Source organism: Pinus tabuliformis, chromosome J (assembly GCF_031772625.1).
Source record: "Pinus tabuliformis cultivar Carrire ecotype Pingquan chromosome J, CPIR1, whole genome shotgun sequence".
Taxonomy (NCBI): Eukaryota; Viridiplantae; Streptophyta; class Pinopsida; order Pinales; family Pinaceae; genus Pinus; species Pinus tabuliformis.
Genome location: NC_142295.1, coordinates 964088118 through 964160206, shown reverse-complemented (window position 1 = coordinate 964160206; position 72089 = coordinate 964088118). Strand labels below are relative to the sequence as shown.

General features: G+C 34.7%; 2 protein-coding genes across 4 annotated transcripts; both read left to right on the top strand.

Annotated features, from left to right (window-relative positions):
• The first annotated feature begins 27070 nt into the window (after window positions 1-27070).
• On the top strand, window positions 27071-64368 carry LOC149230038 (aquaporin NIP1-1-like). Of its 3 annotated transcripts, XR_016247986.1 has the most exons (6): window positions 27071-27389; window positions 29049-29279; window positions 29748-29942; window positions 30263-30324; window positions 30502-30989; window positions 64302-64368. XR_016247986.1 is itself a non-coding variant. In XM_089378831.1 (5 exons), the coding sequence occupies exons 1-5, from the start codon at window positions 27210-27212 to the stop codon at window positions 30722-30724; spliced, it is 891 nt and encodes a 296-aa protein (XP_089234957.1). In that variant the 5' UTR covers window positions 27071-27209; the 3' UTR covers window positions 30725-31133. The 3 variants fall into 3 exon arrangements, 2 of the variants coding, with proteins under 2 accessions (XP_089234957.1, XP_089234958.1); XM_089378831.1 differs by lacking the exon at window positions 64302-64368 and having other exon boundaries at window positions 30502-31133; XM_089378832.1 differs by lacking the exon at window positions 64302-64368 and having other exon boundaries at window positions 27082-27389; window positions 29055-29279; window positions 30502-31133.
• On the top strand, window positions 47487-64368 carry LOC149230039 (aquaporin NIP1-1-like). Its single transcript, XM_089378833.1, has 5 exons — window positions 47487-47821; window positions 62427-62651; window positions 63091-63285; window positions 63606-63667; window positions 63758-64368. The coding sequence occupies exons 1-5, from the start codon at window positions 47642-47644 to the stop codon at window positions 63975-63977; spliced, it is 882 nt and encodes a 293-aa protein (XP_089234959.1). The 5' UTR covers window positions 47487-47641; the 3' UTR covers window positions 63978-64368.
• Window positions 64369-72089: the final 7721 nt, after the last annotated feature.

Sequence of the window (72089 nt, the reverse complement as noted above, 5' to 3'; positions counted from 1 at the left end):
TTCGGCCATTGCAGTATTGATCAAGGGGGTGTAAAACTCCTTCGGAGATTAAAAAGAAAAAAGAAAGAAAAGAGTTTGAGACCATCCCAGGACACTTGCAAGAGAATTATCCCATAATATTCAAGATGACGAACTGGTTTCAGTGGTACCATTCACTTGTAATCCCCCAATTTTTCAGCAATCCCAAAAATTTTCTAGACACAGCTTCAAGGGACCCACGCTATTATACTCCTAAGCTTACCCTCTTTTGAATTAGACTACTCTTTAGTAAGCTCAAAAAAATTTATTGGGATTGGTGTATGCTAGAACCAGATCTCAAGTTATGGTTGTGGAAAAGGCAGTCAAGAGGGTTGATCACCTTGAGAAAAGATTTGAGCCATTTGAAGAAAATATTACCAAAAAAATCTTAGAACTAGCAGCCCTTATCAAAATGTCTCATAGGGAGGAGCCTAGTGTTGATGCACACATAGAAGGAGAATCCATCCATCACATTCACTTCCATGGAAATCACCACTCTTCCAACCACTAGACACCCAAGTTGGACATGTACAAATTTGATGGCTCTAACCCTATAGTATGGGTAGCACAAATGGAGCAATATTTCTCTCTTAATGATATTTGCAAACATGGAACTAAACTACATGTGGGAGCCATTTATTTGGACCAAGAGAGATGGAATTGATGGCAGTGGAATTAGAAATGTTATCTAGAGAGAGAAACTTGGAACATGTTCTAAAAAGCCATATGTGATGGTTTTGACCAAGAATATAATTTTATGGTCCGTCTCACCAAGATCCAACAAACAGGTACAATAAAGGACTCCATTACAGTCTTTGAATAATTTCCTATCAGAAATGATGGTCTAGGAGATCAATTCTACTTGGAATGTTTCATCAGTGGCCTAAAAGAAGCCCTCCAAGCCCTTGTCAAGATGCACCACCTAGCTACTCGGTTGGACGCATGCCACGAGGTCTTAGATGTGGAAATTGCTTTAAATGCCTAGTCCAATCATCTAAATTTTGTTTCCAAGGCATGTCTCACCTAGGCTTAGGGCCCCACCTAAATACTTAAGGTTCAAAACATGTCATTGATGGAAATGGCCAAAAGAAGGAAACAAGGACTGTGTTACTACTATGATGACAAGTACTCCCATGGACATAAATGCAAGGAACCAAAATTCTTTGAAATTGGGGTTACTGATAATAGCTCAGCAGATGAAGCTCCATCCCTTAAGGTGCCCAGGAAGAAGTGAGGGAAACCCAAACCCATAATGATTTCACAACTATGCCTGATGAGCTGGTTATATCACTAAATGCCTTGGCTGGAATTTCTTCGCCTCAGACTCTCAAAATCTGAGGCTTTATTAAACATCATCTAGTAGTGGTATTGATTGATAGTGGCACCACTCATAACTTTATCCATAAGAGAGCCATAGAAGTTGTTCATTACTTGTACGGGCAATATCGAATTTCCATTTCCTTATCATTGATGGGGGACCATGAAATGTGAAGGCCGCTATGAAAATATTAAGCTTCAGATGGGAGACTACCACCTAAAGGCCCACATGTTTGCCATTAAAATGGGTGTTTGTGACAGTGTCCTGGGTGATGAATGGATTCACACACTGGGCCCTATCATAATGGATTTCTAGGAAATATATATGAGCTTTAAGCATAATTACCACATTCATACATTAAGGGGACTCCATGTAGGCACTCCTATAATAATCAGCACACATCGAATGGAGAAGCTTTTAAAAAAGGGGCATCATGGAGTAGTCACCCAATTTAATGCCATCTAGGCCATTGAATCCACTACTCCTCATATTCATCCAGAGATTCAATAGGTATTATATCACCACCAATGGGTTTTGGACAAACCTAAAGAGCTTCCACCCTCTAGGGGTGAACATGATCATAACATCCCTTTGGTCTTGGATGCCCAACTGCCTAATGTCTGCCCATATAAATATCATTTTTCCCAAAAGAATGAAATTGAAAAAATCATCAAGGAAAATTTTGAAGTCGGTGTTATCCATCCCAACATCAACCCTTATTCATCTCCAGTGTTCATGGTTCTAAAGAAAGATGGAGAATGGTGCATGTTTCCAAACTTGTGAGCCTTAACAAGCTCACTATCAAGGAAACATTTCCTATTTTGATTGTTGATGATATGCTTGATGAACTACATGGTGCTAAATTCTTTACCAAGCTAGACCTCTTCTCAAGCTATCACCAAATAGACATGAAGGAAGTAGACATTCCCAAGACCACCTTTTGAACTCATGAAGGCCATTATGAATTCTTGGTCATACCATTTTGTCTCTATAATGCTCCATCTACTTTCAAAGCCTCATGAACCACCTTCTGAAGCCATATCTCTAAATATTTGTCCTGGTATTCTTCGATGGCATTCTCATCTACAACATAACCTCAGACAAACATCTTTAGCATGTAGACCAGATATTCCAACTGCTCCAATATCACAAATTAATTGTCAAAATATCCAACTGCTCTTTTGGCATGGAAGAAGTCGATTATTTGGGACACATTGTGGGTAGTGGAGTGAGGGTTGATCCAAAAAATATTTAGGAAATTAAAGATTGGCCCCAACCAAAAACCTTGAAGAGTTTGAGTGGATTGTTGTGCCTCACTGGATACTATTGCAAATTTTTTTGTAATTATGGACACATTTATATACACCTCAATAATATTATCAAGAAAAATTCATTTCTATGGACTGATGAAACTCAAAATTTCTTCTTGGCTCTCAAGCATGCCATGTGCTCCACACCCGTATTGGCCCTACCCGACTTCACCAAATCTTTTTTGATTGAATGTGATGCTTTAGGTATAGGTATTGGCACTGTATTAATGTAGGAAGGCAAACCATTGGCTTTCACCAGTCAACAACTCAGTGGTAAACTTATGGGCCAATCTACTTATGATACATAAATGATGGCCATCTTACATGCAATAGGCACCTGGTAGCCATACTTATTGGGGCGACGTTTCCAAATCTGCACAACATCACAGGCTAAAATATTTTCTAAAGTAGTGTCTATTGTCACCATGGCAAAATAAATGGCTTACCAAAATGTTGGGATATGATTATGAGATAATTTACAATAAAGGGCATGATAATGTAGTGGTTGATGCTTTATCACGCTAATTTCAAGATGATAGCACCCTTCCATCAATCTCTCTACCCATACTAGATTGGATTGAAGAGGCCCATAAGGAATAATTCCCACCCCTCTCTTGCCCAACTCATTAATAACTTAAGAGAATATCCTAATTCCTCTTCATACTACTCTTGGAAGGATGAGATTCTTCGCTACAAGGATCAAGTAGTGATATCCCCAACCTCCACCCTCAAAACTCGCATCTTGGATGAGCTGCACTCATCTCCAATTGAAGGAAATTTAGGCTTTTAGAAGACTTATGCTCGCACACATCATTCTTTCTTTTGGACTAGCATGGAAAATGATATTCTTACTTTTGTAATTGAATGTGATGTGTGCCAATGCAACAAAGGGGAAACAATCACATTACTGAGAACCTTACAACCATTGCCACTCCCTACTTCTATCTGAACGAATTTTTCCATGCATTTCATCACTGATCTCCCAAAGTTAGGCAACAAATCAGTCATCATGGTGGTTGTTGATATACCTTCTAAATATGCTCATTTTTGGGCTACCACACCCATTTACCCCCACTTTAGTGGCTCAAGTTTTCTTGGATCAAATCTTCAAACTGCATAGCATGCTAACTTCCATTGTGTCTGATCACAACCCCACTTTCACCAACAAATTTTGGCAGAAAATTTTCAAGCTATAGGGCACGCAACTCCAACTAAGTACCACCTATCATCACCAAACCGATTGTCAAATAGAAGCACTCAACAAATGTTTGGAGACCTATTTGAGGTGCTTCACTTTAGACAAGTAGCATCAATGGGTATAGTGGCTACCTTTAGCTGAATGGTGGTATAATACTAACTATCATGAAGCCACCAAGATGACTCCATATGAGGCAGTGTATGGCCAACTCCCACCTTCACCTATTTCTTATATCCTTGGATGTTCTAAAGTACATGCAGTTGATAAACTCCTATAGAACTGTGCCTCCATGATTTCTCATCTCAAAGATGATCTCCATCAATCCCAGAACCGAATGAAGCAACAGGCTGACCAACATCATTTTGAGCGCTCATTTCAAGAAGGGAATTAGGTATTCCTGTGACTCCAACCATATAATCAAACATTTCTCAAATAAAATGGCTTCCGAAAACTATCACCCAAATCCTATGGGTCTTATCAGATACTTTAGTGCATAGGAGCAGTCACCTACAAACTAGCGTTGCCACCTACTTCAAAATTCCATCTAGTCTTCCATGTATCATGCCTCAAGAAAGTGGTGGGGAGAAGTTGCAAAGTTCAAACAAGTCTACCTGAATTAGATGGGGGAGGCTCACTTTGGCTCTAACCAGAACCGGCCCTCGATACTCGTGAAAGACATCTCCATGGCCACACAATCAAGGAAGTCCTCATCAAGGGGAAAAACACCTCTCCAGAAGATGTGACCTTGGAACCAACCACAATTCTTCAACAATTTCCACAGCTTCAGCCTTGAAGAGAATGTTGCTTTTGATGGGGGAGGGCATGTTAGGGTCCAATCCTAACCCCTTTATTTATGTAATAATCCCAATGGTCTGATTAAGAGTCATAGTTAGTTAGAGAGTCAAGAAATCCCGCATTAATAATTGTAAGTGGTTGACCCGCATTAGAGAAAGGGGCCACATTTAGTTGTAAACGGGTCATAGTTAATAAATAAAGTGGTTAACCCTTGTTATGCAAGGGACCACTAGTAGTTATGGTTTTGGATGTCATTTAGCTATAAACAGTCTTAGTTAGTAAGGGAAATATCATCGATTCGTATTGTAATTGAGCTCTTCTATGTTGGAGTTTTCCCCCTCGAAAATGCAAGTGAACATTGAATCTACTTATGAATAATAAAATATCTTACATTTTTCTCATTTCATGTGATAATTCTGTGTTTTGGGTTATATTTCTTCATATTTACCTTTCTGTCATTTTGAATGCATGAAAAATAAGTGTATAATACCCTCTTCCTCACTTGGTTTCATTTCGTCCTTCCCTTGGACCATTCTATGTTGTAAATTGAAAAGAGAAAAACCCTATTATCTATAAATTCTTGAAAAAAATCATAAAGGGAACGAAACCCTTGCACCATTATATAGCTATTACATGCCCTCACTAGTTGCTAAATGCATGCAAAAATTTTGAAGTCTTACTTATGCTTTGTGAAAACAACTTTATGCCCATATTCGTGAGTCATTTTATCACTATAAAAAATGTGTGAAACCTCCATTTCCGTGTGAATTCTTGCAAAATTTCTCTTTGGAAATCTTGCAGGTCACAATAATTATGCAAACCTCATTATTTGGGTCGCATGAAACCCTTGCTCACATTGTCACCAGAAGTAATTCAAAATTTCGTTATAGGTTTTGTCTTTAATATATGGTCATATTCCATAGGTGCAAATGAAAATTATATGCAAGGTCTCAAACATACATGGTGTGTTTCCCTTGCATGAAATAATTTTTGTATATAGAGGTTTATTCCACAATTGTTAATGCAATTCTAGAAGGAAGTTTCATGTTCGATGAGGACTGCAAAATTAAAAAAAAAGGGTAAATTTGTTTATTATTACAAAATGAGAACTACAAGAAAAACCCTCACACGTCATTTGGTCCTCTTTTTCTTAGCCTTGTAAAAACCCTCTCTTTTCCCCTATCATATTTACATCCTACAATCACTAAACCCTTGTTTATTATTTCAAAATTTACAGCAAATCATTGGAAGGATTTTCACAAGTCTTTGTGCGTAGACCATATTCACGTTCTAATTTATTGTAAGTTGGGGCTACCTCATTTTCCCTTTGCAACTTATCCCTTCATCCTGTCCCTACCCATTAACTATGCAAGAATGTAAGATTAAATAGCCTTAGATTAGCCCTTTGAATTTGTAACAATTTTAAAGAGAAATGTGTTGTTGTTTGCTTCATTTTTAGTGGCTTTAGTGTTAATTTGATTATTATAGAATGAATTCAAGTTCTCGAGGCACAGGTAGAGATAGAGGAGGGAAAAACGAGTGACCAGGATGGTGAGATTCTAGCAAAAACAAAATGATTCATTTCTTTGTCCACTTTAATGTTGATTCAGACGAATTTCACCAAATTTCCACCACTGGTCACCTCAACATATTGTCCCCAATGTTTCATGTATTCCTCTTGTTTACTAGAATAGATCATATCGTTCCCTGTAGCCTCACCCTAATATTCAGGAAATTCTAGAACCTGCACATGCTAGCACACCTGTGGATCCAAATGATGGTTGGAACCCTATTCAGAACCCACCTGAATATGATCATGATGCTTGGGGTAATATCTCTAATACTCCCAACCCTGCTTATAGATTGTCTGGAAAGCATGTTGCTCATACACATTCAAAGGCTACTTATTCTCCTACTGTTGCTAGCCATACTCACTAAGACTCTGCAACTCCTTCAAACCCTTTGCTCTTGTCCCCTATTAATGCTTCCTCTGTAAAATATCCAAAATAGAATCCCATAGTAGGTTTCAAGCCTAATCTCATTGTTACTATGCTACAAGGTGTCCAAAGTCAACTACATGATGAGGCAAAGAATTTAAGTTTTTCTATGGTAAGATTATTGTCACAATCTAAGAATAATGCCTCTCATTTTGGTTATAAGTTTTTACATATGCTCATGTTAAATGTTGATGGTGATTTTCATGAAGTTTCATAGTATTTTGGATAGTTGTAAATATTTTAACAAGGATATTGTTGGTCTATTTTTAATATTTTGGTTTTGGACTAGCATACTATGGTGCTATATTTTTAGCATTCGATTAGCTAAAAAAGAGGACATTCCCAAAATTTTGGTCTTATTTATAATCAGCCATATCATATTATATTGAACATGGAAATTTGGTTAATTGGATAATTTAATTACATGATGCATGCCTATTTTATATGTTTGATGATCATGCATTTAAGGCATTATTTTATCATTAATATCAATATGGACATGGGTCCTCCCCCTCTCTGAGTCATTACCTACTTTTTAGGAGCCCTAGTCTAACCTTCAAACGTAATTAATCCTAATTAGTCTAATTCACATAACAATTATGTAACTATTTGGCAAACCAAGACTATAAACTCAGGCATATGAAGGAGAGAAATGACCTTTTGGATACAACACAAGTGGTATGATTTAAGTGGTATTCTTTATTTGGGTTCAATATTTTGTGTGTTTAGGTGATTGTTATTCACAAGCATTATTTTACGGGGATTCTTTTAAGTAGGAGCACTGACGAAGGTTCATAATACTTCTTGTTGTGAGAGGTATATTTGATTTCAGTTATTGAAGGTTAAAGCTTACTACTTTTGTCAATTCTAATGTTGACTCTTTGTGCAGTAAATACCACTCTAAGAATGTCCCTTTGAGCTTGTTGTAGTGAGATTTGCTTCATTTAATTGTTATGTCTATTAACATATGACCACACAGTCTTGTAAACAAGGTCATTTGTTAAAGAAGTTTCCTTGAGCAGAATTCAATATACCAAGTTTATGGATACCTTATCTGAACAATATTCTTTTATGAGATCAATGAAGAATCATTTGTTGTTTCTACCATCTTGTGTCTTGATAATAAATTTCATATTCCTCTTTTTGATGTTAATTGTGACGTGCTTTTTGCATATTATAGTTCTTTTTCTCTATGATGTATGACTTCAATGGGAAGAAGTGGTTTTATTTTTCATTTGATAAATGTTGATTATTTGTTTTCAAGTTTGGCTTGAAACACAATTGTTAATCACTACTCTTTTAAATGACATATTTTACTTACTTGTAAAGTTTAGAATTTTCTTTTTTTAGATTTGAGTTATTGTTATTTTTTTTCTTTTAATTTTCATTCTGATACTTCCAAGTTGTATCTTATTGTATCGTCTTGTAAACTAGGCAACGTTCCCAGATCCTTGGCCTAAACACTCTAAGGATTTGAGGGTTGTTGTGGGTTTTTGCCAAAAAATCATCAACACTCTACATTTTGGTTATATCATTTCATTCCCTTCATAAATTCAGATTAGTGGTATCATAACAATCTTCTATTTATTTGTTTTTTGTGCATGTCCCCAATGAGGTTGGGGTATAAGGAATTGGGAATCAAACTGTTTGAGCCATTGTAGGATCATCCTCACCAACCCCATTTTCCTCGCATGGAAGAAGAAAATAAAGATGAGGGAACACAAGATCTTATTAAACTATTGCTTGAAGAATCCCTCAAGTGACTAAGGAATGATACGAGATGGACAAGTTTTCTTAGATCCTTCGATGGATGCCAATAGGCAATGCATTTTCATCCTGTGGCCACTTTCGAGGCATTTCCCCATTTAAGGTACAAGTTGATTTTGATTTTCCTATATTTGAAGGCCTAATATATGCATATGCTCTAGATAAATAATTAAATATGACTGAAGGGTATTTTTCAATCCACAATTTTTCCAATAGAGAAAATATTACCTTTGCACTCCTTAAGGCTGCCTCCCATGTCAAGGATTAATGGGAAACTTACTATGAAAAAGGGCCATGGAGGAATATGCATTGTGTTTTTGTTGCACACACTTTAGTCTCTTTAGGGATGTTTTTAAGGAATAATATTATCTTGTTGGAAGCTATGAAGACCAATACATGAGATGGACCACACTGCAATAGGAAAGGGACCATGGAGTGCTAGAGTTCAAAAACATCTTTCATACCTTGCACACCAAGAAGGGTATCAAAGATTGAGTGACATATGGTGCTCAAGTATCATGCTTATCTTCAAGGATACATCTAGATAGAAATGAAGTCCCTAGACATCTCCTCACTTGGCACAAAATATTGATATGCTTTCAAAATAGAGTAAAATTTTAAACAGAATAAGTGAGACTTTGGATGTACGCATCCTTCACAGTAGAAGTGGGGAAAGGGCATCCCTAAATCATAGAAAAAAGGCTAGATCCAGGGTACACCACCCTAAGATAACCCATTAAGATGCAAACAAAGAATGGTATTGTGAAGATGAATAAATACATGGGAATGTTGTGTGAGTTCTATAATAGCCCCTTCTCACAACACCAATGAATGTCACATAAAGAAATCTTTGGTGATCGAGCTAAAAGCCTCAGAATCATAAGCAAGTTCCAACTATGAACCTAAACTAGAGAAGGGGAAATATATCATTGATGAAAAACCTAGTGCCACCTGCATTTCCACCACCAAGGTCAAATAAAGTGAGTTTGAAATTTAGGAGAAGGTAAGCACCTCTTTCACTTACAAATGTAGGTGAATGATGCTCCATTGCATTTCATTATTGATAGTGGGAGTCAAAAGAACCTCATCTTAAGTGACTGACCCTATCAATAGCAGCACATCCACAACCATACACCATCAGGTGGCTCCACTAAGGGTGAGATCTCTGTGTCAGTTAATAGTGTCGCCTTCCCTAAATCATCAAGCCTTTTAAGGATGAGGTATTATGTGATGCTTCTCCCCTTAAAGTTTATGATCTTCTATTAGGCCAATCATGCTTGTGGAAGCATCATGTTGTATATGAGTTTAAACCTCGTAGTGTTATTATTATTTTGGGCATATAACTATACAAGATCCCAAAGCTAGTCTCGCCTAGTGAAATTTCTTTGATCTCTACTAAGAAATGCATTAAGGTCATCTCCTAGACTCAGAAATTTTTATTCCTAATTTTCTCTCAAAGTAAGGAGAAGATTGTGGCCACATCCATGGCCTCTATAGAGGGCTTCTCCACATAGCAAAGGCAAGTGGATAAGGTCATGGAAGAATATAGAGACATCTTCTCCTCACTCACTGGGGTACCTATGCACTATCAAGTCAAGCATTTAATCAATCTAACCATTGAAAACCCTATACCTAATGGGCCAATATAGCACTGCTTTTCTCTATAAAATGAAGAAATCAATCTTTTCCAAAAAGGGCACATATGACCAATTTCCTCACCTTGTGGAAGCCCAATTGTACTAGTGTAAAAGAAATATGGGACATGGTGACTCTACATTGATTATTGGGCCTTGGAAAAAATCATAGTCAGGAAACAATACCCTATTCCCAAGATTTATGGCCTTCTTGATCAACCCAAGGGGGACAAGTACTTCATTAAGATTGATTTAAAGTTCGGCTACCACCAAGTCCCAATAAAACTAGTTGATGTGTGGAAGATTTCTTTCAAGTCCATGGAGGGTATTTTTGAATGGTTGGTCATACCCTTTGTTTTGATGAATTCCCAAATAACTTTCATGTGGTTGATGGATTGTATCTTGTGATCTTTCACCAACCATTTCGTGGTTGTATATATGGATGATATCCTCATCTTCAACAAGAGTTGAGAAGAACACTTGCAGCATATCCAACAAGTACTTCACATTCTTCATCAACAAAGGTTATGTGATAACTTAGAAAAATGTTCGTTCGACATGGACAAGGTCTAATGCGTAGGCTACATTATTGATGAGTAAGGTGTGGATGTGGATCTAGAAAATGTCCAATTCATTTGGGACGAGCTAGCCCCAATGAATCTAACAAAGCTTCATAGCTTCTTAGACCTTTCTAACCTCTACGAAATATTCATGTTGGGGTTATCTTATATCACTTGGAGCTTAAGTCAAGTGATGAATGACATATTTTTTTTGTTTTGTTTTTGGTTTAAGTCGTAATAGAAGGCATTTGATGAAATGAAACACTACCTTTGCTCTACATCATTCCTCACCCTGTCATACCTACAACAACCATTTGATATTGAGAGATATGCCTCTGACTATGCTATTGGTGTAGTCCTCATTCAACAAGGATATCTGGTGGCCTATCATAGTGAAACACTTTCTGATACTATCTAGGGATACCCCACCTATGGTAAGGAGATGTATTCCATTATGCAGGGTTGCTAGCAACGTAAGCATTATATTCTAGGGAAGGAGATGACCATCCACACCTACCACATGCCAAGTTACAAAATGACCACCGTAAAATATGGTCCACATACCTAAAATAATTCCATTTAAACATCAAATATAATAAGGTTAGCACCGATCATGTTGTAGATTACCTCTATCGGCCCTCAGTGGTGGCATTGACAATAATTTTCAACTCTTGTGGTAATGAGACCTTTGGATAGCCATACGTATACAAAAAGAACTTGCAATTCACTTCCACATATGCAATATTGATGAGAGGAAAGCAAGTTCTAGACTTCCACATCCAAGTTGCATTGTTGTGCTACCTGAGACACCTTTGTGTTCCTTCAAGCGAGCATCCCAAGCTTATATGGGAGGCACATTAAAATTAGGTAGCAAGGCATTTTGGTGTGGAGAAGACAATGGTAGTACCGTAGAATTATTTTTATTAGCTGAAACTTTGACAAGATGTTAGAAAGTATATTATGTCCTACGCCACCTACACCATTTCCAAACCAACCATTAAGAAGAAAGGCTTATACACCCATCTACCTACTCCTAACCATCCTTGGGAATCAATTTCAATGGACTATATGCCTAGCCTTCCTTCTATCAAGTATGGTAATGACTGTGTGTTTGCAGTCATTGATATATATTATAAGATGGTCATTCTAGTTTCCTGCAAGAAGAGTATCACAATAGAAGCCACTGCCAAGCTCTTCTTTAAATTGGTGTGGGTACATTTTTGGATCCCGCAGACCATCATATCAGATTGGGATAGAAAGTTCCTAAGTGAATTATGGTCAATCCTCTAGTCATTGTTGGACAATAAGCTCACTAAATCAACTACCTTCCACCCCTATACTAATGGCCAAACAAAGGTCATTGATAGGACGACCATGCACATTTTTCACATGTACAACACTAAGCATCCATGAACATGGGATGAGAATCTCCCCTTTTTTCAATGCAACTACAAAAGAGCTCTCCATAACTCAAATGGCCATAGACCCTTTTAGGTGGTCGTGGGATTTCAACCATTAGGCCCCATTGATGTCACACTACCCCTTGCAACTACATAGGAATAATTTGCACATGTTCAATATGAAACTAACAGAGCTACCAATTTTATTAAATGAATTCAACACACTTCTATCTTGTAAAAATCCAATACTAAGTACAAACAACGTCATGATCAACACTGAGTGCCACACAAATTTCAAGTGGGAGACAATGTTTGGTTACATTTACAAAGTGAATGCTTTGCAAGGGCCCATTAGAAGCTTCAACCACTCCGTTATGGACATTATACCATCACCAAGACTATGGGTGACAATTATTTTGAGCTCTTTTGAGCTAAGTATTCCACTCCTCCTTGGCCTGCACCGAGCGTTTAATGTGGATTTCCTTTACCCATACTTTCCACACTGTTGGACACATAAAAAATTGTAGAGTAGCTAACAGTGACATAACTTAACCTATATTTCATTGAATAGGTCACAATTGATTAGATCATGGACACACACATTAAGAGAACTCACCAACAGAGGATCCAATTGTATTAGGTTCTCAAAGCAAGCTAGCTCCTACACTAAGGCAAGTGGATCACCAAGGGCCAAGTTTAGCAAGAGATTTTGAGTCTCATGGAGGCACTCAATGCAATGGAAACCATTTCTTCCTAAGGGGGGAGGAATGAGCCAGGTGGATATCGATGGCCACCCAACTATTCCATTGGATTACAACATGATTTTTCTATTTTGGTAGTTTTCTATTTTTGTCAGTTTTTAAGTCCTAAACTTTCAAAGCTCCTTTAATGCCCTAAATGTTGTTTTTTGGGAAAACTTCTTGGATTTTATATGCCAAAGTTGTGACCCTAGGAATTTGATGTTCCAACTTACCCCATTAGGGCCCAAAAGTCTTTGGTGCTTCATCTCCTAGGGTTATCTTTTTGGATGTTTATGGTTTCTCATTACTTATTTATGACAAAAATTACTCTGAGCCTCATTGTAACATAGTTCAACAAATATGTGTAGTCATCATATATATTCTTAGAGATAATCTACCACCATTCAAGCTAGTGTGTTTTCATTCTACATGTATATAGTTTCAACAATTTCCATTTATTAATAGAAGTCAAGTTTCATTGCCTCTCTGTGTTTTGATTATAAATGTGTATATCATTTCATTCCATTGATAAATTCAAGTCAAACACCATATGAGGTAATTTGGTAGTAAAAACTGTATAGGAAACCTAACGTGAGAGGGTGACATGGCATTGACAATGCAATGATATTTTAGTCTAATTTAGCATGTTGACTGTGTCTAACATGGGCCAATCAGAAACTTCCACATGGTAGTATCAATTTTTTTGAAAAGGACAATCAGTGAGAAAATCAAACTCCCGGCCTTCTCAGCTCAAATCCAATGGTTCACCATTATAAAATTTGACGTGGTTATTGTATATTGGAATGAATTGTTATATTTAATAAAAATGACATTGTATATAAATGTCATCAATGAGGATCAACCCTGCGACCTCCACCAATACCCTAATTTTTTTTTACGAATACACCAACTACCATCATTGGAAAAGAGATGGTAAATTAATATTTGAATTATATATATTATCCGAAGGCCTTGAATGGAAGGTCTACGAGGTTGAACCTGTGACCTTGTAGAAATTCCTTGTAGATTCAAACTACTAATTGTAATTTACTAAAACATTAGACTTGAATATATTCTACTCATCAGCGGACACAATTAAACAGTCGTGAAATCACAAAGAATACAAGAGAAAGAATTCAATCAACACATTACACAATGATTTCCTAGGGAAAGCCACAACTAGTTAGAAAATATGAGAAGATTACAATGCTTTGCTCAAGCCTGAGCAACCTTTGCACTGTCTCTATCTATCTCATTGCTTCTTAGACAAGCCCAAGCCAATACTTGATCAAATTTATACTTGTCCAAGTCCTTATTTCCTTGTGCTATTTCCTTGGGAATTAGCCTCCTATTAATTAGGGAAATTCCTCAATATGAATAGTGCAATCTTCAGAGACCTTCCTCTGACTACATGCACCACCTATATAATTGAGATGGTTTTGTAACTGATAGTACATTGTCCCTGAACTCCAATCTCAACTAGGTAACTCTTCGATCAAACATGCATGAGTTATTTGTGAGTGAATCATCGGTTAACAGGTTGAACACGTGATGCAACACCACACTATATGACCTCCTACTAGTTCCTCCATCAGTTGGAACTAGTTTAATTAACTTTAACTCAATTAAAATAAATTAATTAATTACAACTCAAAATAAACTCAACCAAGGCTCCTATAATGTAGGAGACATTCTACATGACTTTAGTTAGACCCTCAACCCAAATTAACTAAACTAACTAATTCAAATTAACTTATTTAACTCGTACAAGTTATCTTGTGATGTGGAATTACAATTTTATTCCTAATTTAATTCAAGGACAAAATTAAATTAGGATTTTCTTGTTGCATTTTCAACACTCCCTCTCAACAAGAAAGGGATTATTAGATACCCCAATCCTGCCTCTATGGAACTCAAATTTTCCTCTTGACAGTGCCTTAGTCAAGATGTCTTCATCATGTTCCTCTATAGGAATGTACTCTAGCAATATGATTCTCCTTTGCACACAATCTCGTACATGGTGATACTAGATGTTGATATGTTTGGACCAATCATGAAAAAATGGATTCTTAGAGAGTTTGATACAACTCTTATTGTCACAGTAAATCACTGTAGGATCCATCTGCTAACCAAATAAGCCAACAAGGATCGTCCTCATCGAGATAGCCTCACAAGCTACTTGACTACCAACCATGTACTTTGCTTCTGCTGAACTAAGTGCAACTAATATGTGCTTCATGTTGTACCAAGAAACTATTGATGACCCAATACTGAAGATTCCCCCTAATGCACTCTTCTTGTTAGATGGACTCCATACCTAATCTTCATCTATGAAGCCTTGAAGCTTCCCTCCCTTTGCCCGTTTGTACCAATGACCAAACTAAGTGGTGCCTCTGAGGTATTTCAACACATGTTTAGCTTCCTTCCGATAAAGTTTGTTTGGCTTAACCATTGCTTGGCTAAGATGGTTAAATACAAAACATATGTCCATTCATGTGTTTAACAAATTCATAAGTGAACCCACAAGCCGCCTGTAAATAGTAGCCTCCACTACTTCACCTGAAGTAGCATATTCCTCCTCCAATTCCCTGCGAGAGGAGTCTCCATGGGTTTTATACTCTCCATGTGGAACTTCTTTAGTATCTCGTTGGAATACTTTCCCTGAGAGACAAATAATTCCTCATCTCCTTGCCATACTTCCATAGCAAGGAAATAATGCATGAGTCCCAGGTCCATCTCGAATTCTCTTGCAATATCCTCTTTGCAAGATTTTACCAGCTTTTCATCACCTATTAGAATTAAATAATCGACATACAATACTATAATAAAAAAATTACCTTCAACCACAATATTGTAAAGGTTCGCATCTACTTCACTTTTAGTGAATCCCAACCTGGTGAAATAGATGCCAATCCTAGTGTACCAAGCACGGGGTGCTTGTTTCAATCCATAAAACACTCGCTTGAGTCTACACACATGTAACTCCGTATTGAAGGTCTCAAGTCCTTCTGGATGCTCAATGTACACATCTTCCTCAATCACTCCATTAAGGAATGTTTTCTGCACATCCATCTCATGTATCTTCCATCCCATCTACGCTGAAAGTGCTATAATAGATTTGATTGAAGAGTCGCTTTCTACTAGAGAAAAGGTATCCTCCTAATCAATTCCATCCATCTGAGAGAAACCTCTAGCCACGAATATGGCCTTGTGACACTCCCATCTATTGCTAGATTTACCTTTAAAGCCATCTAGAACTCACCACAGACTTGTCTACTAGTCTTGGGACCACTTCCCAAACACTATTTCTGATAATGGAGTCATACTCCTCTACCATGGCATCAACCCATACTAGTTGCTACACTTCTTCCTCAAATGAGGATGGCTCAATCTCTACACTGTCACTCATAAGAGCCATGTAGGCAAAGTACTGATCTGGTGATATCCTCTGCCTACGTTGTGATTTGGGTGCTCCCACATTCTCTCTAGCATCATGCATCAATTTTTCAGCCTCTATGGTGTGCTTCCTTCCATCTCTAGAAGTCTCTGCATGAGTGGGTGCTCCCACTCTCTGCTCCTACGCATGTGGATGCTCCACATCATCCCGAGGTTCTTCCTTTGGAGCTAAAATCTTCACATTTACATGCAACTGAAACTCACTCTCAATGGAACATCTCATGGATTTCTCTTCATCAAAATTCACATATCTACGAACCACTATCATCCTGTGATATGGAAAGTACACCTGATAGTTGTGAGGTGTATCAGTGTACCCCATAAATATGCCCAACTCAACTATTGGCTCTAAATTTTTCCTTGCATCCTTGGTAACATGATAGTAAACTAATGAACCAAAGAACCTGAAGTGTGCCACATCTGGTTTCTTACCTGAAAAATATTCTTTTGGTGTACTCATCTCGAGAGTCCAATGAGGACTCTTGTTCTGCACATATATATTTGTGTTGCATGCTTCAACCCACAAGTGAAATGGTAGGCCCCAATTGTGTAACATTGACCGTGCAACTCCCATAATAATTTTATTCTTCCTTTTAGCCACATCATTTTATTGTGGGTTATGGGATGCTATTAACTCCCTTCAAATGCCTTATGATGCACATAAGTTCTTGAATTCATTCGACACATATTCTCCACCGTTATTGCTCCTAAGAGACTTCACTTTCTTGCTAGTGTCTTTCTCAACAAGTGATTTAAATTCACAAAATTTATAGAACGTCTATTCTTTCTTATGCATGAATAAAATCTAGCAGTTGCATGAGAAATCATCTACAAATATTATATAATACATGTGCTTGGCCGTGGAGGTTTTTGAAAATGGTCAACACACATCTAAGTGAACTTTTTCAAGGATCGCTTAGGCTTAATTGTCCTTATCATGAAAGGTGGCTTTGGTGTACTTCCTCAATGTACACCCTTTGCATGTATCTCTCTACTCTAGTGTACTCTTGGGAAGTCCTGTAGAAATATGTTGCATGATCTTCAAAGCTTCGTGGTGCAAGTGACCCAATCTTCTATGCCACAATTCACCGATGTCTTGACTCTGCACCTTATTTTATTTTGTGCTCAAAGAAGCACACTATTATACATCTAATTTGTAGAGGTTCTTCACTCGAACCCCAATCTGCTTCACTTGTCCCAAGGCTATTTGACAAAGGAAATTCTTTCCTTTGCTAAATATCACATCATATCCACATTCCTCCAACATAGCAACTGAAACCAAATTATTGTTTAGAATCGGAACATACATGACATATTTTAATGTGATAATATAACTAGACTTCATCTGAAAAGTAACAGTACCGATGTTGGTCTCACTATACCTTCCATCATATTCCATTTCGATGTGCATATGAAGGTCCTTATCCATCAAGTAACTGAAGAATTATTTGTTGCAATTCATATGGAATGAGGTTCCATTATCTAGATACCACACACTACCTATCACTGATGTCACCATGAAAGTAATGAGGGTGAAATCCAACTCAAATTGTAAACCAAGAACTTCACCTGCCACTCCTCTTGAGGGTTTCTTGTCGGCCTTCTTGTGCAGACACTTCATGGCATAGTGTCCCAGCTCATGATAGTGAAAACATTTAATCTTCAACAAGTCCTTCTTGCCACCCTAACTGGAATCTGATTTGGAATGGGATGACTTCCCTTTCCCTTTCTTTTCCTTTCCAGGCAAGGCACATTTCTCCTCATCATCATGCTTGGATGAGGTTCCATCTTTGGTGTTCCACCGAATCTCTTCTTGCACCAAGTCAGGCCATAAACGCTCCCACTCTAGTAGCTTCTCCCTGCCATTTACCAAATCCTGGTAGCTGTGCTAGCTCTTAGGAAGGCCTAAAAGTGATAGGCTGACAAGATCATCTTCAATAACTGTAACACCAATGCTTTCAAGGTCATCCCAACATTGAGTGAGCTTGGTCAAGTACTTTGGTATTGTGTCGCCCTTCTCCATCTTGATTTTCCTGAGCTTGTACTTTAGTGCCAGCTTTCTGTGGTCACTGTTGTTCGAAAACATGTCTGTTAAGGTCTTCCACGTTGCATATGGAGTCTCCTTCCCATGGAGGTTTGAGACAATTTGATCTCGAACTCCTTCTAGTATGATCCTTCTTGCCTTTGCAACACATTTCCTCCACTTTGCCATATATTGAGCATCAATTGTTGGAGGCTTAGGAATATTAATGTCTATGAATTCCTTCAGCTCGTTGTCTTCCAACACTGCCTCTATCCTATACTGCCAAGTAATATAGTTTGAACTACCCTTAAGGGCATATTCGAGTCTCAATCCATAGAGCAACATCTTGTTAGATCTAAAGAATGATACTGCAAATTCAATTTCACCTGCAAAAGACAAACACATATTCTTCTCTTCTAGAGTGATTTCTGCTCTGATACCATGTAGAAATTCCTTGTAGATTTAAATTGTTAATTTTAATGTACTAAAACAATAGACCTGAATCTAGTATACTCATTTGCGGAAACAATTAAACGATTACGAAATCACAAAGCATACAAGAGAAATAATTCAATCAATGCATTACACAATGATTTCCTGGGGAAAGACACAACTAAAAACCCCTGCTATCTGTATATTATATTAGTCATAAAATACGAGAAGATTATAATGATTTTCTTAGGCTCAAGAAACCTCTGCACTATCTCTATCTGTCTCACTGCTTCTTAGACAAGCCCAACCCAATACTTAACCAAATTTATGCTTTCCCAAGTATATATTTCCTTGGGAATTAGATCCCTATTAATTAGGGAATTCCTCAATATGAATTGCGCAATTCTCATAGGCCTTCCTCTAACTGCATGCACCACTTGTACAATTCAGATGATTTTACAACTGATAGTACATTATCCCTGAACTCCAATATCAATTGGGTAACCCTCCAATATGACATGGATGAGTTATTTATGAGTGAATCACTAGTTAATTGGATGAACACATGAAGCAACACCCCGCTATATGACCTCCTACTAGTTCCTCCATTAGTTGGAACTAGTTTAACTGACTTTAATTCAGTTAAATTGAATTAATTAATTACAACTCAAAATAAACTCAACTAGGGCTCCTATAATGTAGGAGACACTCTACATGACTCTAATTATACCCTCAACTCGAATTAACAGAGCTAACTAAGTCAAATTAACTTATTTAACTAGTACAAGTTGTCTTATGATGTGGAATTACAATTTTATTCCTAATTTAATTCAAGGAGAAAATTAAATTAGGATTTTGTTGTTGCATTTTCAATAGACATTATCACTACAATCCTAAAGTTTTAACCAACATGCCAAACCATAATCCTTGTAAAGGGTTGACGAAAAATATATGTTAAAGTTTCAAGATTTCATAATTCCGAAATATGCAAAGTGGATAGGTGAAAGGAATTGCAGACCAAAGTTCTTTAAAGCAGTGTTTTAGTCTATGTAAACTTGAAGGAAGGGGATTTTTTCCTTGTTTTTGTTAGCTCGAGAGGAAGAAAGTGGTTTTCTAGATACCACTTCCTCTGTAACAAATATGGGGATAAGTATTATTGCAAGTTGGAAACCTAGTGAATGTATTACCAATTTTGTAGCACTTAATAGAATGATCACTCATTGGAAGTTGGCCCAGAGACATATTCCACATTACTGAACTCAATTAACAACCCAAGATCTTATTATCTCTCTCTTCTCTACTCTTTATTTCTTCAAGTGAAGTCTTTTCACTCACTCATTAAGCTAATCACACTTATAATAATTGAATCTCAAGTCATATATTTTTGCATCGACTGAGGATTCAACCTTGTCTGTTAAGGAGAGGGAACAAGATTTTCTATATAGTTATTAGTGACCAATTTTCTAGTGGCCATATTTTTACTTTCCACTTTCTTTGTCAGCCTAAAAACATGACCTAGAGATTTAGATTCAAAGAGATGTACCTCATGTTGGATGCTTTACTTTAAAGTTCCCATAAATAGGTCTAACAAATTATCTTTTGAAGTATTCTTCACTCTGAGACTCAACTATGGAATTTTTGAATGTGCTCTGTAACTATAATTTTTTGTCAAGAGTTTACCAATTGACTAAAGAATGTATTTTTCTTGATACCCACATAATGTGCTATTAATTCCTTTGTAAAAATGGACCAATATATAATAGAATCCTTTTTCCTTTCACTAAGCCATTAATACTATACATGTTGTTCTTGTTCTCAAAACATGGATGCAATATTTACATTTTGTAAAGATTCTACTTGGTGCATATCAAAGTATTGCTCTATCTAAAATATCCATGTTATAAGATGATTACCATCAAACTTCCTCATATTGATCTATGAAAGGTAGTAGTTCCTTCACACTAACTTGAGGCCATGATGATGTGGATGTTGGATTGAAAATTCATGATTACGGTTCTACAATTCAGTATTTTTGCTTTCCCATTATGAAAGCATATTCCCCACATGATATTGATTCTTAGCACCATTTTTATCCTTATTTTCATGATTCCCTTGGATCTCCATATCCTTTTTAGTGGGATCTTTTAATAGAATGGTTTTTAATTCTTTTATGGAATTTTGTATTTCTTCCTTATTCCCATTCATCTTCTTTTTCATTTCTCTTTTAATATTTTCTTGGGAACCTAATAAATCCACCTTTTTTAGCATAATACCATCCATCTCATTAACTTTCTTCTGTAATTGAGATAACCTAAATTTTATGTCCTCACTTTCTTCATCAGTCAAGGATGATCCTTTAATAGGTTTATTTAATGAAACAACTTTCTTTAGAGGCATTTTGGAAAATAATAATAGTACTCCTCTTTATCACAAATTTTAGTCACAGAAAAGTGGGATCATATAATCAATAGTTTGGTTGTTGATAAGTTACATACAATTAAAAACTTAATTTGGGAAATATCTAAATGGCTTAAATTTTCCTTGATATATATTTGATATCTGAGTCCTTCTGGATCCAAAAATTTTGTTTGTAATACTCTGATATATATTTTCTACAATCCATAGGTGTGATCAGAATTTGCTTTACTCAGTGAAAGTTATGGTAAATTTCCCAAAACTTGTTTATTTTTCGAATCTTCGGATGAGAAAACTTGTATAACATGCTACTTGTATAATTCTTCAAATATAATTATGAAATTTGTACTTGAAGTACTTATGTATGTCTCCTAAGATCCCTAAATATTTCATAACGTAAAAAGTCCCAGAAAATAAGATATAGCAAAAATACCAAGCTGACATGTTTAAAATTCATTTCAAGTTTGTTCACAAACCCTAATTTCCACAGGGTATAATTGTGAGAGTATATGAAAAAAATTATGAAATTTGAACCAGATGATCCTTGAGATTTCTCTTCAATATGATCCAAGTTTCACCATCTAAGACATCCCATAAAAACATTTATTGCAAAAATTTGAAATTGACCTGTTTGAAATGGATTTTAGGGGAATTCAAGACCCCCAAATTACTTACCATATAAATATGAAACTATAGAGAACCAAGATCTAAATTTGAAAAATAGTTTCATTAATATTTCGCCTCAAATTGGGTCATTTTTCATTGGCTGAAACCTCCTAAAAAAACCTTATCGTGAAAATTCCAAAGTGACCTATTTGAGGTTGATTGCAATAACATTTAGGAAACCTAAATTCCTTAGAGAATATCTCCGAAAATATGAAGAACCAAGATCTAAATTTGACATATATTTCTCGAGATTTCTCCTCAATATTCTCCATGTTTCATCTTTTGAAACTTACCATGGAAAGAATTATAATGAAAATGCCATGATGACCAGTTTGAAGTAGCAAAACCCTAGGATCATGAGATTTTATACCAAATGTTATGAATATTTTTCCTTACAAATGATAAGAACCTAATAATTAAAATCCTTTTCGAGGGGAGAACCTCCTATTATAGTGAATACAATGTACAAGAAAATTATTGATGATTCTAAGACTAGGTCTCCTTAGTATATATGTAGGAGACAAGGGATACAATTACAATAAAATGGGACCATGAGAGGTTATAACGGCATAATAATATAAAAATAGAAATGTAATCACTCAGTATGTAGGGATTAAAGAGGGGTTTTAGGGTTAACATGTAGCTTATATATGCCTTAATATATGGATATCCCGCTTCAATCATTGAAGTGCCATGCTCCTTACTCCAATACTTATAACCTACACAAAATCATTAACATGAGATCTTCTTTCAAGCAATGTAAAATATTATAGAAAATGAGATATAATCGAAACCTCTAAAACTAGTTTAGATCTAATATAAATAAAATATCATACAATTGTATATGGTGGAGGAACCATAAGATGTATATATTACGAATAAAAATTTCAACATACAGGACCTTCCTAATCTCTTGGTTTTAGTTCCTCCTTGCCTAATAGATGAAACAAGGCAAAATATCACATGCAAAGATTCCACTCTTGGTATTTCAATAACACTTCATTCTCTCTTTCATTTTTACTTAAGAAATGTGTTGTTATATAGATCTACTAAGGAGGTGAGAGGATGCATGTAAAAATATAGGTCCTGGAGAATTTAGAGAATAACACTAGCTTTCCTACCATATGACAAAACATCTCATCCTTCTCAAGTTATTTTCCTAGGAAACTATCAAATCTAGAAGTTTAGTAGCACTGTGCTTTGTGTTAGTGTCCCTAGAATGACCATCTCTCATTGAGTGAAGGTATAGAGTGGTGAGATCGCTCATTGCAAGAGAAGCATAAAAGTGAGTTTCCCAAGTTACTAAATCAATGTTTCAACCTACTTACCGTGTAGGTTACTTAACTAAGATCAAGGGTGACAAATAGAGTTATAATACATGGATCCCACTAACCATATAAAACCCATTTCATTGTATACAAGATTGCAGGTAGGTAAACAAATAAGGGGTTTTTGAGATGGAGTGAAAAGTGGGGATAATTCTTATGAGGGAGATTTCATAACCAACAAAAGTGAATCATTAAATTTTCTAAGTCTTGCATCAAGAACACAATAGGAACTATGATTAATAACAACTTTGCCCATAGAACATTTTGCTTTGAAGTTCTACTATATGTTCAAATGATCCACATAACCAAAATTTAAAAACTAATAAATAAATGCAGCTTAACTAGATTAAGAGAACTCAATAAAACATGATAATAAGTGGTTCATCTCGTTGAAAACAAATTACTTTAAAAATGTGTAGACATTACACAACAAAACAAAATTAATTATAACAGATATGCTGAACTACTAAGGTCTCTATTATAGTAGTCCCCAAGGTGTAGATTGATTGATGATAGAGTGTATTTTTAAGACACTCCTTACGATGTTGCTAGTTCAAAATTGTCAATTAGTCCTCTGTGCCACTTGAGGGGTCATGTTGGGATGCCTAAAGGTTATAGTGGTAGTAATTGGAATCGACCACTTGTTACAGGAGTATGAACCTAACCTAGTTGTCGATTCTATCAATTCATACACAAAAAAAGTCCTTATTATGATAATGATGTTTTGAAAAACAAAATTGAAATGATTATTATAAATATGTTTAACCTATAAAATATCTATAATGATAATGAGGATAATTACTTAAATTTAATTTATTGAATTTTAAGAAAAATAAAAAGAAATTATGAGTAAGTTTCAACTTCTAAATTATTAAAATTAAAAACAATAAAATCAAAATGGCTATATAAAAAAATTTCAAGTATTATATCTGTGCTCGCAGGATAACACTTATTGAGTTTTTCATTGACTTGCTATTATTTGACTAAAAAAATTTAAAATCTATCCAAAGTTTAACATTATGAAATTAAATTTATTATTTTTAAATAAAATATATTTCTATTTACCTCAAATATGATTGCTTGAAATGTCTCCCCTCTTATTGTGTAATGATGACAATAAATGATTGTTGTGTACTCTATTATTAATCACTATGTATTATATCACTAATTACTATGTACAAAATATAAATAATTTGAAAAATAACATTATATATTAATTGCTATGTACCGTAAACACAAATGATTTGTAATTAAATTCAAAAATTCCATTTTTTCATTGGTGTAAAACATTAAATAGACAATTTTTATGGGTTTTATTTTTTAATTTACAAGAAAATAATTTAAAAGATATAAATTTGAAAAAAAATGTTAAAGTAACATGTGTACAATTTGTACAACTCTCATTATATCAATCTATACTCTAATGGCACGACATGTGTACTATAATATGAACATTATATAAAAAATTGTCATCATTCAATATTAAATAAATAATCATTCAATGTCAATTATATAACCTTTATCTACCAAACAAATATTTAATTATATTAAAAAAATAATAAAAAAAATATATTCATATAATTCATTTTACAATTTTATTATTGGTTTGGAGTACATACAATACATCATGATATTAATATATTTTATTAAACTAAACGCAGAGAAAACTAGCTATGCACCCTTGTTAAAATCAAAGTCACATATTTTCTACATCTCCCTAAACATTTCAATAAAATCTTTACCTTAATAGAAAATCGAAATACCAATTTCTAAACCCATCATGGACAATGATGTAAACCATAATTTTAACTAACAAATAATGAAAAATAACTCCAGTATAAGAACCTTGTACTATGATATATCTCCGTATACCCCTTCATTGGACAACGATGTAAATCATAGTTTTAACTAACAAATAACTTCATTATAGGAACCTTGTACTATGATATATCTCAGTATACCCCTCCATTGGACAACGATGTAAATCATGGTTTTAAGTAACTAATGACTTCAGGATAAGAACCTGTACCATTACTTTAGGATAAGAACTTGTACCATTATATATGTAAGGATAGAATTATTGTTTGAATTATATTTTAATTTAATTATTTAAGATGTTTTAATTTTTTCATGAATATTATAAGGTTTCATATAATAAATCAATTTCATGAAATTATTTTTATTTTAAGATTTTTTATTTTTATTTTATTTTAAGCCGATTAAAATGTTTTCACATTACTAATTTTATTTTATTTTAATTTTAACTTTTATATAATTTCAGTTAGTCAAAATATTTATAAAACAAATATTACAATATCTCTCACATTGGAGTAGAAGAAATGTCTCTGTACAATCCAGTCAAAGGTTAAACATCATTTTCAACTATATTTTAGAAATGGAGTTGAGGCTAAGGAATTGCCGACACTACTAAAAGTGGCCGGAATCCTGGCAAAAAAAATTCAAAAAATCTTGTAGATACAGTGACATGTTTTTGATGATGAAAATGAATTCAAAACCATCAAAAACATTCAAGGCACCTAAAATTATGAATTTTGACATCTTTTACTTAGATTTATAAAAATCTTTACTAAATTTTTTTCAAAATATAACCAAAATTTCCATAACTTTAAGATAAAAAAAATAATTTTTAAACTACAGCCGGAGACAGTGTGTCAGTACAATCAAATAGGAAGTTAAACATCACCTGTAACCATATTTTAGAAATTAAAACCGAATATAACTTCAACAGTTGCCTGAATATGAAATCTACGACTCGACTCGACTCGACTCGGAGTCCATATTAATGTGCTCACATGGCTGTCAGTGGCTACTAAATTATTCAATAATTAATTCTTACAAAACGCCGCCTCTCTATGTTCTCTGCACTAATTTAAAGGCCGCTTAAGTAGATACTTGTCATGGTTCTTCAAATTAATCTACTCAACCACTTACAGCAACATGCAGTTAATTCTGCTCCATCATGCATGGCACTCGTCCTTCCCTGGTCCCCCTCCTCACCATTCAAATTAATTCCCTGTCTACGACGACCAAGAAATCTCAGAAATATTGTGGAATCCATAAATAATCGGTGAGACTCTACCATAACTGTCAGGTCCGTAAACACACTGCCAGAAATTCCAGATCTGACCCTTTTACCCCGGATAGTTTTAAATATCAATCCCCATGGTTAATGCCTTTAAATTCAGATAGATGGCTAAAATTTACATGTGATTGTGATGTTTAGTGAAATTTTTGTTTTGATAGTACAAATATTTTGGAATTTGAGAGATAAAAGTATCATTCAATATTTTAGTTAGTTACACTCTTTATAGAAATATTTTGGAATCTGATAAATAAAAGTGTCATTAAACATTTCAATTAATTATAGCTATTCATATTTAGAAATAGTTTTGGCTACCGAGGTAGAGGAATTGTTCCCACTGCCAAATACGGGCAATTGCCGTAGCAGTGTTTGAATCATGTTTTTGATGGTGAAAATTGATTCAACAGCATCAAAATCTTGCAGTAACAATGTTTGAATCATATTTTGATGGTGGAAATAGATTCAGCACCATCAAAAACATTAGCACCCACAATCTTGAAGTTTGACAGCGGTAACCTGGATTTACAAAACTCTCTGCCGAATTTTATCAAAATATTGCCCTAATTTCCATAACTTTTAAAGCTTAACTCCTTGCCGAATTTTATCAAAATATTGCCCTAATTTCCATAACTTTTAGAGCTTAACTCCTTGCCGAATTTTATAAATATTACCCTAATTTTAAGGCAAAAGAAACAGTCTAGTTAGACTACTGTTTTAGGAATCCCATTTTTGGATAAACAACCACCTCAGTTAAATGTATAAATTCAAGCTGAGATTAAAAACTAGTTTCCCCTTTGAAGAGAGAAAAAGAGAGGAGTAAACAGATGTTACTATATAATCACTGATGATAAAGACTGACTTTTTAGGTAGTACAGTACGTTGTCCAGCTGTGCTTGCAGAGTTAGAGGGCAAATATTGTTCACACTTTGGGTTCTGTGACAATAAATTGGAGGGATCAAGTAGGCAAGTCAGGCATTGTCAAATATTTGTTTTTCCCAGTGTTTCCAGAGAACATAGTTGGAAGCTTTACTGGTTCAAGCAGCGCTGCTATGGCTACAGAAAACGGTTCTGATCTGCAGAGTGTTGCTTTTAGAAATATGGTTGCACACAACGTCAGTCCTGATCCACAAACTGTTACTTTTAGAGATCTGGAAGACGGTCAAACAGAAAACCGTGTTAGTGGAAAAACCTCTGGATCATTCATACCATCTGTCACGTTTCTTAAGAAGGTAGGATTTGTATTACTTCATTTTGTTTTCTTACTAGTCCATTCTGTTCATTATTTAAGCAGTTGTATTGTTTTAGTATTTTCCTCTTGTACACAGAAATAAATCACAGGTACAGAACAAGAAATCTAAAATATCCATTAATTCAGCTTTTATAGAATAAGATCAAGAATCCATTTGTTTTCTCAATAGTCCAAGGCAAGAAAGTCTTTTGTAAGGGGAAATTAGGCGAAATTGCAGCATTTGAACCCAGAGAAATCTGGATGATCCATATTCAGAATTTTTTCCTTTTATTGCTTTGCGATTAAATTATCAATGATACAGTGAATGTTTTGTTTTGTTTTTGGGGATAAAAATCATAGTTGCATTGTTATTTCATGGCTTTGAAATTAATTGATCCATGATTCGATAATTGTTTTGCTTTCTGGCAAAAAAGTCATAGTTGCACTCAGAAACATGAATACTTGTTTTTTTGCGATTAAATTATCAATGATACAGTGAATGCATAGTTGCATTGTTATTTCATGGCTTTGAAATTAATTGATCCATGATTCGATAATTGTTTTGCTTTCTGGCAAAAAAGTCATAGTTGCACTCAGAAACATGAATACTTGTTTTTTTTCTGGGACAGGGTTAAGAAAATAAGATTACAGTGAGTTACAGGGAAAAGTAGAATTAAAAAAATTCATATTAATTTATTATTTAATTTAGAGGATTGTATTAAATATACAGTTTGCTTTCAACTTTATTTCATATAGAAAAAATACATACTTTCAATCATTAGGCCAATTTAAACTGTATTAACTATTTAATTCATATGACTGTACTAATTAAATATGCCTAATATTTACTACTATTGCATCATTAATATAAACATATTTAGGGAATAACACTATTCCATCATCCAGTGAATTGTTGAAAAGGGTTATCTTGAATTCTATCTATTTTTTATGAATTTGAAGATGAAGTAGATTATTTATGAAGATGAAGAGGTTTACAAAATCTTTATTTTTTTCCATATTTTATTATTGATAAAAATAGGAGTTGTTTACCCAAGCAGAGAAATTGTTTGGACTGTCAAAAGTGACTAGAATATGGGAAATTTTTTTCAAGAAATTTGCAATAACAATGTTTGAATTATGTTTTTGATGGTGGAAATAGAGTCAGCACCATCAAAAACCTCTAGGCACCCAAATTTTTGAAATTTGACAGCTCTAGAGGTTTTTGATGGTGTTGAATCTATTTCTACCATCAAAAACATGATTCAAACACTGATATTGCTTAATTTCTCGATTTTTTTTTTACCTAAATTACAGCTATTTTTGACAATCCACAAAAGTCTGAGCAATTTCTCCTCCTTAGTAAAGGACTCCATTCAAATAAATAAATAAATAAATAAATGAAGCAAATCAAATCAAATACGGATTATATTAATGGATTGTATTTCGAAGAGTGATCAATGTGATATCAGAATATGTCAGCTTATATATTTAATGGTAACTTTCGGCCCAATTCTATTCTGAAGAAATGGAAAAGTACCAAATCGTCTTACAATTTTCTTATGGTTTTATTGCATAACTATTTATTCTTTAATCGATGGTGCTATTTAGTCTGAGACTCTGAGCTCAATTATTTCTACAAATTCGATTGAATGCGTGCAAGGTGCAGGTGGTTGCAGAGTTTATTGGGACATTCTTCCTCGAATTTGTAGGTTGCGGAGCCGTTGTTGTTGACCATAAAACTCATGGTTCCATAACTCATCTTGGTGTGTCAGTTGTGTGGGGAATAGCAGTCATGATCTTAATTTACGCCCTAGGTCATATTTCTGGAGCTCATCTCAATTCTGCAGTAACCCTGGCTTTTGCCACTGTGCGGAGATTTCCATGGATCCAGGTATGTATAAAGTATTTTCGAATGTAGATTTTCACAGTTGTGAATCATAATTTAGAAATAATTTTAGGAAAAAATGATATGATATGAAGTTGAAAGGCAGTGCTCCAATTCTTTATCACATAATTTTATCTAAAAATTATTTCTACATTTTTGAGTTTATCTCGATTGTTGATTTACCAAATATTTGATAATTAGATGAATATGGGTGCCATCAAATAATTGACTACACTTAGAGCGAGAAATTAACCACACTTATATCTCTCGATCTGAGCCAATCAGCAATCCAAATAAAAATACCCTTTCTGCACTTTTTTTCAAAAAATAGTCTAACAGTGAAATCACATGCTAGTGGGTTGTTAAAGGAATGAAATCACATCCTGGTGGGTTGTTAAAGGAATTTAGCAAAATTAAGAAAGATTAGTATCAGAGATTGAAATTCGTTGGTATTTTATTGGCTTGAAATCACAGGTTCCAGCCTACATAGGAGCTCAAGTTATTGCAACAATATCTGCTGCATTTGTCCTCCGTTTGATGTTTGGAGATGTGGCACACATGGCAGCCACAGTCCCCTCAGGCTCTGACCTGCAGTCCTTCGCATTCGAGATTTTTACTACGTTTTTGTTGATGTTTGTGATTTCTGCAGTAGCCACTGATACAAGAGCGGTAGATCTCTATGGAATTCCCTTTCATTTTCATATTTTTATGTAAATGGTAGTTTTAGGGAATATTTTAACATGGCAATTAGAAGAGAGGTCAAATAATTGTTTTGATATTCCAAAATTTCAAAAATATTCTAAAATAAAAAAGTTAGGAAAAAAACCATTAATATCCAGAAACACTGGTAGTTCTAATTCTGAATATTCCGAATCATAGTTCTGAATATCCTGAATCTGCAATCTACATAAAAAAATACCCATAAATAACTACAGTTAGAATAAATAGAACCAAACCAAAAGTTGATAACTAAATATTTAATTACACAGATTGGTGAACTGGCGGGATTAGCAGTTGGAGCGACCATTGCAATGAATGTAGCCATATCTGGGTAATGATTCTTATTCCTTTCAATATTTTGATGAATTGATTTTTTCCCAAATCAATCACAGTCTGACCTGTATCATTTCCATTTTGGCATATGATTCTCATTCCTTTCAATATTTTGATGAATTGATTTTTTCCCAAATCAATCATAGTCTGACCTGTATCATTTCCATTTTGGCAGACCGATTTCAGGGGCTTCCATGAATCCTGCAAGGACCATAGGTTCTGCGGTGGCTGGTAACGAATACACAAGCATTTGGATATACATGGTTGCACCTGTACTTGGTGCTATACTGGGTGCAATCTGTTACAACCTGATTCGGTTGACTGAAAAGCCTGTGAGAGAAATTACCAAGAGTGGGTCGTTTCTCAAGAGTCTGCGCTCGCCCTCTAGTGTGCGATAAACAGTATAGAAGCAACCCCTGGAAGCGATGGTGATCCCTCTTTGCTATTAATAGATCCAGGGTAGCATCTGTTACAGAAATAATGTCGGCGGCTTTTCTGATATCAGCATATTTTTCGAAGAAAAGGGTTATATCAAGAGATCTTCCGACCCTTGGCACTTTAGGAATCCCTGCTGTACATGTGATGTTGTGCAGGCAATAATCTTCAACTTCAAAATTCGTACATTTACTATTTTCAGTTTCTTCGCTTCCCTAATAGGATTAGGTTGTAGATTTGGATAATTTTGATAATTATTAAATATATGATAGGGATTTAATTTTTTATTATATATATATATGTATATATTTTTTTTTTTGTAAGATTGGGAGGGTTATATTTTCAATATGTACAATATATTATTTTGATTGATGCGGGGAATTGAACCAGTCACTTCACATCATGAAATGCTTTAACAGAACATATCACCATCTATTTATTTTTTTTTTTTTTTTAATATGAAATAAGTTATGATTCTTTAAACACTTGATATTAATAATCCAGGATATTAGATTGTAGTATTATAACCAAACTTATTTAAAAACTAAAATTGTTCCTGGTAAAATAAATAAATCTCCATAATTATATAATATTTTAATTTATATGATTTTGAGATCATATTTTGAATTGATGATTTTTTAACGTCCACTGAGACCATAATGATCTATGACCTAAAAAGCACTTATATTAATAATCCAGGATATTGATTGTAGTATTCAACTAAATTTTGGCATTTAAAAGGCTAGAAAGGTTATTGTAAAAAGGTTGTGAAATTGATAATGTTTGTATAATAAGAGGAATGGTTTTCATCCTCGATGCTCTTATTCTCACAAATATGGCAGATCCTTTCCATCCATGGCGTTTTAGGAACTACCGAGCGGCCAGTCTCACTATGGAGCTCATGAGAATTCGTTCTAATCTTTGCTATATTAATACAATGTAACTAAAGTTTTATTTTTTATTTCTAAATAATAAACTATTTTTTAAATAAAAAGTAAATTTATTATAAAAGGAAGTAATGTTTTTAAAATAAAGATGTAAATTTATTGCAAGAGAAGTAAAGTTTATCAACTAAATTATTTGGAGTAATAGTTTTTTTATTATATATTTTAAGATTTATATCTATATGTAATTAAAATTAGGAGTTGTTTTTAGTGGGTTTTTTTGAACTTTGAGCTGAAATCTTGATTTGTGTTATTGTAACCAGACTATATATAGGGATTCAATACTCTGGTTTTTTGATTGTATATATAGATTCAGTACCTGAAAAACTTGCACTCTCGATTGTGTAGGGATTATCCATCAAGCTTGTGATTTCAATAAATTGTTGCTGGATTTTAAAGAAATTTGACCAAAACATCCACCGAAAAAACATCCAAAAAAAAACACTAAAAACAATTCCATTAAAATTATATCTACATTAATATTATTAAAAGTAAATTATATAATATATTAAAAAAATAATTCTACATTATATAATAATTAAAAAAATATCTTTGAAATAAATTTAATAAATTTTAAATAACAAATATAGATTTTCATAGTTATTTATTATATGGAAGTATAGGTTTTTTCGGGCATATATGTATCAAATGTTTTTAAATGCACATAACTTTTCAATAACATAAATGTGATATTTTGTTTTTTTCATTTATTTATATTAATTTTAAATCGAAAGTAAAATTTCAACATTTTATAATATTTTTATTATTGTATTTAATAGTTTGTTTTTTAATTGTATTCTTATAGATTAAAATTGCATTACATTTGATAGTATTTATATGTATTCAAGTTTCTGTGATCCATAATGAATTTAAGAAAGTTTTTTGGTAGAAATCACATAAGAGAATTTTTTGGTGGACTCGTTTCGTTCATTAGGACCAGATGAAGAGGCAGACCATGGCAAAGGCTTAAATAGAGAACAATGTCTATTTAAAGCTTTTTCCATGGTGTGCCTCTTCATCTGATCTTGATGATGAACCACACATGTTGGTTCCAAACGCGTTGGCCAAAAATTACTCTTATGTGATTTCTATTGAAAGATTTTTCTTAAAGTATTTATAGGTTTTAACCCAAAAAAAAAGTTAATGAAAGAATAAAATAAATATTTTTTTTCTACCGAATAAAAATAAAATTCATGTCAATTTAGGATTTAGTGGTTTCCATTAGTCATTTTGCCAAGTCCCAGTTTCCAAGGTTTGTGAAGACACTGGAAGTGATCCCCTCCAGTCGAGTTGATTTGGTGTCCTCCTGTGACCTTCCTCTTTACCTTATGACAAAGATATGATTCACTAGTTACAAGGATCTAGCCTTCCATTAATCCCCTCTTTGCATGGATTAATAAATGCTGGAAGCCCCTCATGAAAGGCCAACTTTCCTTCACCCTAAGTGGTAGGGTTTTATTTCTTCTTTCTTCTTTAAGAAAAAGGATGACAGGGGCCTCATCTTTCATAATGGGGCCTATTTCATGGCTTCTTGTGGAATGTACCTTAATTGTTGGATGCTAGATTTCAATTGTAAGCATGAAACTCCCTCTATTGTTCTCGTATAGGTGCACTTGCATCACCTCCCTCTCCATTGTTGGATAAGGATGATTAGCCTCAGTATCACAACAAGAATGTTGAGACTCCCAAGGCTACCAACTTTAATTATCAACTCAGGGTTCGTACAAACTTAAGAGGTGACAGTGCTATATGAACACTATGTCAGGTTGTACTCATGCCACCTTCAAGCAATGGACCAAATCAAGACATATAGAGACCACTCTTTAACTAGATCAAGGAAGGAAATTGCATGAAAAGAGGCAGAGTTCTCCTCTAACTGCAGGAATGGAAATGTTATTCTACTTTCAAAAATGAAAATGTTATTCATCCAAATCTGAAGACTAACTCTAGTTGCAGGAATGAAAATATTGTGCTAATTGCATAAACTAGAAATACTAAACTACTTGCAGATTGTAAAGCCTATGCTACTTGCAGAAATGTAAATCACTAGTATAATTGAAGAATGTGTAAAAGTTTCTTTGAAAAAAAAAATTTCTATCAACAACAACGCTTGTAACTGAAACCTTAAGAAAGCATGAATTCAAGAATCAAGCCTAATCTACTTTTCATTAAATAATCACTCTTTTTATCACTGTTTTCAAATAAACTTAGCTTTAATGACAGAGTCCATGTGAATTTCATAAGAAAACTGTCATTACCATTAAAATTTGGAAATATACCATCTAACACTAATTGCAGAATTGTACTTGCAATGAAGAAAAGGTAAGTCTAAAGTGGTCTTTGGTCTCCTTGAATAATGGATTCAGAGCCTGGGGGTTATTATTCAATCCAAAGAGACAAAAATAAAGCTTCTTGAGCAAATATGGTCAATTTTGGATAATGCTATAGGATGCTACAAGCCTGCTACAGGATTGCTACATGATGCTACAAAATTGCCATGTTTTACTACAAGTTTGGATCTGTGAGCATCCTCAGGGTGGAAAAAGTGTTCTAAAGACGGGAAAGGGTAGATGAGGGTATATGAAGGTTGTATGAGGCCTTTCCCAAGCCTAACACCTCTTAGAGGCCCATCTTGCACAAAAGAAAATGCTCATGGCGTCCTTCAATGACCCAAAAATGTTGTTTCGGTGGCAAAGTTTTGAGGGAAATGTGAGATGACAAGGTGTTATAAACATGTTTTGGCACTGCAACCCCAACCCTATATGTCCATAAACCAAGGGCTTATAAGTCCCTAAAAGTGTTGTTTCATACCCTAAAGGGACAAGGTCAGCTGATTACATCATCTCCCAGAAGTTCTCCATGAAAAACTACTCAGAACTGGTCAAAACTCGATCATCTCACTTGCTCCATGGTCAGGTTGCGATGCATACTGAAAAGTCCTATAGGGTGCGATGAGGGAGAATAGACAAATGGTAGAGACAGTTTGCTAAGTGGATGATCAAAAAATCTTCTAGAAACTTCTCATATGACACTTGCCTCTCAGAATTCGCCCAGGGATGAGTAAGAGATCAATGAAATCTCCAAGTGGAACCAAGAACTATCAGTGGAATGACACTAATAAGAAACCCAGAGCTGACTCACACCTCTGCAAATATCTATGTATGGATCCCTCATCCCAGAGATCCGGGGGTTGGAATTTGGTAATTTGCAAAGAGGTGTTGCTGGTTTCTCTTTGAAAACATTGTTGGGTGATCTTGCTTTGTGTGAGGTGAAGAGGGCTTTCAAGCTGGGAGGATGGCACTGGGTCAGACCAAATGGTTGTAATCCTCTCTTCTACTACTTTTACTAATAAAGCTATTTGAGTTTTCCTCCATATTCTTGTGTATCTCTGAATATTGTGTTGATATATGCATTTGTATTGTCAATATATATCTGATCCTATATTGTTTACGGTGAAAGATCTCTATGCTTTGATGGTATTATGCTGCTGTGAATCTACAGGTGCTCTTTGAAGCGGGACAAGTAAGGAAGCAGTGGTGAGATTCTGTCAAAGGGGAAAGGAAACAAGCAAGGAGCCAAGCGGAAGACTGAGGTTGGTACTCTCTGCTTCTTTCTCATCTCTCTCTCGTAAAGGAAAAACAATTGAATTGAATTTGTTTGTTTCTAAGATAGCTACCCGTCTTAGTGGGACTAGCAGCTCTGAATAGACACTAGATTTCCCGATAACAAAATGGCGACTCCACTGGGGAGCGATTAGTTTGATTGCTTGTCTCTATTTTTTTTATTCATAAACCACAGACGGAGCCTGAAGTTAAGCCAGCTAGCCTTCGAACTACATTTTCTATGCAAGTGCAAATTAGATCAACACTGCTTCAGTCAATCTCCAAGTTTGTTTATGAAGTGAACAATTGACTTGCAAACATCCTAAGTGCCCTAGAGGTAGCTCAAGTAACCTCATTAGATCAGTCGCTATACTTTGTATTTACTGAGTATCATTAGCTTGGCCTAAATCCCTAAACTAAGCTGCAAACTGTGACCAAAAGCCAAGTTAAAGTCTCATCCCTAGACCATCGCACCTTCTCTTCTTGGCAATCTGGATGCATCACACCTCCCGTGTGTAGTAGGTGACATGCATCCCTGTTTCCCTGTGTTACAGGTGCGATGATCAAATAAGATTATTTTTGCCTCTAGATTTTGGTTTTTTCTTCTCTGTCTTCAGCTTTATTCAGGAGTTTTATTGTCTGTGATCAGTAGGCCACTGTTGAAACCCCGTTCCTTTACATCATCCAACCTCCATTGTACAAAGATTTTTGAATGTTTTTATGTATTTTTTGCCATTCACAGTTCTCATTTACAAATAGTAGCTTAATCGAATTGTCTTCTTTTGATTTGAAAGTGTCACAAGTGTCGTTTTCAGTCAAAGGAAAGAATCCTTCTCTTTTTGATAGTTGATTACATTGTTACTCTTGTATTTGATCTGAATTAATAGTATTTCAAGTGTCGAAAGTAGCTTTCAATTCAAAATCGTAAAGTGTCTTCTTGTCTCCTTTTCGTTTTTTGAAAATAAAATCGTTAGTATGGTTGCTTTGAAAGAAGGAATAATTCAGATTTGTACTTAGCATTCTTTTTGTCATTCACACATTAAGAAAGCAGAAAACAAATACATGCATGTGCATTTTCATTTAGACTGCTTGTTGATTTTGATTTAGGACAGTGCATCTAGTGTGTGATCTCTACTCTATGTTGAAAGGATTTCATTTCTCTTTCCTCAGTAGCTAGGATTTTCATTGCAAAAAGAAGAGTAAACAACTATTTATCATCTTAGATTGCATATTTAGGAATTGTATATCTACATCATGCGGTGAACCTTAAAGGCAAACTTCTTAAGAAAGATCAACTGTAAAATAAATTCATTGAACATTAAAAACGCTTTGGAACCTAACGCACAACATCTAGAAGTCTAGGCTAGAGACGTATTCTAGTGTCGTAAAACCTGGTAACTGTCACTTTCATCGTAGGTTCCAAGGGTGATTCCTCCTCTTTGAGACGACAAGTGCCAGTACGGACTTGTGCTCCCACGTACCGTTGAGTATATATTGGGAGACCACAAGAGGTAATATCCTTTATCCTTAGGAAGCCATGTCTGCCGCCCTATCGATCGTAATGCACTAAACAAAGCATTCAGGAAGATTGACTGCTATACCGTAAAAAGTATTCTGCAGTTTTGTGATTGGTTTGGTAATCCCTCTGTCTAGATTTCTAGAGTAGTCTCTTTCATTCCTTTTCAAACTCCTTAAAGGAAAAGGTCCATCTGAGCACTTGTCACTTCAGGCTCATTAAAAATCGAAGGCGACTAGAGTCATCTTTAGCTTTTTCTCGACTCTTAAAAATTGAAAAAGCAAGTTGTGTCAAAGTGTCTAAAATTCATTTAATTCGAAATAACATTTTCCCCTCCTATTTTGAGTTGATCAAATAATCTGCAATCGTGGAAGAAAGTCAATCAAAACCTCGTCGTTCACGGAGACTGATGAGTCAACCGTCTTTGACTCTGGAAACAAAACCATTCTGGGCCAAGCGAACTCGTTTAACTGGGTCAAAGTCTCCTAGTTTGTTTGAAACTTGTGTTTCAACATCCTCTGAGACTCCAGTTACTCCAACCATTTCTGGTATCCCTGCCTCTATAGAAGAAGTTCCGCAGTTACAAGAGGACATTGGAACTGATCCTAGTGTAACAATAAACACTTCGATTCCTGAACCAACTCCATCTAGAGTTGATTCGGAAGGTGTTACCCCTACAGCATCTGTCGCTACAGAATCTATACCTTCTTCGACACCAGAAATATTTTATGGACCTAAAGGTCTACCTCTTCCATCCGGATTGATTGCTATAGAAGAGATTATGGAGGATCTTCCATCCAGTACTCCATCGCATTTTGGAACTGGTATCCACCTATATCCTTCTACTTCGGAAGTTAATACCCCTTCATCGCAAGTTCCTGTAGAATCGCTAGGAAGTCTTTTGGATAGACTCGATATGTCTGGACAACTGTTGACATCTAAGACTATGTCATCTGATATAGCGGTAGCAGAACCTCTTGCCACCACTCCAACAATGTTCGCTAGTATACCATCTATCCCAACTAGCTCTCAACCGCTAGAGGGAGTCCACCCAGGGACTGTTTCGACAGTATGGTCTGTTCCCGTTTGTTCATCCGGAATAGTATCTGGAATTTCTTATGTTGAATCTTAGCAAATTGATCCTTCACAACAGTATCAGTTTGGGTAGTCTGGTCTCCAAAGACCAATCATTCCTTTAAGCACTGGACTGTTGCCGTAAGGGGGGCACTATACCCTTTCATTGTTCCCTCCAGGAGAACAACCATATGAAAGTTCACAACCGAATTCGGGTCAAATTGGAATCACATCTAGCGGTTGGGTGCCAATACTGCCTCAACAACCAAGAGTTGTATACTCAATGCAACCAAGTCTACCTGTGTCGAATATCCCCACTATACCAGCTATTGTGACAGTGTCGCAAGTGCAAGCATTACCTGTTGTATGCCAGCCTCAAGTTTCTCAGGTCATAGTACAACAACCTCTTGTCTCCACGACACAACTGCAATTGCCAGTTAGTGGCTCCTTAATTGGAGTGACTCAGGCTCAAACGGGTACTATTACCCCTCATTTTGGTAAAACATCCAGTATTGGGAAACAACAAATGGTTTCACAACCATGGCTAGTGCAACATCAACAACCGCAATTCCAACAAGCTTACCAAGGACCTGAGCAACAAAGCTTTGTAGGTAATGGGCAGCTGTATATTCAAAACGTTTATCACCAGTCATCCCAAATTGGTTATGCCCAACAACCTTATCAAAGTTATCAGCATCAAATGCATTATGTTGGTATGCAAAGACCCACTGCTCAGGCGATCCTATCTTATCCTGAGTATGCTTCGCTGAACCTGAATCAACAGTTGCCCTTCATAGAAACTCTAGAGTTAACAGATCTAAATCGGTTAACGAACGATCCAATCGCTTATGCACCTTGGTGGCCGGTGATTCCTCATAAACTTCCGTCGAATATTCCTAAATTCAATGGAAATTCGGGTGAAGATCCATCGAATCATGTGATGACCTTTCATCTATGGTATTCCTCCAAAACTCTAAATGATGATTCAATTAGGCTTCACCCTTTTCAGTGAACGTTAACTGGTTCGGCAGCGAAATGGTACATCGAATTGCCTAGAGCTTCGTTTGATAACTTCGACACCCTTGCCACCACCTTTTTAACCCATTTTCAATTAACAATAAGGTATGAAACAGGAACAGAGCTTCTTACCAATTTCAAATAGACGACGACCACTCACATATATGATCATATTCATGAATGGTGACGTCATCGTAGAATGGTAAAAATATATATCCCTAATCAGCTACTAGCTGAATGGTTTATTAAGTCCTTGTTACCTTCTATTACAGAAGATGTGGCAAAGGGAGGAGTCGTCATTGAAGAGAAAGTCAGTGCTCGTGCACAATTATCTAGACTTGATCTATACTCAGTCTCGCACACTCAATGACAAAATCCCTGATGCTTCAAGACCAGAATTTTCCGTTCCTCCTCCTCCTAAATCAAGCAAGGACTCTCATGCCGACGATGGAGTGATAGGTACGACAAGCACGAAATCGACAAAGGCTGCATCTAAGAAAGCCCGTAAGGTTTCTAATCAAAATGCAAATGAAGAAATTCTCGCCTCAGTGGCTAATGCCATGTCGACCGACAAAGGCAAAGAACCGAAGAAACCAAGGGGCAAGAAGAAAGGGAAGAGCAAAAAGAAGAAACAGGATTATTCGTCTCCTGAAAAATCTTCTGCAAACCCTTCTGGGCAAAGGAAACTTCCTTCAGGATGTTAGATATGCGATGAGGATCATTGGACGAGAGATTGTCCACATAAAGCTGAGATTAAGAAATTCTTCAAGAACTCAAAAACCTTAGCAGTATTGACTAATCCGTTTCCAAACCCAGGAACCAATCTGGTTTCTAGCGACAATGCTTCCCCATCCCAAGTGCTTATGTTGTCCATTTCAAAATAGCAAAATGATGCTTTGATATCGATAAGGAATAAAGATTACAGGAATCCACAGCTATCGAACAACAAGGCTACTGATCAACCTAGTAGTTCGACAACAACTTCGACTGAAGTTGTGCCACCCATCATTCCTGAGCTAATGATAAAGCTGCCAAAGGGAGTAGTACACAAATCAACATTTAATCCTTGTGCCAGAGTAGCACAGAATTATAATATAGTAGAGGACCTGGCCCAATCGCCGTCCGCTATGTTGACACTTGAAGTACTGCAAAATTGCCCCTCCCAAAAGCAGGCTCTATTATCAGTAATAGGTGGGATTGACCCAGTGGATTCCAATCTTGTGGCCTTTAATCATAAAGGATATGAACCTCAGTTACCAGCTCAACTCGCTTTCCTCATTCAAGTGAAATCCCTCAACAAAACTGTTCATCAAACAATTATAGATGAGGGGGCATCTACATGTATTATGTCAATGAGTTGCTGGAAAAATTTAGGCTCACCACCCTTGTCACAATTGTTAACGACGTTAAAAGCATTTGATGGATGGACATACACTCCATACGAAATTTTAAGTAACTTGCAAGTTGAACTGGGGGGCAAAACAGTAGAAATTGATGTTGAAGTTATCAATGGAAACATCAATTACAACATCCTACTGGGAAGGCCCTGGATTTATGCTATGGCTGCTGTTGTGTCGACATACTTCAAAAAGATTGCATTTCCTTTCAAAGGAGGAATTACGATTGTCGACCAACAAACCTTCCTCCCCAATAGTTCACAAGTTACTGGAAGCATTCCAATGATCCATGGAAGCTCTCAATCGCTTCAAAATGTCAGAGTAGGCCTCCTGAAGGACACTTTCTTAATGGGTACTTTCACCCTACCACCTCCGAGTAATTTGGTGGAAGTGACCATGGTGGAAACCTGCAATATGATATCTTCTATATCTAAAAGATTCGGAAGATTCCTGAACATTTTGTCAGCATGGATCATTGCCATTTTAGAAATATTGTAACAATCAATTTTCTTAGCCTGGGGGGCAAACCCAAATCAATGCTCATCGAGTGTTTGGATAGATAGGTCTAAGGAATATGGCACCTCATCAGATCTTTGGTCGCATGTGGATTCTACAGACGAAGGAATCATTCACTTAATGATGATAGGAGAGGCACCATGGGAAGATTACCACCATCGTTTCCATATTCCGGATTACCACAAAGATTATTCTAGCGACCTTAATCATCCTTCAGTTTTTTATTTTCTATCAAATATTGTAAATACAGTGGATTCCGAGGACGGTTCTTATCTCATGTCGACCTCGTTAAAAAATGAAACAAGGAGTTATGAGGATAGTTCTTTTATTGTGTCAACCTCATTAAAAATTGAAACAACTCCCTTTCCAAATCAAGTCTTTGATTACGATCTCATAAAATCCAAGTCGAGTCCTTCAAAGATCTCGAAGGTAAACCTTCATTCCAACCACCTTGTTGAATGTAATGAAGCTTGGGGGGCATGCACCTCGATTTGCGTCATTATGTTGGGGTCATGCGAACTTATAACAAGCATAGTTTTTCATTTCAAGCTTGTGTAAACATGAAATTGAATCTGAGCATATGTTTTCGCATGGTTCAATCTCATTAAAAAATGAACCAGGCCATGAGCAGTGTTACCGCAGGGTTCAAGCTCATTACAAAATAAACCCGCCACGAGTAGTTTTACGCAAAGTTCAAGCTCATTAAAAATTAAACCTAAGCAATGAGCATATGTTCCGCCAGAGTTTAAGCTCATTAAAAAATGAACCAATCTCCGGTAAATAACCATTGTGAATGCATTATCATCAGCTTTTGAGCCTTGGTCGTGTTCTTATCATCACCTCCACTCTGTTTTAGCCGATCATACGCCTCCATTTGATTGTTTACCCTTTTGAGGAATAGTTGCGACGAGTGATTATGTTAGCCATCCTCTTAACACTACCGTGGTTGGAAAATTCCAAACCTTACCTGGAACCAGCTGCTACCCGAAAATATCACTCGTTCCTCAAAAAACGAGTCTCCTTTAAGCTCTTTTCATCTGACTCATAAGATATGAAAAGATTGTTGAGCAATTTGCCTCTCCAACTCATTAAAGCTATCGGAAGTGCTATCCCTCCTTTAGATTTTAATCTTTTTGGATCTGAGGGATCATTACACAAAAAGATCGAGCGCTTGTCTTGTTCAGCTCATTAAAACTATCGAAAATTTATCCCTTTCATATTATTTTATACCTTTTCGGACTTAAGGGATTATATGACAAAAAAGGATTACTGGAGTTTCCTTTCCATCCCTTTTCAGACTCTCTAAAATTGAAAAAGGATCGAGTTATCTTTGTCGTTAAACTCATTAAAACCAATAGCGACAAACTTGTCCATGCAGACAAGAACGAGTTTCACTGTCACTAGGCTCATTAAAACATAGCGACGGGTTTGCCCGAAGGGAAAATTATAGAACAAGCATATGTTGTCCTCCTCAAGCTTGACAAAAATAAAGAGGTACTGGTCAGCAATGACTGGGGAAAAATTGGGAACAAAACTTGAAGAAACTTTATTGGTAGCAAGTCGCTCTTGAACATGACACTTTCACTCCATCACCATGATTGAGTCGGGTCGGGTTATTTCGTTCACCGATCATATTACCATTGGTCCATTGTAACATCCATTTTTTGGGTTAACGCTACCAATCCATTTTAGTGTCGCCGATATGTTCAAGAGAAGTCGCTCAGAGAATTCACCAACCCAGCTTGTGTCTCATCCACTACAATACCTTCACCCTTCATTCTTTCATGACCGCCACCCTGAACCCTGTATCATCAGATCGTTTTCACCTCCAAAAAATCATTTGCTCCGCTCCGTGTCATAGATGTGGGATTCATTAATGCCCTCCTACGACGGGTCACTTCTTGTTGACATCAGCTCATTATCCAAGAAGCTGACCTAGGAACAACCCTTTCAGTACTTTGAAGCTTGCATGACTCAATGGCAAGTTTCTCACTTCCAGCGACAGGTTTACATCAATGGCCTTCGACCGAAAGATTTTGCGTGGTGTTCGACGCCAAGTCCCATTTTCACACCACATGAATTGTACTGTCGTACCTTGAGGGTCATCATCGTTATCAGTGATTCCTCTCGCACCTGTTAACATCTTACATCGTTCGCTGGTAATCAGGCGATGTCTTTCCATGTTCGACTCCAGAACATCTTTTCACATGGATCGACTTGTACTTCGGGTGAATATTGAACGAGTTTGAAGACCCCGGATCTAGTTTCATCCATCCGAGCTACGATATATTCAGGAAAATAGAGACATCAAATGTACATCATTGCTGCACAAATAATCATCCAAATAAAAGGATGATGGCTCTATCAAAATCATCAGTTTTCCACACAGACGGTTGTCTGTCCTATGTACATGAAAACGAATTTATAAAGCTGAGCATGGGAATGCCCGCCTCAGCTAGATCATGAAAATATTATGAAGATAATGTATTGTATTGTATCTTATTACAAGTCACCTTCCAGTTCAAAAAACCTCAGATCCTCATGATAAAGCATTTCACCAAACATCAAAAAAGATTTACGACCTCATGCTTTAGGGGGCAACTGTTATGTATAAGTCCCTAAAAGTGTTGTTTCATACCCTCCCAGAAGTTCTCCATGAAAAACTACTCAGAACTGGTCAAAACTGGATTATCTCAAATATGATTCGTTGAAATGTCTCCCCTGTTACTGTGTAATGATGACGATAATTGGCTTTTGTATACTCTATTATTGATCACTATGTATTATATCACTAATTACTATGTACAATAAATATAAATAATTTGAAAAATAACATTATATATTAATTACTATGTATCATATAAACACAAATGGTTTGTAATTAGATTCAAAAATTCTATTTTTTCATTGGTGTAAATATTGAATAGACAATTTTTATGGGTTTTATTTTTTAATTTACAAAAAAATAATTTAAAAGATATAAATTTGAAAAAAAAAATGTTAAAGTAACATGTGTACAATTTGTACAACTCTCATTATATCAATCTATACTCTAATGGCACGACATGTGTACTATAATATGAGCATTATATAAAAAATTGTCATCATTCAATATTAAATAAATAATCATTCAATGTCAATTATATAACCTTTATCTACCAAAAAAATATTTAATTATATTAAAAAAATAATAAAAAAAAGTTAAACAAATATTCATATACTTCATTTTACAATTTTATTATTGGTTGGAGTACATACAACACATCATGAGATTCTCCATGTTTCACATTTGAAACATACCATGGAAAGAATTATAACGAAAATGCCACGATGACCTGTTTGAAGAAGCAAAACCCTAGTTGCATGAGATTTTATACCAAATGCTATGAATATGTTTCCTTACAAATGATAAGAACCTAATAATTACAATCCTATTCGAGGGAAGAACTTCCTATTATAATAAATACAGTGTACAAGAAAATAGTTGATGATTCTAAGACTAGGTCTCCTTAGTATATGTGTAGGCGACAAAGGATACAATTACGTTATATCCGCATAATAATATCAAAATAGAAATGTAATCACTCAGTATCTAGGGATTAAAGAGGGGTTTTAGGGTTAACATGTAGCTTATATATGCCTTAATATATGGAGATCCCACTTCAATCATTGAAGTGTCATGTTCCTTACTCCAATACCTATAACCTACACAAAATCATTCACACAAGATCTTCTTTCAAGCAATGTAAAATATTATAGAAAATGAGATATAATAGAAACCTCTAAAACTAGTTTAGATCCAATATAAATAAAATATCATATAATCGTATATGGTGGAGGAACCATAAGAGGTATATATTATGAATAAAATTTTCAACATACAACAACATATACCTTTGGGATATATGTAAACCTTCCTAATCTCTTGGCTCTAGTTCCTCCTTGCCTAATAGATGAAACAAGGCAGAATATCACATGCAAAGATTCCACTCTTGGTATTTCAATAACACTTCATTCTCTCTTTCGTTTTTACTTAAGAAATGTGTTGTTATATAGATCTACTAAGGAGGTGAGAGGATGCATGTAAAAATCTAGGTCCTAGAGAATTTAGAGAATAACATAAGCTTTCCTACCATATGACAAGACATCTCATCCTTCTCAAGTTATTCTCCTAGGAAACTATCAAATCTAGAAGTTTAGCAGCACCATGCTTTGTGTTAGTGTCCCTAGAATGACCATCTCTCATTGAGTGAAGGTATAGAGTGGTCAGATCACTCATTACAAGAGAAGCATAAAAGTGAGTTTCCAAAGTTACTAAATCAATGTTTCAACCTACTTACCGTGTAGGTTACTTAACTAAGATCAAGGGTGACAAATAGAGTTATAAAACGTGGATCCCACTAACCATACTAAACTCATTTCATTGTATACAAGATTGCAGGTAGGTAAACAAATAAGGGGTTTTTGAGATGGAGTGCAAAGTGGGGATAATTCTTATGAGGGAGCTTTCAAAACCAACATAAGTGCACATTAAATTTTCTACGTCTTGCATCAATAACATAATAGGAACTATGATTAATAACAAATTTTCCCATAGAACATTTCCCTTTGAAGTTCTAGTACATGTTCAAATGATCCACATAACCAAAGTTTAAAAATTAATAAATAAATGCAGGTTAACTAGATTAAGAGAACTCAATAAAACATGATAATAAGTGGTTCATCTAGTTGAAACACAAATTACTTTAAAAATGTGTAGACATTACACAACAAAACAAAATTTATTATAACAGATATGCTCAACTACTAAGGTCTCTATTATAGTAGTCCCCAAGGTGTAGACTAATTGGTGATAGAGTGTATTGTTAAGACACTACTTACAATGTTGCTAGTTCAAAATTGTCAATTAGCCCTCTATGCCACTTGAGGGGTCATGTTGGGATGCCTAAAGGTTATAGTGGTAGTAATTGGAATCCACCCCTAGTTGTCGATTCTATCAATTCATACACAAAAAAAAGTCTCTATTATAATAATGATGTTTTGAAAAATAAAATTGAAATGATTATAATAAACATGTTTAACCTATAAAATATCTATAATGATAATAAGGATAATTACTTAAATTTAATTTATTGAATTTTAAGAAAAATAAAAAAATTATGAGTAAGTTTCAACTTCTAAATTATTAAAATTAAAAACAATAAAATCAAAATGGCTATATAAAAAAAATTCAATTATTATACCTACGCTAGGCCTATTGAGTTTTTCATTGACTAAACAAATTTAAAATCTATCCAAAGTTTAACATTATGAAATTAAATTTATTATTTTTAAATAAAATATATTTCTATTTATTTCAAATATGATTGGTTGAAATGTCTCCCCTGTGTCTCTATACAATCAAATCCGAAGTTAAACATCACCTTTAGAAATTAAAACCGAATATAACTTGAACAGTTGCCTGAATATGAAATCTAAGACTCGACTCGACTCGACTCGGAGTCCATATTAATGTGCTCACATGGGTGTGAGTGGCTACTAAATTTTTCAATAATTAATTCTTACAAAACGCCGCCTCTCTATGTTCTCTGCACTAATTTAAAGGCCGCTGAAGTAGATACTTGTCATGGTTCTTCAAATTAATCTACTCAGCCACTTACAGCAACATGCAGTTAATTCTGCTCCATCATGCACGGCACTAGTCTTCCCTGGTCCCCCTCCTCACCATCCAAATTAATTCCCTGTCTACGACGACCAAGAAATCTCAGAAATATTGTGGAATCCATACATATAATCGGTGAGACTCTACCATAACTCATGGTCCGTAGAATTAACACTGTGAAGTCCAGCCAGAAATTCCAGATCTGACCCTTTTACCCCGGATAGTTTTAAATATCAATCCCCATGGTTAATGCCTTTAAATTCAGATAGATGGCTAAAATTTACATGTGATTGTGATGTTTAGTGAAATTTTTGTTTTGATAGTACAAATATTTTGGAATTTGAGAGATAAAAGTATCACTCAATATTTTATTTAATTACATTCTTTATAGAAATATTTTGGAATTTGATAAATAAAAGTGTCATCAAACATTTCAATTAGTTATAGCTATTCATATTTAGAAATAGTTTGGTCTACCGAGGTAGAGGAATTGCTGGACCGTCACGCAAACAAATTTCAAGAAATCTTGCGGTAGCAGTGTTTGAATCATGTTTTTGATGGTGAAAATTGATTCAACACCATCAAAATCTTGCAGTAACAATGTTTGAATCATATTTTGATGGTGGAAATAGATTCAGCACGATCAAAAACCTTAGCACCCAAAATCTTGAAGTTTGACAGAGGTAACCTGGATTTACAAAATTCTCTGCCGAATTTTATCAAAATATTGCCCTAATTTCCATAACTTTTAGAACTTAACTCCTTGCCGGATTTTATAAAAATATTGCCCTAATTTCTATGACTTTTAAGGCAAAAGAAACAATCTAGTTAGACTACTGTTTTAGGAATCCCATTTTTGGATAAACAACCACCTCAGTTAAAAGTATAAATTCAAGCTGAGATTAAAAACTAGTTTCCCCTTTGAAGAGAGAAAAAGAGAGGAGTAAACTGTTGTTACTATATAATCACTGATGATAAAGACTGACTTTTTAGGTAGTACAGTACGTGAGGGCAAATATTGTTCACACTTTGGGTTCTGTGACAATAAATTGGAGGGATCAAGTAGGCAAGTCAGGCATTGTCAGATATTTGTTTTTCCCAGTGTTTCCAGAGAACATAGTTGGAAGCTTTACTGGTTCAAGCAGCGCTGCTATGGCTACAGAAAACGGTTCTGATCTGCAGAGTGTTGCTTTTAGAAATATGGTTGCACACAACGTCAGTCCTGATCCACAAACTGTTACTTTTAGAGATCTGGAAGACGGTCAAACAGAAAACCGTGTTAGTGGAAAAACCTCTGGATCATTCATACCATCTGTCACGTTTCTTAAGAAGGTAGGGCTTATATTACTTCATTTTGTTTTCTTACTAGTCCATTCTGTTCATTATTTAAGCAGTTGTATTGTTTTAGTATTTTCCTCTTGTACACAGAAATAAATCACAGGTACAGGACAAGAAATCTAAAATATCCATTAATTCAGCTTTTATAGAATAAGATCAAGAATCCATTTGTTTTCTCAATAGTCCAAGGCAGGAAAGTCTTTTGTAAGGGGAAATTATGCAAAATTGCAGCATTTGAACCCAGAGAAATCTGGATGATCCATATTCAGAATTTTTTCCTTTTATTGCTTTGCGATTAAATTATCAATGATACAGTGAATGTTTAGTTTTGTTTTTGGGGATAAAAATTATAGTTGCATTGTTATTTCATGGCTTTGAAATTAATTGATCCATGATTCGGTAATTGTTTTGCTTTCTGTCAAAAAAGTCATAGTTGCACTCAGAAACATGAATTCTTGTTTTGTTTTCTGGGACAGGGTTAAGAAAATAAGATTACAGTGAGTTCTAGCGAAAAGTAGAATTAAAAAAATTCATATTAATTTATTATTTAATTTAGAGGATTGTAGTAAGTATATCCGGTGATTAATCAGTTTGCTAAATTTAAGAATGAATACATATTTTATTTTTCTGGTTTTGAACTTGTAATTTTTTTAAGAAAAAATACACATTTTCAATCATTAGGCAAACTCAAACTGTATTAACTATTTAATTCATATGACTGTACTAATTAAATATACTTAATAGTTACTACTATTGTATCATTAATACATATTTAGTGAATAACACTATTCCATCATCCATTGAATTGTTGAAAAGGGTTATCTTGAATTCTATCTCTTTTTTATGAATTTGAAGATGAAGTAGATTATTTATGAAGATGAAGAGGTTTACAAAATCTTTATTTTTTTCCATATTTTATTATTGATAAAAATAGGAGTTGTTTACCCAAGCAGAGAAATTGTTTGGACTGTCAAAACTGACTAGAATCTGGGAAAATTTTTTAATAAATTTTGCAATAGCAATGTTTGAATTATGTTTTTGATGGTGGAAATAGATTCAGCATCATCAAAAACCTCTAGGCACGGAAAATTTTGAAATTTGACAGCTCTAGAGGTTTTTGATGGTGCTGAATCTATTTCTACCGTCAAAAACATGATTCAAATACTGATATTGCAGAATTTCTTGAATTTTTTTTACCTAGATTACAGCCACTTTTAATGATCCAAAAAAATCGGGGCAATTTCTCCTCAATTTCTCCAACTCCATTAACAAAAATAACAAAATAAATAAAATAAAATAAAAAAATAAAAAACTAAAATAATCCAGCAGATGAAATTGTACGGATTATATTAATGGATTGTATTTCGAAGAGTGATCAATGTGATATCAGAATATGTCAGCTTATATATTTAATGGTAACTTTCGGCCCAATTCTATTATGAAGAAATGGAAAAGTACCAAATCATCGTACAATTTTTTTATGGTTTTATTGCATAACTATTTGGCAACCAATAAATCCCATGCTATGGGGTATTCAATGCGGTTTAAGAGTACTATGATAGGGACCTCAAGTCGGCCAGTCGGCCAGCAAACCCCTAGTAAATTCACCATGCATGCATGGGCATGGAACCGGGTAGCCCTTCGGCCGGGAAAGGACTTCGGCTTCCACCGGAAAACACTGACGCGAGCTGCAGGACCTGCATTAATGCGATAGTCATTTGAATTTTGAAAACGCCCACCCAAATTTTAGATATTTTAATTTCAAATTCGGGAATGGTTCATCAGTTTCATCTCATGGCGTATAACAATGCATCAGGAGCTCCGCTGGCTGTGGCGAAAGGAGGCGAACTCAAAATATTTCACGATTCGAGCCGTGTGCGCCACAGTGTCGGGCAACGAGCTAGACCCGAAGGTATTTCACCTGTGATTCTGTTGTTGAATCGAATGAGCGTTGCAAGGCTACGTGCCGCGCAGGGACCTCGCGGAATCGGCCCTACCAGACAGTTGCCCGAGGCGTCCAGGGAAATGAGCTTTTGGTTTTTGCCAAGCTTCCGCGGGAGTGTGCCGGTAAAAGAATTGTTCCAGATCATCAGTGTTAGCAGCTTGGGTAACTCTGATTCTGCGCGGAACCCATCTTTCCACTTCAGACTTCGAAGCTCCCAGCAACGATTGAACTCCCGACCTTTCGATTTGTACCTTTCAATTACAAAGCGAACGCAGTAGCACTATGTTATGGATAAAGGCAGTTGTGTTGTGCCTTTTCATTTTCTTTGACACTGAGAATGGTAACATCGACAACTGACAACTGCATCATCGTAGAAGCACAAAACGAAAAGCGGGGAATTTTGTAAATATCAAACATGAGGGGATTCTAGCGCAAATGAGTGACATTATTCTTCTGAATTGTCATTACAGTTGGTTTTTTTTAATCTGGCACAATAAAATAGTTTTTTTTTTAAACTCGCAGAATAAAATAGTGGTCACTATGTTATCATTCGAAAGTGTTTAAAGAATTTGATAGGTTACTTATAAGAATCTTAATAAGAGGATACCAAGTATTTCTTTTCACTACTCACATTAAAATAAATTTACATCATAATCGTTAGAAAATTTAATATTATTTCCTCTCACCACTCAAAAGTAAACTAAATTTACAGGATAATCACTTAAACTATTAATATGGAAAAGTATTATCGAAGCTTTTTCTAGAAAAGGGATGCATGGAGATTGGATATGATTTCAGGGAATCTCTTCACGTACGAAGAGAATCGCGGTGGCGATTAAATTTGGCAAGTTGGTAAGAAGAAAAATCTTGGCTATCCAAAGAAAGTTCGTGTTGCAAGCACGTTTACACTCTATAGCTTAAATGAATGTTAGAAATACTCAAGGTTTAATAACTAGTTTGAATTAGATTATTCATGGAGATGCAGAAGATTTTCAATGTTAACCATGAAGGTTTTCTTGCAGCCGTTTGAGGGACACATGGAGGATCAAGGGAACTTTAATTTCCCCGGATGCCAGGGCTCCAATCCCCTTAGCAATTGGTAGATTGGGATTTTAAATTGGTAGACATGCATGCAAACTCCAGTGAACGAGTAAGGTTTTTGAAGTAAAAGGCGTGCATGCAAGCTCCAGTTAACGAGGTTAATGGAACTACGGTAAAACTGAATTGAGAGCTAGAGACCATCAAGGTTTAACAACTAGTTTTGAATGAGATCATCAAGGTTTAATGGCTAGTTTTAAATCACATTATTCATGGAGGTTTAACCCTGAAGGTCTTGTTGCCATGGAGGATAAGGGTATTTCAATTTGCTTGATGCAAACGCCACCATTGCCTCAATCCCTTAACACTTGCTAGATTGGGTTTTTAAAGTTGAGGAATTTTATAGGCATTAAATTTGAAGGGAAAGTTCACATTTCAAATTAAAAGATTAATTACATTTTGGTTTTTTAATATTCACAAATTAAAATAAATTATTATTTTCATATAGAAATGGAAAATATTTTAAAATTTTATGTATATCTCACACATCACAATTTTTATTTTTATTGTATTAAGTTGTGATCATTTACCTTTTCATCTAATATGAATATCATTCCTCAATACAATGAAATTATTTTTCTTCTTTACAAGACTCAATTGTTCACATAATTGCAATGACTTTAAAAGGATAAAAATAAAGATATCTTTTTTTTGGTAGGCAAGCACCCAGAAGGGATATCTTTTTTTTGGTAGGTAAGCACCCACAAGGGATATCTTTTTTTTGGTAGGTAAGCACCCACGAGAGATTTGAACCAGTGACCTATTGCAAGGAGTGCCTTAATAGTGCACCCATTCACCGTCAATCCAAAGCCCCGTGGGCTATTATTTTATAGATATCATTGTAATCTCCAATAAAAAAAAAAAACAACTATTTAAAACTAAACCAACAACAACAAAATTTTACATAAAATAAATATAGCTTACAAGAATATTTTTCCATAACAATTATGAAGTCAATGATTAGTGCACATGTGCATTCCTATGCATGACACCAGTTGCAAAAGAACATATAACTCACATTATTTCTAATCAACAAAAATGAATGAACATTGAAAATGGGATAATAAGGAATCATAGCTCGATTTAATCAATTTTAATCTCAAGTGTTTGTTCTCATATCTTCAAAATAAATAGGCATAAGCAAAACACGTTGGTGATATTCATAAATGCAAGAAAGCTAAGAAAGTAGTAAATAATGCAAGAAAGCTAAGAAAGTAGTAAATGCAATGGAAGAGTAGGACGTAAGACAATTTGCATTTTTGAATCCAAACACTAACAACGTAGGGTGTTGATTGGAATTGAAATTGTTTTTATCTACGAATAACAAAATATTTCACAACAACCAAAGTTTTGATCTTCAATTCCCATTACTAAGACACAACTGTAATAAATTATCAAGATATGGAGAAAAATTGTCAGAATTCATTTTTCTCATTGTTTATATATATATATATATATATATATATATATATAAGTAAATTAGAAATGGTTTTATTTGCAAATTTGATAAGCAACTTTATATTTTAATTTCATTTATATGGGAAAAATTGTATACCCCTCTATCAGAGGCCTTAGGGTTCTTAGAGGGTAATGATGAATTCAAATTTGAACCCTATACACATGCAAACTCGAGTTTAACTAAAATCCAATTTTAGTGGGATAAACTAGAAATACTCTAAAGGAAAAAAATTGTGGTGAGGAGTTCAAAATCTAGAAATATTTATGGTTGAGGTACTGATGTATCTCAAGGTTGAGCACAAAAGAAATTATACATCTTTCTCATACTAACCTATTGAATGTGTGTCTCAGTGAAATAAAATGGATACATGTCAACTAAAGGTTGAACACCCAAAGAATTACACATGTAGCTCATAATAAAATTTATTGTAATTTATTTCTTATTTGTAATTATTTTTTTCTAATTACAAGTTTTTTCATTATTTCTAATAACTATAATAAATAGAAATGTGTCTTGAACTTCCACTAGGGAAACTAGGAGAGGCATAAAATTTCTTTTTCTTTAAGAGCCACACAAAATTTCTAGTAATAGTGTACCAAAAACCCAACAACTTTTTTCTGAAATAAGTGGCCTCTAGGGTTATACTCAAGCAAAAAAGCAAAGTAACTAGGACTTGATAGTAAATAACCACAAAACATAGTTAACATTCAATACTTTCTAGAGCCTGAGGCTTCATGGATAGGATCCCTATTATCTCTTGGAGAACAATCTAGAGCAGGGGGAAAGTCAAGGAAACCTTCAATTTTCTCTAGTCTTTGGTCCATCGAGTGCACTAACACCTATAATTAATTCAATTAAAGAAGCATCTCTTCTCTTGATGTGTTCTTATCCACCAACACATAGCCGAGCAACAACATGAGGTGTTAGTAAAGAACAACGATAATGATTGAGATGGCCCCAAGAGTGGCCTATGTTTGGAACTTGTCTTGCTACTTTGGAAAGCACCTTAGAGTTAGTAATGTATTTTTTCTCATATGAAATGTCACATTCAACATGGGAAATTTCTTCTTGAAGGCTTGTATTATTAAAAAAAATTAAATTGTATTATATTGTTTAATTTTTTTTTGAAAGTTCGATAGTGATGAGGCTATATCATGGTCATATCCAAGAATAACATTCGAATAGAGCAAGGAATTGAATCATTGTCTTCAACATCTAGGAGTAACTTAACAACACAATCATCACCATCTATCCAAAACCCGTCGACATTTTTTTTTGTTTACTTTTAAATTAATTTTTAATTTTTACTAAATTTTATTAAATATTTCTTAAATTATCATAAAATATAATTAATAAAAAAATCTAATTATTAATAATTTTTAGTTAAAAATATTCTTAACTTTATTAAAACTATGTTAAAATATTATTTTAAAAAAAATCAATTTATTATAATGAATGATATATATTAAACAACCTAATTATCATATAGATGTGATCATTTAATATTTATGAATAATATATATAATTATATTTAAATATAAAATATTGGTGTAATTTAACTATTTTACAGTGTAGCTCACATGGTATAGCTTAATTAATGATCATTCTATTCAAAAGTATTATATAAACTATTAGATTAAAGGCTCAAAGTCTGGTTGGATTAAGCCAACAACAAAAAAATTAATAATCATTATTTTATTTTTTATTTTTTTGGTATATTTTCTAATCAATTTTTCTTAAGTATTCAATAGAGATTTATTAGTATAGAAACAAAAATAATTCCTCGAGTAAGAGATCTAAATCTAGAGGAAGATATAATCTCCAAGAAAATTTGTAAAGGTATGCTGGAGATGTAGAAAAAACCTTTAGATGAAGCAGGGGATGTGTACTTGCCTTTTTTCACGCACACATGTAGATCTTGAGGCATGGTTGGTTAACTCAATTGAATCTTCTCATATGACTCGTCACAATGAGTGGTTTGTGTGTATGAAAGGTACGATGGAAATGACATTTTCCTATGATATTTATCGACAACCAAAACCATAAGACGAGGAAAATTCACATTGAATCTCATGGATGGAAGGATTAAAACACTCGTTGGTGTTCTACGCATCACAATATTGACCATATATTTGATTTCAATAATCAAGATGAGTGATGCAGGTGTAAAAATAAGGTTTGGAAAAGCTCGAGGATTTATTTGACATGGATTATATTTGTTTAATCGAGATTGATTCATGTGATGGAATGGAGATTGGTAGGCTAGTTTCTTCATTAGATAGTGATGTTTCATATCTGAGAGTGGAGTGTGTGCACAGGTGGTGTTTGATCCAGGAGGACGAGTGTTAGTAGGACTGAGTTGGGTTGATGATGGAACATGTTCCACCACAACTTAAACTGGCCTTGTAGGACATGAGGTCAGTAGTAGATTAAGTCATTGGAGACCGTGTAGACTTAGAGGGAGTCTAGCTTCAGAGGGAGTAGCCCTATGGAAGTGTTGAGGTTTTCAGGTTAAGATGAGATGATGCAAAGGAACTATCGATATTACAAGGTTAATTCTACAGAGTATACTACAGTGATGGATGCCATATGGGCTAGTGGTGTCAGTGATGAAGTTGATGGAGACTTCCTAGTGTTGGAGGTACCTCCCTCGCTAAGAGGAAGTGTTGATTTTTGTACCTTGAGAGGTACTCCAAACCCTAAGATAGTGGGTTTTGGAAGAATTGGCACACAAAAGTGACTTGTGGATAAAGAACCCAAGTCTGTGGGCTTTGTACCCAATCTTGTGGGTGTAAAACCACCAAGAGAAACCATGGTTTGACACAGGGAGGTGAAGGGGTATCCCTACAGGAGCTAGGGGCCACTTCAAGCACTTAAAAAGGACGTATCAAAATGGAGTTGTGAATTTTTATATGTGGTTGTGGGTTAATTTGTCAAGGAGAGAAGGTCGGCTAGGGCTAGATTAGCCCTCTTGATAGTTCATTGGGAGCCACATGTTTGTGTATAAATAAGAGTTAAGTTGAAGGAATTTCAACACATCTAAGTGCAAAAATATCACAAGGATCACATTTGTTTTGGGCCGCATATATAAGGAGCATACTTCATCAAATATTAGAGGATTTATGGATGATCTCTAGTGACTGTTGATGGTTGAGTTTGATCTGTGGAGGAGGCCAAGACTTGAGGGACAAGTCTAGTTCTATTTGTGCATAGTTTTGGTGGCACATTTCCTATTTTTAGGTGCCAAGATACTCTATATGTAGGCCAAGGTAATTATGGGAAGAATGGTGAAATATTTATGTGTGGGAATATCTCCATTCCTTAGATATATAATCCCTTCTTGATACCATAAAATCTCTATCACTCCAACTTTCTTCCCCTTCCACTGCAACTCTTCCCTATATTCTCCAATAGGTCATTTTCTCCCCCAAGATCCTCCCCCTAGCACGAGGGTTTTAATCTCCCATGTTGACTTGAGGGGAAGGGTAGAAACCTTTCCTCTGCCAATAGGATCTTTATCCACAAAGGGATTTCTATTTTTTTTGTTTTCTATTTTTATGGATTTTTTAATAACATAAATAAATAAAAAGACAAGAAATTGAATTTTGTAAAAAAAAAGTGGTTGGTTTTTGGCTTTAGGGTTAATAGCTCATCTCCATTGAGGCTTAATGGGGTCAATATGAATGCCCCTCTTAAGTTGGTTATCTAGTGCTTGTGGATTAGGACAAGAGGATGGTACTCTAAGAGGTTAAATTAATATGTTATCTAATCAAGACAATTTGTGAAACCAAGACCTACTAGAATGGATCCCTCCAAGGAGAAGCATTCAACCACATGATTAATTATGGAATGGAATAAAATCAAAACCCTTGTTGAGGAACCTCTAGGGTATGACCGAATAAGGTAATTTAATGCTTACCTCACACCAACAAAGGAGAGGTGAGACATTTATCCTAGATGTGTCCCTCCAAGTGACAATGTTTCCCTTAAAATTGATTGATCTTGATAGTATTCTAGCAATATTGAATTATCACAATATTATCTTAATATTATGAAGAATAACCAAGAAAAAGATACCTAAAATTTTCCACCAAAGGTTCGTGGAAATATTGCATTATGGCACAATGATCCCAACAATTACAACAATTTGGGAGGAGAGGGAGCTCTCATATTCATAGATGAGGCTTTTGACAACTATCTTCCTTTAAATCCTTAGTTTATGCTAAGAAGCATTAAGAAGTATTAACTTGTTATCCACAACATACTTGAAGACTAAGTCATTACATTAAAATTCATCATTACATTTTTTCCCCTACCCTATACAAATTGATTGATAGATTAGTAAGAGCCTAATGTTCCGGTATTGCTAATTGAAGCACACCACAAGATGTATATATATATATATATATATATATATATATATACACAAAATCCTCCTTCTTCCAAGGTTAATAAAGATCCAATGTTCTCCTTATCTTGCTCAATGTTTTGTAGAGGAGGCTCAACATTCAAATATTAAGTAGAAAACTCCTTTAATTTGCTTGGCTTTCATTTGAATTTACTTCATTTAATTTGTTAGGGTTTTCTTTCCTTTCTTCTTGGATTGAGAATGTTCCATAGATGCTTTATTGAACTGATTTGACCCTTTTTTCACTTGTAGAAGGTACAAAATTTCCACATTTAACCCCATTACTTCCCCAAGGAGAAGTTAACCCCTCCACGGGGGCTTCACTTAATGAACTTTTGTCATATCACGTGCGTTCATGGCATACTAAAAAATACTCCTAATTTGGATATGTATTAGAAAATACCTCTAAAAATCACATTATTTAACTCCCTACCAATACAAACCCAATACACCTTCCCAATTTAAAAAACCTCTAATTTCACTAGATATTGTAGATCTCCATTTTTTCATTAACATTTTCTATACCCTTTTATACTTTTTCACTAACTTTGATCTCCATTTTTTATACCTCCCAATATAAAAACACTTTACCCCCTAATATATGCTCAATATATTATTTCATTCTTTCCTCAATATATACCCCCCAATATGAATGCACGTGGTATGGTATTGCTCCCCTAGTGAAGCCCCCATGAACCCCTCCCAAGGGATTAAAATCAATTAGAAAATGAATTTTGAGTAGGGAATTTTGGATGCTCTAACTTGGAGTTAATTTGTAATTCCACGAAGAGTGTAATAGGCCTATTTCTCGCCTTGGATAATGAAAAAAATTGCCTCTTGGATTGTGAAATAATTGTGTATTTTGAGACTGCCATGAAAAATGAGGACCATGGCCAAAGTGGTGTGCATAAATAAGATCAATATTTATTGCAGGGAATAAAAGTTACATGTGCTAAGATAATAATGAAATAGGTGTTTCCACCCTTACATAGTCTGATAAGTGTTATAGGGACAATAATAATAAATGTTCCTATAATCCATGCGTCCTAATAGATCCAAACCACACTATCTCCAAAGTTTTCTCAAGACATAATAATGCCCATCAAGGGAAGGAGTTACCACCCACCAAGGAATAATTACAACAAGCATCATAAATCCTTATATAATGAAGATGGGGGCTAATAATACTAAGTCATTTTTGTCCACCCAAGGGGAACTAGGATAAAATTTGTACCCTTCATATCACATGGCCTACAAGGTCATAAAATTTCACACGTTTGGGTTTATAAATTGTGTTTTCTTTAGCTAAAAGAAATTAGGGTACCCTTGTTGAAGGAGGGGTAAAAGGCTCAACCTTTTAGGATGCAATGAAAATGGGGCCCTTAGGTGACTCTGTTGGGTGTCGCCATGGCCTTTTCTCTTTAGGTGGTCCCTATCCCTACCATTGATATCTCTATCTCAATGAGATGCTAGTCTTGTTTCTTTGATAAGGATGGTATTATCTATTTTTTCACTAATATGTGGCCTATATTGGTATGTTTATATAGCTAGGAGCCTCTTCTATCAAAGAAGTATTATATTTATTCATGTGCTTATGGGAATTTCATCATCAAATTTGATGCAATAGTTGGTAAAGACTTTATTCTCCACTCTATCCCATAGTTCTGTAGTATGTTGCAATTTCCATGAAACTATGATACCCTACCTTTAACCCCTCCTTGTGTTGATTATCCTTATTAACCCTATGGGAAAGGCTTCGTAATGATCATCTTCAATTATATCCTCATTTGATCCTTGACTTTCCCCCTGCTCTAGATTGTTCTCCAAGAGATAATGGGGATCCTATCCATGTGGAAGCCTTAGGCTCTAGAAAGTATTGAATGTTAACTATGTTCTGTGGTTATTTACTATCAAGTCCTAGTTACTTTGTTTTTTTGCTTGAGTATAACCCTAGAGGCCACTTATTTCAGACAAAGTTGTTGCTTTTTTGGTACACTATTACTAAAAATTTTGTGTGGCTCTTAAAGAAAAAGAACTTTTATGCCTCTCCTAGTTTCCCTAGTGGAAGACCAAGACACATTTCAATTTATTATAGTTATTAGAAATAATGAAAAAACTTGTACTTAGAAAAAAAAAATTACAAATAACAAATAAATTACAAATAAGAAATAAATTACAATATATTTTATAATGAGCTACATGTGTAATTCTTTGGGTGTTCAACCTTTAGTTAACATGTATCCATTTTATTGCACTGAGACACACATTCAATAGGCTAGTATGAGGAATATGTATAATTTATTTTGTGCTCAACCTTGAGATACATTAGTTCCTCAACCATAAATATTTATAGATTTTGAACTCCTCTCCACAATTTTTTTTCCTTTAGAGTATTTCTAGTTTATCTCACTAGCATTGGGTTTTAGTTAAACTTGAGTTTGTATGTATATAGGGTTCAAATTTGAACTCATCATTACCCGCTAAGAACCCTTTAGCCTCTGATAGAGGGGTATGCAATTTTTCCCATATAAATGAAATTAAAATAAAAAGTTGCTTATCAAATTTGCAAAGAAAACCATTTCTAATTTTTTCCAGTTGAAGGCTAAGATTTACTTTATAATATGTTTTACCTGTTATATATATAAACAATTAGAAAAATGAATTCTAACAATTTTTCTCCATATCTTGATAATTTATTACAGTTGTGTCTTAGTAATGGGAATTGAAGATCAAAACTTTGGTTGTGGTGAAATATTTTGTTATTTGTAGATAAAAACAATTTCAATTCCAATCAACACCCTACGTTGTTAGTGTTTGGATTCAAAAATGCAAATTGTCTTACATCCTACTCTTCCATTGCATTTACTACTTTCTTAGCTTTCTTGCATTTATGAATATCACCAGCATGTTTTGTTTATGCCTATTTATTTTGAAGATATGAGAACAAACACTTGAGATTAAAATTGATTAAATCGAGCTATGATTCCTTATTATCCCATTTTCAATGTTCATTCATTTTTGTTGATTAGAAATAATGTGAGTTATATGTTCTTTTGCAACTGGTGTCATGCATAGGAATGCACATGTGCACTAATCATTGACTTCATAATTGTTATGGAAAAATATTCTTGTAAGTTATATTTATTTTATGGAAAATTTTGTTGTTGTTGGTTTGGTTTTAAATAGTTGTTTATTTTTTCTTTATTGGAGATTACAATGATATCTATAAAATAATAGCCCACGGGGCTTTGGATTGATGGTGAATGGGTGCACTATTAAGGCACTCCTTGCAATAGGTCACTGGTTCAAATCCCTCGTGGGTGCTTACCTACCAAAAAAAAGATATCTATAAAATAATACTATATCTTTATTTTTATCCTTTTAAAGTCATTGCAATTATGTGAACAATTGAGTCTTGTAAAGAAGAAAAATAATTTCATTTTTAAAGTCATTGCAATTATGTGAACAATTGAGTCTTGTAAAAAAGAAAAATAATTTCATTGTATTGAGGAATGATATCCATATTAGATGAAAAGGTAAATGATCACAACTTAACACAATAAAAATTGTGATGTGTGAGATATACATAAAATTTTAAAATATTTTCCATTTCTATATGAAAATAATAATTTATTTTAATTTGTGAATATTAAAAAGCCAAAATGTAATTAATCTTTTAATTTGAAATGTGAACTTTCCTTTCAAATTTAATGCCTATAAAATTCCTCAACTTTAAAAACCCAATCTAGCAAGTGTTAAGGGATTGAGGCAATGGTGGCCTTTGCATCGAGCAAATTGAAGTACCCTTATCCTCCATGGCAACAAGACCTTCAGGGTTAAACCTCCATGAATAATGTGATTTAAAACTAGCTGTTAAACCTTGATGATCTCATTCAAAACTAGCTGTTAAACCTTGATGGTCTCTAGCTTTCAATTCAGTTTTACCGTAGTTCCATTAACCTCGTTAACTGGAGTTTGCATGCATGCCTTTTACTTCAAAAACCTTACTCGTCCACTGGAGTTTGCATGCATGTCTACCAATTTAAAATCCCAATCTACCAATTGCTAAGGGGATTGGAGCCCTGGCATCCGGGGAAATTAAAGTTCCCTTGATCCTCCATGTGTCCCTCAAACGGCTGCAAGAAAACCTTCATGGTTAACATTGAAAATCTTCTGCATCTCCATGAATAATCTAATGCAAACTAGTTCTTAAACCTTGAGTATTTCTAACGTTCATTTAAGCTATAGAGTGTAAACGTGCTTGCAACACGAACTTTCTTTGGATAGCCAAGATTTTTCTTCTTACCAGCTTGCCAAATTTAATTGCCACCGCGATTCTCTTCGTACGTGAAGAGATTCCGTGAAATCATATCCAATCTCCACGCATCCCTTTTCTAGAAAAAGCTTCGATAATACTTTTCCATATTAATAGTTTAAGTGATTATCCTGTAAATTTAGTTTACTTTGAGTGGTGAGAGGAAATAATATTAAATTTTCTAACAATTATGATGTAAATTTATTTTAATGTGAGTAGTGAAAAGAAATACTTGGTATCCTCTTATTAAGATTCTTATAAGTAACCTATCAAATTCTTTAAACACTTTCGAATGATAACATAGTGCCCACTATTTTATTCTGCGAGTTCAAAAAAAAACTATTTTATTGTGCCAGATTAAAAAAACCCACTGTAATGACAATTCAGAAGAATAATGTCACTCATTTGCGCTAGAATCCCCTCATGTTTGATATTTACAAAATTCCCCGCTTTTCGTTTTGTGCTTCTACGATGATGCAGTTGTCAGTTGTCGATGTTGCCATTCTCAGTGTCAAAGAAAATGAAAAGGCACAACACAACTGCCTTTATCCATAACATAGTGCTACTGCGTTCGCTTTGTAAGTGAAAGGTACAAATCGAAAGGTCGGGAGTTCAATCGTTGCTGGGAGCTTAGAAGTCTGAAGTGGAAAGATGGGTTCCGCGCAGAATCACAGACTTGCCCAAGCTGCTAACACTGATGATCTGGAACAATTCTTTTACCGGCACACTCCCGCGGAAGCTTGGCAAAAACCAAAAGCTCATTTCCCTGGACGCCTCGGGCAACTGTCTGGTAGGGCCGATTCCGCGAGGTCTCTGCGCGGCACGTAGCCTTGCAAAGCTCATTCGATTCAACAACAGACTCACAGGTGAAATACCTTCGGGTCTAGCTCGTTGCCCGACACTGTGGCGCACACGGCTCGAATCGTGAAATACTTTAGTTTGCCTCCTTTCGCCACAGCCAGCTGAGCTCCTGATGCATTGCTATACGCCATGAGATGAAACTGATGAACCATTCCCGAATTTGAAATTAAAATATCTAGAATTTGGGCGGGCGTTTTCAAAATTCAAATGACTATCGCATTAATGCAGGACCTGCAGCTCGCGTCAGTGTTTTCTGGTGGAAGCCGAAGTCCTTTCCCGGCCGAAGGGCTACCCGGTTACATGCCCATGCATGCATGGTGAATTTACTAGGCGTTTGCTGGCCGACTTGAGGTCTCATCATAGTACTCTTAAGCCGCATTGAATACCCAATATCATGGGATTTATTAGTTGCTTAACTATTTAATTTTTAGTCTTTAATTGATGGTGCTATTTAGTCTGAGACTCTGAGCTCAATTATTTCTACAAATTCGATTTAATACGTGCACGGTGCAGGTGGTCGCAGAGTTTATCGGGACATTCTTCCTCGAATTTGTAGGTTGCGGAGCCGTTGTTGTTGACCATAAAACTCATGGTTCCATAACTCATCTTGGTGTGTCAGTTGTGTGGGGAATAGCAGTCATGATCTTAATTTACGCCCTAGGTCATATTTCTGGAGCTCATCTCAATTCTGCAGTAACCCTGGCTTCTGCCACTGTGCGGAGATTTCCATGGATCCATGTATGTATAAAGTATTTTCTAATGTAGATTTTCGCGATTGTGAATCATAATTTAGAAATAATTTTAGGAAAAAATGATATGATATGAAGTTGAAAGGCAGTGATCTAATTCTTTATCTCATAATTTTATCTAGAAACTATTTTTACACTCTTGATTGTTGATTTATCAAATATTTGATAATTAGATAGATATGGGTATCATCAAATAATTGACCACACTTATATATATCTCTCGATCTGAGGCCAATCAGCAATCGAAATAAAAATACCCATTCTGCACTTTTTTTCAAAAAATAGTCTAACAGTGAAATCACATGCTAGTGGGTTGTTAAAGGAATGAAATCACATCCTGGTGGGTTGTTAAAGGAATTTAGCAAAATTAAGAAAGATTAGTATCAGAGATTGAAATTCGTTGGTATTTTATTGGCTTGAAATCACAGGTTCCAGCCTATATAGGAGCTCAAGTTATTGCAACAATATCTGCTGGATTTGTCCTCCGTTTGATGTTTGGAGATGTGGCACACATGGCAGCCACAGTCCCCTCAGGCTCTGACCTGCAGTCCTTCGCATTCGAGATTTTTACTACGTTTTTGTTGATGTTTGTGATTTCTGCAGTAGCCACTGATACAAGAGCGGTAGATCTCTATGGAATTCCCTTTCATTTTCATATTTTTATGTAAATGGTAGTCTTAGGGAATATTTTAACATGACAGTTAGAAGAGAGGTCAAATAATCGTTTTGATATTCCAAAATTTCAAAAATATTCTAAAACAAAAAAGTTAGGAAAAAAACCATTAATATCCAGAAACACTGGTAGTTCTAATTCTGAATATTCCGAATCAGAGTTCTGAATATCCTGAATCTGCAATCTACATAAAAAAATACCCATAAATAACTACAGTTAGAATAAATAGAACCAAACCAAAAGTTGATAACTAAATATTTAATTACACAGATTGGTGAACTAGCGGGATTGGCAGTTGGAGCGACCATTGCAATGAACGTAGCCATATCTGGGTATAGATTCTTATTCCTTTCAATATTTTGATGAATTGATTTTTTCCCAAATCAATCATAGTCTGACCTGTATCATTTCCATTTTGGCAGACCGATTTCAGGAGCTTCCATGAATCCTGCAAGGACCATAGGTTCTGCGGTGGCTGGTAACGAATACACAAGCATTTGGATATACATGGTTGCACCTGTACTTGGTGCTATACTGGGTGCAATCTGTTACAACCTGATTCGGTTGACTGAAAAGCCTGTGAGAATTACCAAGAGTGGGTCGTTTCTCAAGAGTCTGCGCTCGCCCTCTAGTGTGCGATAAACAGTATAGAAGCAACCCCTGGAAGCGATGGTGATCCCTCTTTGCTAATAATAGATCCAGGGTAGCATCTGTTACAGAAATAATGTCGGCGGTTTTTCTGATATCAGCATATTTTTCGAAGAAAAGGGTTATATCAAGAGATCTTCCAACCCTTGGCACTTTAGGAATCCCTGCTGTACATGTGATGTTGTGCAGGCAATAATCTTCAACTTCAAAATTCGTACTATTTTCAGTTTCTTCGCTTCTGAAGAATACAATTTATGTCCAGGTAATTTATATTTTGTCTAAATTAATTAGACCCTAACCCTAATAGGATAGGATTAGGTTGTAGATTTGGATAATTTTGATTTAATTATTAAATATATGATAGGGATTTAATTTTTTATTAGAATATATATATATATATATAGTAATATTTGTAAGATTGGGAGGGTTATATTTTTAATATGTACTATATATTACTTTTATTGGTGAGTGGAATTGAATTAGCGACTTTACATCATGAAATGCCTTAACAGAACACTCGATCACCATTTATTCTATCCAAAGTATTTTGGTCAGATTTGAATATTTTTTATATGAAATAAGTTATGATTTTTTAAGCACTTGATATTAATAATCCATGATATTAGATTGTAGTATTATAACCAAACTTATTTAAAAACTAAATTTTTCGTTGGTAAAATAAATAAATCTCCATAATAATGATGTTGTTAATTTATATGATTTTGAGATCATAAAAAACCGTTTTGATTTTATTATAAGTAAATGACTATTTTTACAAATAATTTAATTTATACAACGTACCTAAAGTTTTATTTTTTATTTCTAAATAATAAACCATTTTTAAAATAAAAAGTAAATTTATTATAAAAGGAAGTAGTGTTTTTAAAATAAAGATGTAAATTTATGGTAAGAGAAGTAAAGTTTATCAACTAAATTATTTGGAGTAATAGTTTTTTATTATATTTTAAAGATTTATATCCATAGGTAATTAAAATTAGGAGTTGTTTTTAGTGGTTTTTTTTTTTAACTTTGAGCTGAAATTTTGATTTGTGTTATTGAAACTAGATTGTATATATGGATTCAACATTTTGGTTTGATTGTATATATAGATTCAGTACTCTAAAAAACCCCTAGGGCACTTTGGATTGTGTAGGGATTATCCATCAAGCTTGTGATTTCAATAAATTGTTGCTGGATTTTAGAGAAATTTGACCAAAACACCATCGGAAAAACATCCAAAAATTAACACTAAAAACAATTCCATTAAAATTATATCTACATTGATATTATTAAAATTAAATTATATAATATATTTAAAAAATAATTCTACATTATATAATAATTAAAAATAATATTTTTGAAATAAATTTAATAAATTTTAAATAACAAATATAGATTTTCATAGTTATTTAATATATGGAAGTATAGGTTTTTTTGGGCATATATGTATCAAATGTTTTTAAATGTAAATAACTTTTCAATAACATAAATGTGATATTTTGTTTTTCTCATTTATTTATATTAATTTTAAATCTTCCTTTTGAAAGTAAAATTTCAACATTTTATAATATTTTAACTACTGTATTTAATAGTTTGTTTTTTAATTGTATTTTTATAGATCAAAATTGCATTACATTTGATAGTATTTATATGTATTCAAGTTCCTGTGATCCATAATGAATTAAACAAAGTTTTTTGGTAGAAATCACATAAGAGAATTTTTTGGTGGACCCGTTTCAATCATTAGGACCAGATAAAGAGGCAAACCATGGCAAAGGCTTAAATAGAGAACAACGTCTATTTAAAGCCTTTTCCATGGTGTGCCTCTTCATCTGGTCTTGATGATTAACCACACATGTTGGTTCCAAAAGTGTTGGCCAAAAATTACTCTTATGCGATTTCTACCGAAAGACTTTGCTTAAAGTATTTATAGGTTTTAACCAAAAACAAAAAGTTAATGAAAGAATAAAATAAATATTTTTTTCTATCAAATAAAAATAAAATTCATGTCAATTTAGGATTTAGTGGCTTCCATTAGTCATTCTGCCAAGTCCCAGTTTCCAAAGTTTTTGTGAAGACACTGGAAGTGATCGCCTCCAATTGAGTTGATTTGATGTTCTCCTGTGACCTTTCTCTTTACCTTATGACAAAGGTATGATTCACTAGTTACAAGGATCTAGCCTTCTATTAATCCCCTCTTTGCATGGATTAATAAACGCTGGAAGCCCCTCATGAAAGGCCAACTTTCCTTCACCCTAAGTGGTAGGGTTTTATTTCCTCTTTCTTCTTTAAGAAAAAGGATGACAGGGGCCTCATCTTTCATAATGGGGCCTATTTCATGGCTTCTTGTGGAATGTACCTTAATTGTTGGACACTAGATTTCAATTGTAAGCATGAAACTCCCTCTATTGTTCTCGTATAAGTGCATTTGCATCACCTCCCTCTCCATTGTTGGATAAGGATGATGAGCCTCAGTATCACAAAAAAAATGTTGAGACTCCCAAGGCTACCAAATTTAATTATCAACTCGGGGTTCGTACAAACTTAAGAGGTGACAGTGCTATATGCAGACTATGTCAAGTTGTATGCATGCCACCTTCAAGCAATGGACCAAATCAAGACATATAGAGACCACTCTTTCAACTAGATCAAGGAAGGAAATTGCATGAAAAGAGGTAGAGTTCTCCTCTAACTACAGGAATGGAAATATTATTCTACTTTCAAAAACGAAAATGTTATTCATCCAAATGTAAAAACTAACTCTAGTTGTAGGAATGAAAATATTGTGCTAATTGCATAAACCAGAAATACTAACATACTTGCAGTTTGTAAAGCCTATGCTACTTGCAAAAATGTAAATCATTAGTATAATTGCAGAATGTGTAAAAGTTGCTTTAAAAAAAAAAAAAATTCTATCAACAACAACGCTTGTAACTGAAACCCTAAGAAAGCATGAATTCAAGAATCAAGCCTAATCTACTTTTCCTTAATGAATCACTCTTTTTATCATTGTTTTAAAAAAAACTTAGCTTTAATGACAGAGTCCATGTGAATTTCATAAGAAAACCATCATTACCATTAAAATTTGGAAATATATCCTCTAACCCTAATTGCAAAATTGTACTTGTAATGAAGAAAAGGTAAGTGTGAAGTGGTCTTTGGTCTCCTTCAATAATGGATTAAGAGCCTGGGGTTTATTATTCAATCCCAAGAGACAAAAATAAAGCTCCTAGAGCAAATATGGTCAATTTTGGATAATGCTATAGGATGCTACAAGCCTGCTACAGGATTGCTACACGATGCTACAAAATTGCCATGTTTTGCTACAAGATTGGATCTGTGAGCATCCTCAGGGTGGAAAAAGTGTTCTGAAGATAGGAAAGGGTAGATGAGAGTGTATGAAGGTTGTATGAGGCCTTTCCCAATCCTAACACCTCTTAGAGGCCCATCTTGCACAAAAGAAAATGCTCATGGTGTCCTTCAATGACCCAAAAATGTTGTTTCGGTGGCAAAGTTTTGAGGGCAATGTGAGATGACAAGGAAGAGGTTGTTGATGACAAGAGAGATGTAGGATGAGTATGCCAACCCTGAAAGCCATTGGTAGTACCTGAAAACCAACAATCAATCCCTTTTTGTACTTGAAAAGAATGCGAAACTAAGGATCAAATTGCAGCAAAATGGACTAGGCAAGAAATGATGAGTTGAATTTTATGAAACCAAACATGAAAGGATGAGTTGAATTTCATTTCATTACGATTCAATCTATCTTGCAGCATGCATTTGACCTAGATACACGAAAAATTGAAGAACAATGTGATTTACCTCCTAGATATGCAGAAACATAGTATGTAAGAGAGTAATGATCTAAATACTAGAAATCTGCAAAGGAAAATAACCACATATTTTTGGTTTGCTACTATATACTCTTTAACCACCCTTCCCATAAGAGAGGTGGTAATCAGGCCCGCAACAATAATTTTTTTGCAAGTAAACTTCTACTAAAAAAGAAGGAAATGCTACTACTAAAAAATATGCATAGATAAGATACAAAAAGAGAGACCGGAGCCTCTGGGTTGGGCCCAAGGTGAATTAACCCTATGAAACAAACTCAGATGTGAGACAATAATAAACTTTTCATTGACATAAAATAAAGTTCAAGTACATCATGCGAATGAAAATGAGAATGATAGTCTCAAACTCTTAGCTCTTAGTAACTCTTCCTTGCTCCAAAAATTTGGATCCTAGTGAGCCCTTAGGCTTGTTTATTTATACAAAGATGATTGAGGGGAAACCTCCTTGGAAAGAGGACCACTTCCCTCCAAAATCTCGAAAAAAGGGGATTTAGCTCCCTTAGATCCATGCAATTACTTGAGTTCATTCGTTGCCAATAGACCTCGAGTTGTTGATGAGTGCTTTTAGGGATCAAGTCGAGTTGAAGGAGAGTAAATGTAGGGGACAAGCCTCCTATATCTCATCTATATGCCTCCAATGTGCCTCTCATAGTAAATGCATTCGAAAATGATCCTTTTTTTTGCTGCACATTAATCACATTAGGCTATGAAGTATGAAAAACATCCTTTAGTCTTCCTACTAAGCACATTATAGCCAAAAAGATGTTAATTAATGTGAGAAAAGAAGAATTTATAGGCTAGAGGATAGAAAAATGGGCCTTATAATATACCTATTGATGGGGCCCATCATCACCCCCCTGCTGAAGGTGTTGCTTGCCCTTCGAATAACTTACTCACTGATTTGTAGCTCATGCATGGCCCTGTTGGCCTCTTTGACATCCTAAAGCACCTCAGATGGTGTGCCTTCTTGTGGGTAGAATCATGGACTTGCCTCTATGGTTTCCCACTCCCTTTGTTCCTATGCTTGATCTCTTCTCTCTTGTAGGCCTAATAACAAGGGAGGACTGAGCTTTAGCCTTATCTAATTGATCTCAACCTTTGAGAAATTCTTTTGTAGAATGGGGTTCTCTCTAGGGCATTTCTTGACCTTTCAAGGGAGTGATATTCCTTGATTTGTAGACTATGGGGCAGAGCATGCCATCTCCTTTGGCAAGCCTGTAATCTCTCGGTCCCTAATATCCTAAACGTATCTTCAAAATGGAGGATGACTTATTCTTGTTTTTCTAGGTAGTGAGGGGCCGATTTGGGGTTTGCAGAGATAATGCTATGGTTGATTATGGAAGGCTTGGGGCTTATTAACTCAACTCTGATGTATAGGGGCTCACTTAATTCTTTGGCCATAACCCTCTTTACTTCCTCAACCCTTGTTTTTTCATGGAAAATCCAAGAGGCAAGGACCATTGGTTGTGCATTTGACAATATTGAATTGCGGTCCCAAAGGTTCATGTCTGTGAGGATCATGTTGTGCATATAAAATTTAGCTGATTTTGGCCTATCTTCAATGCTTTCTAGTAGAAGCCAATGAAATTCCTATAATCCTAAAATGGGAGAGATCCATATTGTGTCGATGTCTTGATTTGAAATTGCAGCCATTATTCTTTAAGGAAGATGTGTAGTGTCCTATTTGTTTTCCTAGTATAGTTTTGTCACTCCTATTAAGGGTGATTTTTTACGAGTTATATATATGACAAATTGATCACTTGATTGAGGAATAATGTTTTATATACATAGTTATATTTCATTTTATGTTTATGTATCGCAGGTTGATCGTTGGATTGGGGAACAATGTTTTATATAGTTATATTTCCTCTTATGTGTGGTATCTTTGATTATTTGTATTAGATGGTTTTTGTTAAGTAAATATTATACATATGTTTCTCTTTTTGCATCTCATTTATAAAGCAGGCATATGACATGAATGGTGATCCAAGATTGAGACACATAGACCCATGGATGCTCATGGTTATGTGAAATAGATAGTTAATTATGATTTATGGATGATACATGATTTGTGTGATTATATATGTCTAATATTGTACTAAGTAGTATATGGTAGGGGACGTGGTCATTTTCCAACAAGGATTTCAATTATGAATGACTATGGAAGTCATTTATTCAAAACACAAAATGATTGTGGAAGTCATGCACCATTCTTGGTAAAATGTGATTAAGTTAATTTAATTATGAAATTCATTCGATTCCTTTGATCTATGATATTGTAATGTGTGCAGGTGTTTGAACAAGTCCTCGCTAGTGAACCATCAGATGGGTAAAAGCTCACAATCAGTACCATAAGGAGAAAAACAGAGTTTCAATGCACAGTAGATGAGAAGACATGGAAATTAGGGTGTGGAGTCCTAAATCGAAGAAAGATAAAGACGTGGGGTCTTGTATATTTAGGGCGCGGAGTCCTGAATATTTAAAAGGATCAAGTTGTGGAATCTTAGATCTTTGGAGTAGATCAGGGCATGGAGTCTGCAATCTACTAAGGCACGAAGATGCATGAAATAGGGGTGTGGAATCCCTATTCTCCAGAAGAAAAATACCACTCATGGATGTTGAAAATTGGAAACTCGTGGATGAATTTCCTTAAATAAAATTTCATTCTCAAAATTTTAGAATGAATTTATAAAAATAGAATGTCATGTCTAGCATCTCAAGCACGTCTTTCCAAAAATAGTAAATCTCCTTGCATAAATTGGTAATCAAGCGTAGTTGAAGGAAAACCACTTAACTTATCATTAATCAATCTTAATAGTTCAATATTAATTGAATCTTCAATATTATTAATATTATTATTATCTTTTATGAGACTATGATATTATTATTAAAAAGGAATTACAAGTAAAATTCATCTCCTCAATCACTTCACACCTCTCTCCTTCATGACTCTATGTAACTCTATCTCTCTCTTTTAAATAATACATTACACTCTATTTTATGCACTCATAAAAGAATGGCATATTCCTTTTCACTCATTAAAAATATGTCATAAAATATTTCTCTTACGCTCTCTTTAATGCATATGTTACACTCTCTTTAACTAAGGATGCATATTCTCCTTAATGGCATAAGTTACACTCCTCTAAACGGAATACAATGCATGCAAATTACTTCTCCTTTATGACATGAATTCTTTGCTCCTCCTATATATGAGTCTCATGTATTCTCACTTGGGTGTGTGGATTATGATGCCAAGAGTGGAAGAGACTTGAGGAAGATAGTGAGAGGGAGAGATATGGAGAGTAGCCAATTGCTTCCAAAATAAATATGAAATTATTACTAAAATCCTAAGAGCTCTAGCTATTGAGGTTGGACATGAGTGGTATTGGGAGGAAGTAAAAATTTTCTTCCTTAGTTTTCCTTGTAAATATTTCTACTGTTTCTATTGTTGTCTTTTGGTACTACTTGTGAGCTTTTGCAGCTCGGGGGTACCAGGGGGAGAAGTTATTCTTGGATATGGTTGGGAGGAAAACTGGGTGGTTCACAATGAGTTGGTAAGGATATTGGAGCTGGAGCATACTCCCATCATTTTAGAGTTTTATAAATTCACTGCCAGGTATTTTGACAACATTATATTGTGTTTTTTTTGCAGTTCATTACATGGTTTTTTCTTATTTGGTTGTTGACTGAAACTTAGATGTATATCAAATGTTGCACACTAAATGTTGAAGAAATTTTGCAATAACTGTAATACATTTTATGTAAGTTTTTTTTTTTTTTTTTTTTTTTTTTATAGTTTCGCTGCAAGTTGATTTATAACATGTCTTAACGACTGAAGCATTCAAGCTACCATGAGTTTTATGAAAACATATTAATAGCATAAATTTGGTTTTCCCTTCTCCTTTTACAATTGTAGATAAGTTTGCACATTATATGTTTGACAAAAGTGACAAATGAGATAGTAGGAATTAGTTTTTGGTTGTGGTTTTAAAGAATCGCGTTTCTGGGCATTTATGTTTCGATTCATCTTAACTTTAGGGGGTATCTATACCATGAGTCCGTGTCACCCCAACTTTGATTTGAAAACACAGAGTTTCAGAATCCGGTTCTCTAATATGGTATATTTTTCAGATTTGTCATTGCTGCCTAGTGCCAGGTTTGTTTCGATGTTTTTCTTTTAGTTGTGATTTACCTAGTAATCTCTATTTATGAAACTAGTCTATTCTATAAACTTGGAGTTCTTTTTTTAAAG

Coding starts and splice junctions, on each gene's coding strand:
- LOC149230039 (XM_089378833.1), top strand. CDS start 47,642: ATGGCTACAGAAAACGGTTCTGATCTGCAGAGTGTTGCTTTTAGAAAT. Junction 62,652..63,090: donor GGAGATTTCCATGGATCCAT/GTATGTATAAAG, acceptor TTGAAATCACAG/GTTCCAGCCTATATAGGAGC. Junction 63,668..63,757: donor ATGAACGTAGCCATATCTGG/GTATAGATTCTT, acceptor CCATTTTGGCAG/ACCGATTTCAGGAGCTTCCA.
- LOC149230038 (XM_089378831.1), top strand. CDS start 27,210: ATGGCTACAGAAAACGGTTCTGATCTGCAGAGTGTTGCTTTTAGAAAT. Junction 27,390..29,048: donor CTGTCACGTTTCTTAAGAAG/GTAGGATTTGTA, acceptor AATGCGTGCAAG/GTGCAGGTGGTTGCAGAGTT. Junction 29,280..29,747: donor GGAGATTTCCATGGATCCAG/GTATGTATAAAG, acceptor TTGAAATCACAG/GTTCCAGCCTACATAGGAGC.